Source organism: Phragmites australis, chromosome 7 (genome assembly GCF_958298935.1).
Source record: "Phragmites australis chromosome 7, lpPhrAust1.1, whole genome shotgun sequence".
NCBI lineage: Eukaryota > Viridiplantae > Streptophyta > Magnoliopsida > Poales > Poaceae > Phragmites > Phragmites australis.
The window spans coordinates 32,274,783-32,335,730 of record NC_084927.1 but is presented as its reverse complement, the minus strand read 5'-3'; the positions used below and the strand labels follow the sequence as shown (position 1 = coordinate 32,335,730).

Sequence of the window (60,948 nt, the reverse complement as noted above, 5' to 3'; positions counted from 1 at the left end):
GGGGAGAGGCAGCATGGTCTGCTCATCGGAGGTTCCCCTGACATGCCCGCCATCATCAGAGCGTCCGAGTGGAAACATACGTTGTCACAGTAATTGTCATTGACCTCTGTATGGCGGGCGACGCGGCGGCCTGGGGCGTGTCATCCGCCTTACGGCCTTACGTTGCGCGGGGAGTTGCAGCGCGGGACTGGGTTGCGGGGTGGCGGCCTAGATTGCGCGGAGCAAGTCGTGCAGCGCAGCGCCGGAGGCGCGCAGCGAACCGGGCTGCGCATGGTGGGCGTCGGCGAGCACTTAGCGAAGGCGGATGGACTCGGCCAGCAGCGTGGACAGGTCACGGCAGAGCGCGACGGCCGCCTCTTTGCCTTGCGGCAGCTTCGACTGCCCGGACTCCATCGGTTACGTGCTCCAACGCAACCAACCGACGGAAAATACCCGGCGGCTGCAACGCAGATCAGAAACACGGGCAAGCGGATGGACGCGCAAGTTCTGCATAGAAATAGGAAAGTCTGCCTCCCGTGCTTAGCTTTGTAACTCTGGGCTCATGCATGCTTAAATGGAAAAAAAAACTCGGAGTCTCCTCTGCCCTCTGCACACTTGAAATGTTTTCCGCTCTTTTCACGGCCTCTGCTCCACACTTCAGCTCATTGGTCAGGATGGCGCATCAGTTAGTGGCTAATACAGGAGACCACGAGGAATCGAATGGGCGAGCAATTTAGAGTACCGTACCGCCGTTTCTGTCAAATCTCCAATACAATCAACCAGGACAACAGTGAGCAGACCAGGGGTGCTGAAAATTGGACCAGAAATATGAAGTCAAGATTTCAACCACAGATTCGAATCATTAGCATAATAGCGTTGCTGCTCAGGTGGCATGAAGATGAAGCTTTAAGCATGCTCAATAACCTTATCGATGCCAAAGAAGATACATAATGAGGGGTGAAAAGGTAGTATAAATAGACAGACAGCCTTATAAGTTACAAGTTACAAGCAAGAAATATTTCTCTTGGTGGTGTAACTAGGCAAAAAACTCTGCAAGGCATATTTTGGCCCAATGCAGAGATCATTGGTGCGTCCCTCTAGATCTTGTAACTCGTGCCAAAAGCAGAGCTTCGTAAGAATCACCGAATCAGTCCGAGGGTGCGTTTTCTTTTATTGCTGTCGACAACTTAGTAGCCGCCTCCTCATTTTTCAGTCGGAACAAGTACGTTCGAGCTACAACTGTGTCACCAGCTGATTCGCTTGACTGTGCATCCTGGGGCAAAAATAACAGGAGTTATGGTATTCTTCTTTTTTTTGTGGCGTGTAGGGTGTGGGGGGCGGGGTCTACTATGGTTACTTACTGAAGTGTGAAATATCGAAGCAACTGTGTTCTTCTGAACATTCATTTTTATCCCCTTGTAGATCAGAGCATTCAAGAGGATTTTACCAACCTGCTACCAGTTTAAAAACATTAGTATTTTGTCCACATCAGAAATGATCTTACAGCAGTGCAACTGTTGGCAAAGAACAGAGTGAAAAGAAAATCAGCTATACTTGCCAGCTAAATAGCTAGCAATGTTCAAGCAAATTCGGTAGAAAATTATCAAGTAACAAATAATGAAAAGATAAGTAGCACCCTGTGAGACTTAAGGCAAATGTACTTGACTTGCTTTACAGGGACAGAAAAGTTGGGAAATCACACCATTTGTGGAGTGGAATATTGGTAATATCCAAATCAGATATAACACATGTAATTTCAAGTTTCACATGCAGTAGAAGGATAAATATTTAAACATTAACATCCAAAGAACTGAAGACAAACAAACTTTAATTACTATATATGAACAGATAAAGAAGACATACATCATTTCTAATAACAATGGTCGGAGTGGACTCTTTGGAAGCTTTCTCTGCACCTTCTTTACTTCTGATAGAGAGCTGACCAACACCAATGTCTTTCCAACCCTTGGTAGCGTCATCATGCTGCATGAATGGAAAAATAAATAAATTAAGCAAAATCTGAAATAACTTGCTAAGAAAAATTTGCACGGTATTAGACTAACAGAGCCAAGAAACACATTATAATTCTACGAGAAAAAGCAAAATGCTAAACAGAAAATAATGGATACCTTCACATAAACCTTGCATTTTGCTTCATGAACAACAACTATTCCTTTCTCTTCTGCCTTCTTTACAGAAGGACTGCTTGGCTTCTCAGGTTCGGCATCTGATCACAAATATGATAAACCATGAATTAAGAGGACAGCATATTGGACAGTAAGGGGTGAGGGACTTATAGTCAAACGTAACATCACATGCGCGGAAGGTGGATGTAAAGTATTCGATATTTACCTTCGTCTGGATCAGCTGAAGCTTCAGCAGTATTTTGGTTTCCTGATAAAGCAACAAGAAGGATTTTATATTCCACACAAATAATATGGATATAACACCTAGTTTGTTATATCAAGGTGGTGAGGTACTGCCAGTGGAACAATTGAATGGCTTTTATCATCTGATTTTCAAATGAGGATAAGGGAGCGCAACTTTACATGATATAAGTTGTGTTAGCCAAAACCAATTAGTGGATCACCGATCAAATTACAAATTACTTTTCTAAATTGCAGGAGTGATGCTTGCAACAACTGCTGCACTGCATGAGAACTGTAACTTTGGTATTTAGATCAAATCTATGCACAAACAGTTTGGCTGCTGGGCCAGATGATATTGGTAACTACAAGAGATGGACAGAGTGCTGAATTAAGTAACAGATGTAAGTTTTGGTGCTATACTGCTATTAAAGTGAATGGAGAAGTTTGATCATATTTCTAAAACTACGATCTTTCAGTGAAACAAAACCATTTTTTTAAAAGCATATTGTCTGCGGAGTCCTTTGGGAGGAACATAAATGGTTTACAGTAGTAACGCACTTGTCAAATTCTAAATAGAATGGTGAGCGTGAAACATGTAAATAAGCATAAAACAATAATGTTGGCTGCTTGATGATCTGCACTGCTAAAACGGAACCAATTAGTATGCAATCTCAATGTCTTATGGCATTGTTCAAGTACTCTAAACAGGCAATATTTTTTTACATGCTCCAAGCAGGCAATCTTACTATAAGTACAAATATCAATATCTGATGCATTAGGCCCTCAAAAGTGGAAAATAAACACAAGAGAAAGCACCACTTAAATGAAAATCAGAAAAATACCTGAGAGAACTGATTGTTGGTTCACTGAAAACAGAGCCGGAGTCTGCATGCTAAAATTTTGGGCAACTGAAGCCGAAAAAATAGATGGTGCATTTGGTGTCGAAAAGCTATTGTTTGCGCCAAACTGGAAAGTAGGTTTACAGCTGCCACCAGGTGAGTTCTTCTTGTCACCAAAGATGCCATTATTTGCACCAAACTGGAAAGATGGTTTACTGCTCTCACCAGATGTCTTCTTGTCACCAAATATGCCTGAACATCATTGTGGCATAACCAATATGAATATATAATTAATATGTCTGCAAGATAATCTACAGTAAGTGTAAACATAATATGATATATAAACTAGTGGGTAGTCATACCACTAAAAGCTGGCGGTTTTTGCTGAGAAGAAAACAAGAAATTGTTCTGCGAGCTTGAGCTCTGAGAAAGTGAAGAGGTAGATGTCATAACTGGGACCTTCTGTCCCTTATCTGAACTTGGCTGTATCACAAACTTGCTATCATCTGCTGCCGGCAAAGTAGTCTTCTCATCCTCGAGTGGACTTGGGGATGAAACAGCTGTTGAGCCTGCTTTATTTTGTCGAAGCCAGTTGACGACATCCTTGAATTTCTCCTGATGAGCAAACAATAGAAGAAACATATATGATGAGAAATCTGATTAACAAGCTGTTCACAAAACATATATAATACCAAACAACTGCCTAAGCAATGTTCAAAAAGAAATCACTCTAAAAAATGTTCAGATAAAATCGAAGTAGAGAAACATACAAGATAATTATATATATTGGTCAATTCTACAGTTCAAACACTCAACAAAAAAGGCACATTTTAATAGAAAGTATTCTAGATGATTACATATATCTATGCATGACCAATTGCAAGTAAAACAAAGTTGATGTGATAGATTAAACTCATCAGCAGTGATAAATAAGACACGGTTATGCAGTTTCTAAAAAGAATATCTGTTGCATGATTTATATGAATGAAATAGAGAAAATATCTTGCAAATCCATATACCAGTCAGGCATACCATGATTTCAGAAGCATGGGATATGTAATCTTTGACGCCATCCTCCCAGAGTTCAGCTGGATGATTTTGCAACTGCAATTGAACCCAGCTGCTCAAAATAAAATGTCCACATGAGTATATAGTATGCATTCAACAAGATATAAATATTTGAGCACAACTTCAAGGGATATGCAGCACGAAGCGGCATGAACAGGAAACTTTCCGAAATTGTTTTCAAGGGTCTTTAAAAATACAGTAATAACCAATGATGGTAAACTTCACACTTCATAGCATGACCAAGGGAGACGATAATCAGTGAAGAAAAGAGGATTTCTCTATATTAACGAACTAATCTTCATTCCTTTGGGGACACTAACTAAATGCTTAAAAAACTGTGAGCATATAACAGTGTGAGATGGTAGACCATGTCTCCAGCAGCACCAAGTTCCAGATGGTGACATGATTCATACGAGTATATGGCACAACACACAAGACGAGACGTAAAAACTAGCAGGTGAAGAGACAGACCTCGCGAACTGGGTATTGAGTGCCTTCACATGTTTGCTGGCAGCCTCAGCCCGTCGGGGATCTAAAGTAGCGGGTCCTGCCATCACATGCTGATGGGAAGACTCCGCCCTGTGAACATCAAAAGAGGGTCCGTCCATTACTCTCTTACTTGGTAGCTGCAGCATTACAACAACAAAAATGAATAACCGAGAGGCAGATTCTACAGCAAGATAGAACAATAGGAAAATCTAATCTCTATTCATGTTTGAAAATCACAGGGAAACTATTTATTTTGAGTGGATGCTAGTTAGCAAATTTCCAGAGAGTAGGCTCCCATGAAAAAAATCAGAATGATAGTTTATATAATGTGCTAAGGCTGATGTACAGCAGTGTTTTTCTTTTTCTTCGAGCAAACTAGAACCGTCAAGCTTCAGTTAAAAGTTTTAGACTTGTGATCGTGTTATTTGTCAGAGTAATCAATAGGGTTCATTTACCCAACATTGAAGTGTACTGACAACTATAAGACCTAGTTTTGCGTAAGCTAGGAATGATCCAGTGACGTGGAGCAGATTATCCTGCAACTTTGTCTTCCCAGCTAAAAGTAATCCTTGGCCATAGTTCCGAATCTCCATCAGACCATCACTAAAAAAACCTTACATACTGCACAAAAATCCAACAAAGCACATAACAACAGCCTAAAGCTTCTGCTCACACAGTGCACTTCAAATTCGAATACATGATTTTTGACCAACTCCACCGCAATGGCGTCGCTTCACCCCCAAATCAGCCTCGAAAACACTAAGCAAACCTTACCAACTGTAGGTTAGTTTCAGTAATCGACGAGATCGAATCAGCGCCGCAAGCCGAACACTATCCACGACCAGCCTCCAAACCCAATAGGTCCCCCACCTTTCACCTTGCTACGTCCCCTAAAGACCCAAACAAACAGTACATATCGCGGGGACAAAGTAGAAACGCGATTGAGGCGCGGGAGAAAGAGTAGAGAAGAGATGCGTACATCGGGGGCGGCGGGGTCGGAGGTGGCGGCGCGCTTGGCTCCCCGCGTCGTCATGTCGCCTCGCCTCGAGCTCCGGAAACCCTAGCGGCTCGAACGAAGCGGGGGAAGCAGCTGTAGATTGCGGAGAAGGGCAGGGAGCTAGCTGCTATGAGGAGGCGAATGGGACTGCGCAGGAGAGGGGGCGGAACAGGAGGAGCACTGCTGCGCACAAGGCAATGGGATCGAAGCACCGGGAGTGTGGGGGAGATGGCGGCGCGGCGCAACAGAGCTGGCACTGGTTCCTCTCCTTCCCCGGCTGTGCGGGCCACGCGCGTCGGTCTCGGTCGCACCAAACCGAACACGTTTCTACCTCGGGAGGAGGCCCAATTGGGAATTTTCTGGAGCTTACTTTTGCTAGCCACCCAAAATGTTCGTGAAGGAAGGGCAAGACGGCCAATGTGTTTTCCTGATACAGGACCGTCAAATAAGAGGAGATCTTCCAGGTTTATCGCAGATGAATCCCAAGTTTACACTCCGGATCGAAGTTAATTTTTCAAGCTTCAAGGCCAGAGTAACAGTCGGTTGGGTAGGTTTTGTAGCGCTATATTGTATAAATAAGTTAAAAGTTATATTATTAAAAAAAGATTATTTGGTTGTTTGGATAGGTTGAGTTGAATTTTTATTTAGTTGACTGAATATGATGCTATATAAGCGGATGTAATAATTGAGATGGTAATTGATTACTCGTATGAAGATGATTTTAAACACTTATAAGTAGTTCTGTCTGTACCTACATCCGTTAGGCTAAGCTATGATTCATTTTCGAGTAAAGATTAAATCATATATTTATATTTGATAGACTAAAATAAAACAATATATACAGACAAATAAATATATTTCTTTCAAAACATTATATGTATCTACGAGACTGAGAAGATTCCGACAATCATGAATAGGGGCTGGCACCCAAATCTGGGGTCGATAGCAACATCACTGTCATCGAAAGACTTCCGCAAAGTACTGATCTGGAGTAGCAGAGAGTGTGGATCTGTGACACAAATTGTCCTGGAACCAATATGTGGTGAAGGCACAAAATTGTTCATGCTTCAACTCAACATTCTTGCAAGGGTTGCATCTGAAGCTGTCAAATGTTCTAGTGAAATAGTGATCCACCACCGTTTTAAGGATCAACGGGGCGATCCATCTGAGGTGGCCAGGAGGCTTGGCTCCCAGGGACCAAAGGGCCATATGGATCGACCCATCTGCTGATGCACTGTCTTCTCAAAGGAAAAAAAAACTGCTGCTGCACGGACGTGACACAGCTCCTGCCCGCCATCGTGCTGAACGGCCCGCCGCGCCGCTCCCAGGCTCCACGGCAGCTAGCTGTAGCACGCCGCGCCGCTCCCGGCATCCATGGCAGCTAGATGTAGCGGAGGAGGAGGACTGCTACTGCGTACGTGCGTACGAGGCAATGGGTTCGAACTCTCGAAGCACAGGGTTTGGGAAGGAGACGATGGCGAGAGAAGACGGGGGAAGGAACCCCAAAGCTGGTGATGGGTTGTTACTCTAGGTATGTTTAGTTTCTTTTGTCCATTTTTATTCACGAGTTTTGTTAGGTAAGGTTAATTTTGTTAGAAGAGAAAAGTTAACTTGGCTCTTCTTTAAAAGAAAAATATTCTTATCTAAATTCAAACCAAATAAGAAGTAAACATGGATGCTTGATCTCTAGCTTTACTAATAAGACTTAGTAAGAGTGAGCAAAAGAACCAAACATACCCTCCATTATTCATATGTACTAGCTGGCTCTAGCTGTACGGGCCGCGCAGGCCAGTCACACCGAACCGAATGTTCTTCTACCTCGGCCCTCGGGAGGGCTCTTATTTGGGAAATTTTAAAGCGTCTTTCCATGAGCCAACCGAATTGTTTGTTTGGGGACAGAGAGACAGCCAAAGTGTTTGCGCAATACAGATGAATCATTTATCACGAATTCAAAATGTATATAAAAAAGAGTTTAACCCGAATTCACAGTCTGGATCTAAGTTATAGTAATCCTAATCACATAGTATGACCCGTCCACAGCGACTTGAATTGAGACTGGTCTTTCTGCCTATGTATGGATTTTCTGAAGTCGATACCTAAAATTTTGCCGAATTTCTTCTTCTTTTTGAACGGAGAGACCTCTGCTTCTAATTTGCCGAATTTCTCAACATATTGATTTTTTTAAAAGGAGAGTTATATTTTAAACTCTATCATATTACATCATACTCCCTCCGTTCAGAAATAATAAACGCATTCCTTTTTTTTTAAGTCAAACTTTGTATACTTTGACTAATATTTAATCAAATTATAATAATATCTAGTGTATAAAAATTATATAGCTACATCCACAATTTAAAATTATTTTATACTATATATATTTTGTAGCTATAAATGATATATTTTATAAGAAAATTCAACTTCGAAAACTGAGTCCAAAAATATATATCTATTACTTCTGAACGGATAGAGTATTTTACAAGAAACACCCTGCAAAAACCAAAAATACAATAAATTCCAAGCATGTTTTCTTCACTTTCTTCTTCAATCAACTCGACGCTGATTCTGGAGCCAAAACGTTGGGCATCCTGCAAGAGTCAACGCTTCAGACTGCCTGCGGGACACATTGGTTGCCGCCCAACTAGATTAGATGGAGGATAAAATCTAGAGCCCCCAACTTCAAATCCCACCGCTGGAAGCCTAGAGGGGTCGTCCACCATCGCCAGCAACACCATCGATGATTCGGAGCAATCACCTATCGAAAGGGGTAAAAGGATATCTCACCCTTTCACAGGAAGATAGACTAACCTCCGATTCGTAGCATCGGCGACGTTGGCGATATTGTCGTCATCTCCAAGGCTGCAAAGGAGGGACAAATCCTCATCGGATGCCGAAGTAACGCCGTCGAGGCCACCCAAATCTTCTATGGGCACTGGAACGACGCCATCGAGGATATCCTATCCTACCTAGTTAGACAACCTAACTAGTAGACTATACACTACCACCTGTCGCACGTCAGCTGCCCTCTTCTTCTGATGCTAGGGTGCTCTCGTAGGCGAGGGGGCTGGCCGGAACTATGCACATGCCGTGGGTTTTCACCTCCTCTCTATAGTAGAAGAAGGGAGGGGAGGATCCTGAACATGGTTTTTTTAAAGACTTATCAATAAACTTTGTCAAATTGTCCTGCCACAATAATAGCTATCCACAACATTTGTCCTCGAAGTACAACTGTGGTGTTGCAGCATTGCTCTTTTAGGATTCTTCGGTGGTCATCACAACTCATCAATGAATTCGTCCATCAATGACCAGAATATACTACCCTCCACATCAAAGGCCAATAGCTCTTGCTCGTCCTCTCTGAAGCATTTCCATTTTCCAAGACGCTCAATCTCCTCCACCTTTTCCTTTTTGTCCAATCTTTGCGTGCAGTGTCGCCCATCCAGCCAAGCCTTAGCAGTCGCCAACAACGACTTCTCTACATCTGGGTCATCAGCGTGGCACGGCGATAGCCCGTCGTGAAAGAAATCTTCTAGAAGCTTCCGGAAGCAATGGGCAGCACATGATGAGCTCGCTTCTGGGAGGCTTTGAAGATCTTGCGGGGACCCACCTTCAACATCTTCATCATCTCCGGTCGAGTCCAATTCTCCGACATGGCAGCTTGTTATGTCCTCCGCTATCATGGTGGCATCGTCCACGTCGGATGTGTCCAGTTCGGCCAGCTGCTCAAATGGCTGGATTTGTTGTAGCAGCTGCTGGCTTGCTCCTGTACAACAAAGTTTTCGCCATCAACTAGTTAGAGTGACTGGTGAAATAGCAAATCAATCACATGAGCTGAAAAAAGATTGATGATTAAAAGAAGGGCGTCAGTGCTAAAATCATGTGCTCTTGGAGACCTCGTTGATTGTACGGCCCAAAAATATATACTAGTAAATGGTACATCAACAAATTATCATACAACAAAGCTTGTTGAATATTTCCTCCGATTTTGTTTTAGCCTTCCGGCATGTAGAACAAGGTAGCAACTAATTTTTTCATCTATGGCATGTTTACCTATTTTGATTTCTTTAACCTTCAATCAATACCACATAATCCACAAATCCATCACACTCATTCAATTAAAACTCCACTTTCCAATTGTTTTTAATATAGGCTTTGGAGTAAAACACCACCTTAAAAACAAAAAATGATATATATTTGAGAATAAAATCAAATTTCTAAAATGACATCTATTTAAAAAATAGAGGAAGTAATTATCTTTCTCAAAACAAGTCCAAGTTGATTAGTGACGGATAAAAAGGATAGCTGGGATGAGATACCCGAAAACGTTGAGTAATAGAAGTCCCGGTATTTCTCTAGAAAAGAAAAGGATACCAACATGGCATCATTGCCATGGCAAGTGGAAACAAAACACAAGATATTAGTTGTGGGCCTCGTGGCCCATCACCTCTAGGCCCGGTCGGCTTAATTGTTATGTTCTTCAGCTGTCCGGAGACCCCAACTCTACAACACAGGCATCGGGTATAGTGTGACCAACTTTCATAGTAGAACGAGCTAAGTTGATGCCCTTGTTTGTTCAACGACACACAAATAGCTTGTACATGATCCAACTACTTATCCAAAGAAGCCAATTGTTGGGGTTATCATTCAGGATCCCGACACTCCTAGTCCCATCAGTCCGCGCTTACGGATAAACGGATCCTCAGAGGCCTTGAGGATCACCAGGCTTTGGAACCCTTCGGGGTCTTGGCCTTCTGAAGCCCTAGTCTTCAGAGCCCCTACCATTCGGAGTCTAGACGAGCTTTCCAAATCGCCGAGGGTGAGTCATGAGACCTTGGGGAAAGAACAATTAGAAGGGCCCACTAGCTACCCTCCACCTACAAGGAAGTCACCTAAATTTAATGCAACGTAAGTGGAGGTCATCCTGACATCCCTATTTAAGTGAAGGCCATCCTGATATCTTGGCAGTGCAATTCCACAATAGGCGACCGGCTGCGCACCACTGTGTTGCCATAATAGAACAATATCTTCCGATTAGGAGTAAGCGCATCCCACCTAGACTCATGATGTGTGATTCGACCGGTTCTAAACTCATGCGATATGGCGATTTGTATCGCCATCTCTGCAGAGACATACCTGTACATTTCACACCCTATTGGTACTATAAATATATATCCCTGTCCATCAGGACAAGGACCGATCCTTTTTACCATCAACATATTTGGTGTTTCTCACTCTCCACTTCTTCTTCAAGCTTGAGCCACTCCTGTGAGTGAGCCCTCGCAGCACTTGTTCGTGCAAGATATCTTCTTGCGCCAACATGTGCCATCCGTGGGGACGAACATAGAAGTGCCAGAAATGTAGGATGCCACTCAAAAAGAAGACTGTCGGGGCCACAACGCAGGCAACCGATGCCCCGGCCATGCCTGTGCGAAGGATCACACGCCATACCGGCGACAACCCCCCAAGCGGGGGGACGAGGGTCATGTGGCCACCGGCAGCCTGACCACAACCACGACTATGGTTGGTGCTAGGGGGGCCCGCCTCGAGGGCACTGCAGTAGCAGCATAACGAGGGCCCTGCCACATCCCTAGGGGTTGCATCCCGCATCATCGTTGTGAACATTGCCTTTGTTGAGCAACAATCGCGCATTGTGGCCCTCCAGACTCAGCTGGAGGAGCTGCAGACGGCCCTGCGGGCAGCACAACAACTTACCCGCGGGACCACCGTCGCTCCCTTAACGGCTAGCGTCGTCCCAACCCTGGCTGGCCAGAGACTAGTGAGGGCTTCATCCCCACATCCCATCGCCACCAAGCATCCCCTGCAATCAGTGCGTAGTTTTTGAAGCCTTAGATTCATCATCGTGAGGTCCCAGTACAAGATCACGACTCTCCCCTACAGAGGGACTTGCAGGCCACACCCTTCCAGGAGGGATTTCGAACCCCGAAGCTGCCTAAGTTTAGGGGCGACTTAGACCCGGACGAGTTTGTCCGCTCGTACGCCCTCGCTCTAGAAGTCAACGGAGGTGTAGCAAAAATGACTATATTATGTCATGATTGTGATTTTGGTAGGTCATTGTGACTAACATGTTTATCAAGAATATATGTTAGTAAGTCTCATGGATGCAATATATCAAGAAGTCATCACAGCCGAAATAATTTTTGATTAAATTGGAGAAGTCCTAGGAGAATTGACCTGACTAGAAGGTCCGATGCAAAGGAGTTTGCACTCACTGGAGCATTGTGCACAGAGACTGATAGCCTCACCGGATAGTTTGGTGCTCTATGTGTTGAACTGACTGGAGTATTTCTGATAAAGTGGGAGAAGGATGAGAACCTCACTGGATAGTCCGGTGATTTGCACAGGGTAACACTGAAACATTTCTTGCAGTGAAGAATACGAGTGTAGAAGACTGAAAATTAACCCACCGGAAGGTTTGGTGTTTGGTTTGTGCACACCGGAGTATAGCACCGGAGCATTTCTTGCAGAGGCGACTGCATTTGCTGAAGAATGAAGACTAACTCATCGAATAGTTTGGTGATCATAGAGATAGTTGCACCAGAGTATTTTCAGGGAAAAGAAGAGAATGTTTAACTCACCGGATGGTCCGGTGTGAATAAAATGAACACATGATGAATGCACTGGAGCATTTTACACAGAGACTGTAAAGGCTCAGATGGCTCAAGATAACTCAGCAAAAGATCCGGTGATGGATTTGAAGGCACACCGGATTGTACGTTGTTCATAGAGGCTTTGAGTAGAGTTCCAATGGCTAGTTTCTGAGTTTGTAATCACTGGATGATCCGGTGTTAGTACTACTGTTCTCACTGGATCATCCGGTGTTAACAACTTTTCTAAGCTGTTGAGAAAACGGCTAGTTGGCGGGTTTGAGGCTATAAGTACCCCTTCATTCAGTTATTTGAGTGTGTGGCATGCTGCTGGAGTCTAGAGGAAGCTCATATACACTTGAGAATATATCCGAGCCATCAAAGTACTTAAAGTGATTATCCAAGGAAATTTAGCATAAAATTAGAGAGTGTTTAGTGCTTATAGGTATATAGTGAGTTGTAGCTAGCTGTTGTAGCTTGAAGAAGGGATCAAGGAGTGATCCTAGTTTATACCGAGTGATACGTCAACGCCTCGGCATCACCCTCTGCTGTCATGCGGGCCGCAACGGCCGCCTCGAGGGATGCCTCCAATTCCCGGAGGGCTTCGATAGCCATTCGCTCCTCAACCTCCACACGCTCCCACCGTGCCACCACCTCCTGAGGAAGACCCTCCTCTTGCTCCCGCCGTGCCACTTCTTCCCACTGAAGGCTCTCCTCATGCTTGCGAAGCATCGCCTCCTCCTGTAGACGACTCTAGGTGAACTCTGCCCATTTCTTGGCCTCCTCCAACGCCTGTTGGAGCCCCGCCGCCTCGTCTCGAGCCTCGTCATGGGCCACAACAAGGGCTTGGTGCCACGTGCACCCCATCACCCTTGTCAAAATTAATTGCTGCAACGCACATCATAGGAACGATAAGATGAGCCGCCTAGAAACATATATTGGGTCTCGGAAGCTTCAGTCAACTCCCTACCTGCAGGACTGCCGCTTCCAGGCATGCCTCCAAGCCCTCGAGGGGACCCCGGGCCACCGACTACTTTATCCCTCCGCTCCTGAGGAGCGAGGAAGCCGAGGCAAAGACCCTCAACGCCTCTGGGTGCAGCACAAAGTTATCCGAGGTTAGGGCCTCAAAACCGAGACCCCCCTCAATTGATGCAGAGTTAGCCCCCGCCGGCATCGGCCGTCAAAGCCAAAACATGAACCAGCTTGGCCTCTCATGGTGGCGGAACCACACCCTCTGCAGTGGCTATCAGGGGCACCTCCGGAGAGACCATCGATTCCCGCGGGGGCTCCGAGGCCTCTAGAATGGGGGCCGAGAATGGACCTATCTTGGTAACCACTGAAACACCCGAAGAGCATAAGTTAGGATCCCAATGCATCACTACGATAGGATATAAACCGATGAGGTAATAACATCTCACATGGGCCCTTGGTTCCTCCATCAGAGGGACCCGTAACGTCCTCATCGTTTGAGTTGACGAAACCCCAGTCAAAATCTAGGGAGGCCTTGTGGATATGAAAGGCTCTGGAACCCTTAGGGACCCTGGCCTTTCGGAGCCCCAGTCTCCAGAACCCCTATCCTTCGGAGTCTGGATGGGCTTTCCGAAGCCCTGAGGGTGAGTCATCGGACCTTGGGGAAAAATAACCAGAGGGAGCTCATCAGCCGTCCTTTCACCTGCAAGAAAGTGACCTACATTTAATGCAACATAAGTGGAGACCATCCTAACATCCCCCGCGCAAGTGGAGGCTGTCCTGACATATTGGTAGTGCGGCACCACAATAGGTGACCGACTGCGCAACCACTTGCAGCACTGTGTTGCCGTAATAGAAGAATATCTTCGGATTAGGAGTAAGCGCATCCCACCTAGATCCATGATTTATGATTTGACCGGTTCTAGACCCATGCGATATGATGATATTTGTATCGTCATCTGTGCAGAAGCATACTTATACATTTTACACTCTGCTGGTACTATACATATAGACCCCTAGCCATCAGGCGACATATTTGGTGTTCATTTCCATCCAATTCTTCAAACTTGAGCCACTCTTATGAGTGAGCCCTCATCACACTTGTTTATACAAGATATCTTCTTACATCAACACTAATCATATACAACAAACGACCTGTAAAAAATGTATATATATGTGATGACTCATCCTGACAGCAAGCTGCACCGTGGATTATCTATTTGATTGTCTCCGCAGATTATTATTACAAATACATACGAGTATTATTTTACTTCTTGAAAATAGACACTATCTCTTTTGCTAGCCAAAGAATACGTAATATATCTATTTATGTGGAGCTAAAGTGGGTTGGGCACGGAAAGATGGTATACCTTGCAACCACTGGCCCTAAGTTGCTATATTTAATTGTTAAAGCGATTATTCTGTCCAATCATTTTCCTTTTCTTTTGCTTTTCAAATGTGTTAGAATTGAAGTTCCCACGCAACCATTATTCTCCGATCGAGCACCAATTGTAAGTTCCGCTTGGCTATCAACATCGCGCTTTCCTCCTTCCGTTTGTACACTACCTGCACTGGAGTAGTTTACAAAGGTTCGCGCATGCGCAGTGTCCCCTGGGTTGGCTGGGTAGATAAAGGAAGCTACACTAGATAGCAACGGGCTACCAACATGATCCTCAAGCTTAGTACGCCAACAGTTCGTGTGCACCAGATTGCAAGCGTACGTGCTCGATTTTACTGCCCAGATCATTTGTCCGGAGTGAAGCGGTTGAAGTAGCTTAACATGAGACACCAAGCAGTGGTAGACTGCTACTGCTGCACCTGAAACGTACGGAGTACGGGCTCTGGCAGGAAAAGAAAGGAAAAATTGCCACTGCCACTCTTTTTCTTGGGCCATTTATTTTTTTCATTTTAAAGAAGCATTTCTTTTTCTGAGTCATTGACTTAATCATTTATACATGGGCTAAGGTGGAAATTTTTTGCCACCCACCTTATAAGGATGGCAAATCCTAAATTTTCCTCTCTTTCCTACTTTGTCAAAATACCTGAACTATCTCAATAGTATATGAAGTCAGTGGTACTTTGTCAATATGTAAATCTTGATAATGGCATGAGACCAATTTTCCCAAAAGAAACGATTTGCTTGTTTTATGCTTTCGTCAGAGACAGTTTGTACTGCTAAACGTTTTGTACAAACGGTCGTACGTGATCGATTCAACAAAACGGCAGAAAAAAGAACAAAAAACAAAACGCATGCACACGAAACAGAGCAATGCAGGCTGCTCGCAACTTGCATGGCGCTAACGAAGTACGCTAGGAGTAAGTGGTTCAACGGAGTTCATTTCAGAATGGATCCAAACGAACGAAAAGCAGAAAGACTTACTTCCAACGTTGGCTAGGCTTCGCTCGAACTTCGGCGACGCAATCTCGTCGTCCCCGTCGTCCTCACTGTGGCCATTGCCTCCGCTGCCGTCGTTGCCGTCATCTTCATCCTGGCTGAGGAAATCCATCACCGAAACAGGGCTCAGCCGCTGCTCCCGCTCCCGCTCCTCGTCCAAGTGACACGATGTCTCGCATTCGCATCCAACAACCTTCTTCGCCAATCGCAGAAAACGAATATTTGCGATCAATCACATATTAAAATTGCTATCAGAGATCAAGAGCAGCGATACCTTCTAGAAGGGAGAAAATCAGAATTAATACTTACAAGAACAAGATGAATTAGTTCTTACCTCTGTCTGGTGGTTCCGATGGCTGCCGAGACTTGCACCGGCGCCACCCGCCTGGCGACCCTCCCAACTCATCCGCCGCGGAGACATTGCCGGCGACGATGAGCCATCTCTCCTTCCACTCGCGACAGTCGTAGAGCAGCTGGCCACCCGCATGTCCCTCTCCTCCAGCTGTCCCCTCCGCTTCTTCCAGAACCCCACTCGCAGCCTCCTCGAGAGGTTCCTGGAGAGCGCGGCCTGCTCCTCACGAGTCACGTCCCGGCGGGGGGAACAGCGCGCCCCTCACCGCAGCCGACACCCTGGCAATAACGTCGCCGTTCCTCCGTATGCCGCTAGCACTCCGCAGCTCGGCGGCGAGGTGCCGCGGGTAGCAGCCGAAGCCGTCTCGGGAGAGCTCTGCGCTGGACTCCAGCTCCAGCCACTCCTTCAGCATCAGCGGCTGCGCCGGCCGCCCCTCCAACTCCATGTCCATGGAGAAGCGCTTTCTTGAAGTCTTGCAGAGGCACCCGACTGAACTGCACCGTGATTGCTCCAAAGGAATAGTTTGCTTGTGCGGCGGAGAGACAGAGGAGATCGATGTGACCTGTGTGACCTTGAGAGGCTGGCGAACAGAGCCGAAGACGGAACGCTGGTAGCCTTGTATACTGGGCTGCTGGCTGCTAATGTATGGCCGGATGGGGTTAGGACACGAGGTGGCCGAACTAGTGTGCGTTGAGTGGTAAATTTTGGATTGGAAGAAGGAATTCAGCTGCGTCAGGACTCAGGAGAAGCAGGAGGATGTCTGCGCTTTGCACTTTGTAGGCTGCGGTAGTGCGGTCAAAGAGCGGCATGCACGTTATAAAAATGGTGGGGGTGTTTTGACGGTTGCAGATAAACAGTGCCTGCATCGGACGCTTGTATCGTTTTCAGGCCGTATTAGTCGTGTTTGACTCGTGTATGCAACAAACAAGAATGACCGTCCTGATTGAGCATGCAAATGTCTGACTGTCGGTCATGGATATATGCTCTTGAATCGTGACGAACCGTGAGATTGTGTCTTAAATATTCACTGTTTAATCCAACTTTACTAACATCATCTTAATTTCACTGCTTAGTAAAATTTTATTGTACAGATTTGAACAAGGGAATTGCATAGCCACAATTCAGTATTTTTTTTCACTCGAGAGTACAGCTCCGTTAATCCATCGAATATCATGCTCTACTCATTCGAACTGGATTTGAACTTGCGATGGCAAAAAGCTCACACCCCGTTTCGGACGTAAAGCGCAGAGCGCCAGAGGAGCTGCGTGCCGGAGCAGGTCGGGTTCTTGTGACGGCCGACTAGTTTTAGCGCTCGTTGCGCCATCGGGAGCGGCGCCCGGGGTTCAGAAACGGTGGACTCGTCCTCCCGCTCCCCCTACGTGGCCGGCCGCGCCCTGGCCGAGGTGGTCGCGTGCGGCCGAAGCCGCGCCGCGGGCCCGCATGGAGATCTGCGACTTCGCGAAGGCAGAGGAGGAGCGCGGCAGGAAAAGAAACGTACGAAGCGGTCGGTACGTGGTGGAGACCCGGGTTGGGTGGGCGTGCACTGCGCGCCGCGTGGAACTCGCAAGCCGCGGCCGGCACCCGACGACCTGCCCGTGTTTAGCTTCCGAGGCGCGCGCCATTTTTGGCCCGGTGTGGTGCGTTGCTGATGATTTGGCAAGGAACCGTGGGGCTTTATTGGATTCCAGCGGCAGCAGGTTGCGCCCGTGTTTGCTTGCGTGCCTGGCCTTTTGTACAGGTTGTGTTATTCTACGTTCCGAATACGGAGTGATGACAAAGTTCGTCGTTCAGATTCGGTGGCAGCAGAGCAGGCACTGCGTTTTGTTGCATTATCTTCCGATTGCCCTCAGAGTCTGAGATATTCGTTTCTCCGGGCACTTGGGCCTCCGAGCATTATCACTAGGGTGGACGAAAAACTCAAAGTTCGTCGGCTCGACTCGTTGGATTATGTAATGAGTTAAGCTAACAGTTTAGCTTATTTAATTAAAGAGCTAGCTTATGAACCACTCGCGAGCCATAAAAGGCCTAACAACAGAGTCGGCCCACCTAAGACTTCCATCTGTTCGCAATCTCAGGTCATGCCACACACCCAAGCCTGAACCGCTGTTACACATCCGCTATTAAAACCCGAAGGGTTTTTTCATACGCCTAAAGCCGGGAGATGAAACAGAAAAAATCATCATCATGTACGCGTACTGCAACCGCTATATCACATACGGAGAGCGCATTGAGGAAGCGTCATGGTGGCAAGTCGGTAGCACAAGCGGCTGGACATCGGAGCCAACGGAGGAGCTATGGCCACGAATATGGCCTGAAGAAGAAGCTCCGCAGATCATTCAAGCGGGAGGCCATGTTATCCTCCTCCAAAACGACACGTCGTGGGCTCTATCACCAGATGGTGTCCGGTGGGCGTCACCCCTGAAGGCACCATATACCTTCGAAGACAACAACGGCCAATGGAACCTCCCAGGTTGAGAAAAGTGGATTGTGACCTTGGAGCTTCACAACAAGATTATATTGCAGAGATGGGATGACACATGGTACATCCTACAGAGGAAAGGGACCTCGCAGGCCTTCGCAAAGGCTGCATTCACTTCCTCTGATGGCTCAATGGCCAAGGCAGAGCCCAATTTTACGTGTGGCAGTGAGACGTTGCGGCGAATGTCCCGGTCATCGGCCAGGCCATCCTCGCAGCACATCAGTGGGCACCGGGCACTTGGTTCATTCCAAGTCTGGAATAGGCTGCCTCGCCAAAGGAGGAGAAGCATCAGCCTTTGCGCAAATGCATAGATATATTGTATAGGTCGCGCAGAGACTATATTTTGAAAACTATTAGCAAGTTTCGAAGAGTTGACGCAATTGGGCGAGTAATGTATTTTGTTTCTTTTTTTCACCGCATGATAGCATAGGGCTATGCCCTTATTTAAATAAATAAAGATATATATTTTTATGTCCTTTGTTTCATAATAGGTTAATCTTGCCATTTTTGGGAATTGACATGAGCCGATCGAAGGGGGGAAGACCAAGGCCAGGGTACCACCCCATTGTCTAAAGATTCTCGATTTTAGCGTCCTAAAGTCAGAACCAAAACCGAGAAGGGGCCACTGCTAGGGGAATGGTACCACATGTGCCCTCGTTTGTTGACTTAGGCCACAATATCAAATCCCAAAAACCAAAACAAAGAGACTAACGTTAATGTATGGATAGTTTCCATTATGTTATGCAAGAGTTATGCTCGATAAGACATAGCAACTCAAGGAACAAAGCTCGGAGACAAAGCCCAAAAGATCAAAGGGATGCGACAAAGCATGAAGGACGAAGAGTGTAGTGAAGCACTGAGGACGAAGGGATGCGACGAGGCCTGAAAGATGAAGGATCTAACAAAAGTGCTGAGACTGAAGGGAGACAGCGTGAGGCCCTTTGATAGTAGAGCGAAGACTAACTTAAAGAAAAACCCGCAAGTTGGTTGGAGCCTGACCATAAAGTGGCTCAAGGAAGATTGCTAGTAGTACCGACGAAGGGTCCAATGTGAGACCCTCAAGACACATGTTAAGATTTCGTTACTTATGACAATATATGTAGACAATGACTATTATATCTTTTGCGATACACTGGAATATTCTCTAATGTTAATAGAAATATTTCTATATATAAGAGACAAACGTGTAATGATAAAGGGAGTAGTTAAGGTATGCCTATAAATATCCTACTCACCCAAAATAAAAAAGGATGAATAGTTATTACATCAACAACTATTTCACTGCTCACTGCGATCACGATCACAACAAAAAGTTTCAGCAACATGTTATCTAGTGATATTTGCATACAGTTGATGATATTACCAGCCAACAATCATGTTGCATACATGTGTAAATGATAATTCTTATATGATGCCTCATGCTTGACCATTGATACATTGTTAGTTCCTTATGGCCTTTGAAAAATTGTTTTCAGAGCTATAGGTTTGAAAATGTTCTCTATTATGTTACCATGATACTTGATATTCGTACGCTTGGGGGATGGATTATCTCATAACATTGACTGAAGTTCATGGCAGTCAGATTACTTGTTGCTGGTTGATTGGTTATCTACTGGATTAGCAGAAGTGTAGGATAGAATACATGCAAATTACCCAATAAGAGGGGTGAATAATTGCGAAAACTAAATTCAAAATTTAAACCACTTTAAACAAACATTCGATTTATTCGCGAAATTCAGTTCTGGACAGATAGCTATCATATCACTAAAATCGATGCCCAGAAAAATCTAATCGTTAGATTGCCCTATTTTTTAATGTAGAAACTAGACAATCATACAAAACTATTCCTACAATAATCAAGTCAATCGGATCTCTGGTATTAAATACATAAAATTCACAAACAGACTACGGCACTGTAACAAAAATAGATCAAATGTAAATAATTTAAGAATTACTAAAATTTGACCAACTAAATTTTTCTAAGAGTTAGCTTGATGCTTGATGATGATTTTGGATGATCAAAACAACACAAATTGCAACGATGAAACGATTCATCGAAAATAACCGTAAAACGATGAACACAATAAACACGGAGAGAAACTTACAAAATTTGTACTTCATTGTTATGGATAGGTTACAACATGCATCTCTAAAATATCCTAAAAGTTTTCTCACAAAACCCTATTTTTTTTCTCATCTAATCTCCTATTTCTCTTTGGCTCGGTACTGTTCGGCACCCCCGATGCCTATTTATTTGCCGATCCCAGCACAGGACGTGGCCGACTCCAACTCCAGCCGCATGGTCCAGCTCCTCTGGGCCTCGGCCACACGCGCGTTGCCCACCTGGGCCTTCTGTGCGCACGCACACAGGCCGCATGCCTCAAGCCTCACCTGCGCTCATCTTGCGTTGAGAATATAGAGGTCAAGAGCAGGGTACAGAAGAGCCGTTGCTTGGCCTGGCTGCATCAGCGCTCTGCTCCCCCAGTGGAACGATGAGAAATGGCGGCGGCGGCAGCGGCGGCAGCAACAAAAAGAACAAGGTGCCCTCCACTCTCAACCCCCTGCACTTCTTTGAACCTTTACTGAAGACAAAATCATTCGGTTCCGACTGACCTGGCCTTCTTCTCCCTGTTGCTGCGACCAGTAACAGCCATTAGCTTTATATAATGGTGAAATAGGAAGTGGTTGTACTGTTGAATACATCATTGGCATGAAATGTAGGGCCCATCAGCTGGTTAACGAAGACAGCGCAGCGATCAAAGTTACGCTGATAATTGGTGCTCGGGGGTAAGCTTATCCGAAAGGTCATTATAATCATTCATCACATCATATTCATCTAATTAAATAGAAAACTGATTTATCTTATCCACTTTAATCATATCAACTAAATAAAAAAGTAGACCATTCTACCTAACCTAACCAAATAAAAAAATAGATCATCCTATAAAAAAACAAGAATGATATTATCCTATCTAACCTTGCGCTCGAACCAAATGCACATTTAATTATTTGTTAAGTTCTTTTAGCAGATTTCATTTTATGAAGAACTTGGACGTCTAATTCTTCTATTTAGAAGTTGGAACTTTATGTAATGCGCTAATACCTACTTATTTAGAACTCTTTCATTTTGAGCTATATTGCCTACTATTTTGTTGAGCTTCTAGTTCATGTTTGAGTTATTTTAAATTGAGATATTTCAGCTATTTAGAATATATGTTTGTGCTGTTTTCAGTAGGTCTTGCTCACAAGCTTAATAAGCCGAGCGGAACCAGCCTTTTACTCGGTTCCTAAACGAGCTGGACAGCCGAGCTGCCTCGACATCCATGCCTAATTATCGCTACCCTTCTTTCCGCCTGGAGATTAGAAAAGGGAGGGTTGTTTTATAACTGAAAATACTTTTATTAGTTGATATGACAATTTTCTCTCATAAAAATGCTATCCCTATAAAAAAAAAGAGCTCTTTTACGGTGATCCATACTACCTATTGCTAAGAGGTAGTATAAATTTAATCTGACCGTTCACGTGATTGGATATTTCTGTAATTACTACAATAATGTTAATATTTACCCACTATACCATTAAAGAACACTGCAATCTTTTTTTTATACCTAATCCCTAAATAATCGTTCAAACAAATAATCAGCATTCAAGCCAGTCTAAACATTAAACCTATAAATTTGCACGATATAACTACCATGTCATTTCTTTTTTTTCCAAAAAATACCCTTATACTACATATACTCTTCTCATATACTACTTATTCTACCTCTAAATAATGAGTAGTATTCTAATCAATCTAGACTATCTGATTAAAAAAATAGATAACTCGAGTTTCTCCGAGACTACCGTAAAATTTTCCTTAAAATATGCTCACGAGTAATGAATCACGAATTCACGATGCCCTCTCTTTCGCATGATCCGTGTGCAGGTGGGCAACTTTTTTTTGTTCTCGCTGCTTTCATATGCCTCTGAAATTTGCAAACAAATTCAGAACGTGTACCCCAAATATTTGTTTCTAAAAATTTCAAATAAACATAAAATCAAACATGGTTCATTTGAAGATTAAACTTAAATGTACACCCTCGTGTCTTGGTTCTTCTAATTTTTTTCACACATGCCGCAAATTCAAACATTGACCTTATTCACACACTTATGGTTTGTTTGAATTTTTGAATTTTGGTTACTCTCTCTCATGTGCGTGTCTGTGTTGCTCTATTTAATTTTTGCAATAGTATAATACACCGATTTAGTTCAATCTTTTGTGTTGCTATACGTTGTTACTACTAGAGAAAAGATTTGCATAGACGGTTCGAAAATCCGATGTTTTTTTTAACTGTATGTGAAAAAGAGTCTGTACAAATCAGTTTTATACATACGAGTTTTAAACCGTATGTACAAATAATTAGTACAGACGGTTCTAAACTGGAATTGTCTATAAAAACAGTCTGTACAAATGATTAGTATAGACAATTTCAATTTAGAACCGTTTGTCCTAAGATAAATAATACCAAAAAAATAAAAGTGGTCATAAATTGAGCAAGCTTGTCTCTACTAATCATTTGTTCATGGAGCTTGAGAAACTTGTCATAAATTGAGTATGCATGCCTCTCCACACATTCAAAAAAGTTGTGTGTATATAAGATTAGCAAGTGCAAGTGTTATCATCATAAAAGAAAAACATGGTAACCAGTGAGCAAGCTAACTCCAACTCGAACTCCACAACATGAGCGCATCACCATTCATTTGAGCATAATCAGAGAACTAACAATAACCAAACAACCGGGCTAGCGCTAGGCATCAACAATTTTGTAGATCTAATGCAGCAGCAAGTAACCGCGAGATATATGCATGACGTAGGTAGCCCAAAGATGAACGAATTCAGACATTGGCTTCCACTTGTCGCCACCTGCCTTGCCAATCTGTGATCCACGAAAGCACATGAATCAGAATGCAAGTTTCACAGCGAAATCAACGTAGAATTTCGAATCGAATCGATGCTTACCACAGAGACTTGCTTCACATTGGGGGTGCTTCTCCTTGTAGTCCTTCCTGAACCCCTCCCTGCAAAAATCGAACAAGATCAAATCGATTAGAACGAACTCACAATTGACGCCAAAATATCCGCATAAGAAAACACACGAATCCAACACTCAAATGAAGACAAAGAACGAGCTCGGAGGCCTCTTGGGCTTGTTTGGGTCCTTCTTGGCCTTGGTCTTCCTAACCGAGACTTCACCACCACCACCACCACCACCACCAACAACAACAACGAAACATCATCAAAACCCAATCGAAACTAATCGAAACCACTGCAAAACACAACGAGAATGGAGCAACGAAGCGGCCGGATCGGATGGTACCTGGAGTCATCACTGTTGGACCTCACCCTCGACTTCATCTCGAAACCTACCACACAGATCCAACCGAAACAAAACGAAACAAAACAATTAGCAACAACCCGCGGCCCTGCCCATCGGAATCGGCACCAACGCCGAGGACGAACAAGGAGAGCAATGCGAGGGAGAGGAAAGGACTTACTGGAACCTCACCAAATGGAGCACCAACTGAAGCATCACTACCTAACAGAGAACTAAACGCAACGGCGCTATTGGAGAGGTCCCAGTAGAGGCAAAACACACCACACAACCACATCACTATGGGCTGACGACCTAAGCTACCTAGATCTACAAGCTAGAATACCTAGGAAACTATGAGCCCGCCACTGTCAGCTGGCCACCCTCCACTCCAACACCGGCGTCAGGGGGAAACTGGTCGCCTTCAAGCCGTTGCTCTTTTCTATAGCTTGGGGAAAACATGCGAGGGGATAAGGACAACTCAAGCAAAAATGACTTATGGGCTAGGGTTGGAGTCGGAGAAGGGTTGTCTGAGGATATAGTAGTGAACGCGTGGGGGACGCTCCAATAGGGTGTAATGCGGGACACACCACAATTGAGACCGTTTGTACTGAGTGATGCTCTAGTAGTGTGTAATGCGGGACACTCCACAGTTAAAACCGTCTGAACTACATTATTAGTATAGACAGTCACATTTTAGAGCTGTCTATATTACTAGTACAAACGATTCTTAAATACGAACTATCTGTACTAAAGCGTCCCACTTCGAAGAAACTACTCATCATTTTTTAGACGGTTCTATTTTAGAATCGTTTGTGATACTTTTTGCACAGATAGCTCTAAATAGACGTCTGTACATGGGTGTCATACTAAATCATTTCTGTAGTAACGTGTACTCAAACTTAATACATGAATACAATAAAATACACTAAATAAATTGTCATGAACATGAACATGAACTGGGCCTACCCATTCGACCCTTAAAATTAGAAAATGAACTTGAACAATTTTGAAATTTACATGTATAGAAGAACTCAAACTCATGTCTGATTTGAATTTTGAAACCTAAATGTACATTAAATGAATGAAAATATGGCCCCTAAATGCTCTCTTGTTTAATTTGTAAAGATATCAGAACATCAAATTTCAATGTACATTGATACGTTCCAGATCTTTGTTCTAAATTTTTTGAAGTGCCACAAATTCTAACAGCCAATATATACACACACAATGGCATACAATTTCAATCAGAAATTCTTACTCCTTTCAATAGAACATGAACTTCACTGCATCTTTGCATTCACAAATTATTTTTTGTTTACATGAGCTTCAATTAAAAGAAATTTCAAACATGTACAATATTTCAAACTTCCACACGAACAGGATCTGTGCAGTCACAAATTACTTTTCAATTCCTCTGCTCCTTCTGATCGCTTTACAATTCGTCAAAATAGCAGGGAAACAACACATATTAGCACACCACAAGTCACGCCATACTAAGTTAACATAAGCCGTACATTGCGTCCTTCGCGCCAAAGCCAGCCGAGTCCAAGAACGCACGATCAGTATAGCTCCAAAGACTGACCTCGCAGTCGTACTCGTCCTCCATCCACGCTGACGGCGCCGCAGTCGGCAGTGGCGGATCGATGAGCATCCCCTGCGCCATGTCAAGGTACCCCTGCATTTCGAACTCCAGCCCATCCTCCACCGGGTAGTAAGGGAAGTGGGCACCCAGCTCCGCGCTCCCCTGGGCGCCGGGAGCCGCGATCACCCCCGTCTCGGCAGCTGCATTGTGCTGCCCGGGCTGCGGACGGAACAGCTTGGCGGCCTCCACCGCGGCAAGGCGTATCTCGTCGTGCCAGGCCCCCAGCGGCGGCGCGCGGAGCCTTCGCAGCGAGTCGGCGAAGTTGAGGCACGCCGCGCGGCTGCGCAGCGCTAGCGCGGCGACGTCGTGCGCGCGCGCCGCCATCTCGGCGGTCTCGAAGGTGCCAAGCCAGATCCTCTGCCTGCCGTGGGGTTCCCGGACCTCGCAGACCCACCTCCCGGGGTTCCTGCTGCGCACGCCCTTGTACACCGGGTGCCTCGTCTCCTTGAACTTGGTCCTCCCCGCGCGCCTCTTCGGCGGCACCGACGAGACAGTCATGTACGCGTCCTCGTCCTCGTTGCCGCCCGCCGGAGGAGACTGCGTTCCCGAGGAGTAGTAGCCACTGCCGGAGCAAGCCCAGTCCATCAGTCCAGTCGCCTAGACAAGGGTCTTGAATTGTTCTTACTTGGTTTGAATTGGGGAGGGAAAGAGCAGGCAACGGCTTATATAGTTTTCGATGCTTGGGACGGGGACGTACGGGCGCGGGCGCGGGCGCGGCTGCAACGCGGCGTGTGACACAAGGGCGCCAGCTAGGAGAAGCGCGATGTGTGAGCCGGGTCCGCGCGGGATGGGTGTTGGTTGGGTGGGATGCTAGGTTGGCTGTCGGACCAGCTGGTGGCCGCGCGGAACCGGATGGGGACGCGGTGGTGGGCTGGGCTTTGCTGTTCATTTGTGCTGCTATTTTTGGGTGGTCTTGATGCGGACGGGCGTTGACAGAAGCCCCAAGGAGAAGGATCGTGATTTCTACTCATGAGCCGGGCTTTAAAGCGGGCGGTTTGATGTGGACTCGTATGAGTTAGAGAGCGCGTGATCTCGTGTCGGAGCCGTATGGGCGGATCAGATGGACTTTTTAATTTCTTTTACATTTGCAAGGGTAAATGTCGCAAGATAGTTATTCTTAGCTCTGTTATCATAACGATCGGATACTATTTGTAGTCTCACAGCAGCTGCCAACTCATGAGATGGATCATTCGGAGTTAATGTGACTGTAAGCGGGACCCATTCATCAGGTTAATAGGTCTGCGATAGAATCTATAGTTCTACGATAAAATCGGTGTTAAATTTGTAGTTTTGTAAAATTATTGTTTAAATCTGTAATTTTACGATTTACGACAATTTTATCAAAGTATGTGTAGTTTCATGAGCTCTCGGACGTTCCATTTCATGAGATGGCAACTGTTGTGAGACTCTAAACGGGACTCGATCATCATAGTAACGAGGCTGGTAATAACTCCTCTAGAATATGTAGTTTTACGATAAAATCAGCGTTAAATCTATAGTTTTATGAAAATTTTGCTTTAATATGTAGTTTTGCGATAATTTTGTCAAAGTATTGGTAGTTTTGCGATAAAATCGGCACTAAATCTGTAGTTTTGTGAAACTATTGCTTAAATCTATAGTTTTGTGATAAAATTGATACTAAACTTGTAGTTTTGTGAAACTATTGCTTAAATTTCTAGTTTTGAGATAATTTTATCAGAGTATCTGTAGTTTTGTGAAATTTACTCTATTTGAAAAATTACATAGAATTGCAACAATAGACTGTCGTTGCCCGTTCATCGGGTGAGAACAAGGATCGGATGACACATTGTGGGACCTAGCTGTCAAGGAATGAACAATCGCACACGTGAGACGTGTCACCCGTTTACCGAACGAGATCTTGCTTTGGCCGAATTAATTTAATTTGCGGTAGAATAGGCGTCTGTGCACCGCAATTTTTTTGCTGTCGAATCTTTTAGTGCCATTAGATGTTTGTGCGTAATTTTGGATACTCGGATTTGACGAAAACAGAAAGTTGAGCATGATGATTTTAATGGGAACTGCGACATACACGGGTGTTGGTATATACGGTACACGATCATTATAACATAAACAAGTACAACATCTAAACATAACATGTATTAGGGAATATAAACGACATGATTATAATATCTGGTATACTGAGTGCAATATGGGTACTTTTCCTTCCTCACCACTTCGGGTCCTGCGTCACCTGTTTGCTTCCTCTCCCTCTCCGCCTCACGAGCCATTGTCATCATACGGTTATGCTCCTCCCTCATTTTTTGCTGATCCTTCTGAATACGTTTGAGCATAGCCTCCCTACTCTCGTCTGCTTCCATCTCATGGAAGCGTCTTCAAGTGGCGGGGTGCTCGGTGTGAAGAGGAATGCATCTGCTTCAGACTGCTCAGTAACCAACCACTGTAATAAGTCACATAATGGTGGTGGTGACTGTAATAAAGATCAAAATGTTAAGTGGTAAATTTTAGTTGCTTTGGAGTAGTTTGTCAAGAAGTTATTACTTGGCGACGGGAGCCAACATTGATGCTTCCTTAGGGTGGATCGTACTTGTAGTTGTGGCATATGAAGAACCTCCTTCCGTAGGTATAGGAGAACTCAAAGGACTTCATCGCACTATAAATGTCTCCACACTAGCACATGGACACTTCGATCCCATCAGGCGTAGTACCAGGCATGTATTTCTTGGAGAAAGGACCGGACGCCATTTTCGTCGGAGTTATGGAGGTTGAGGCTAGTGGTTTGGTTTTACATATGAGCATGCGATTATCTATTTATACAGTGGATTCGTGCTGATGCATGGACTAAGTCCACGAAAATCGACCCTGGAAAACATTTGATTTTGCAATAAGATGTGGTCATATCAACTGAAAATGCTATTTCTAAAAAATCTACTTCTGAAAAGGCTACTTCTAAAAAGTCTACATTTGAAAAGACTACTTCTGAAAAGGCTACTTCTGAAAAGCCTATATCTAAAAATGTCTGAAAAGACTATTTCTGAAAAGTCTAGGTCTGAAAAAGATTCCTTTAAAAAGGCTACTGATGAGAATGCTATTTTTTAAAAGGCTAGGTCTAAAAATAAAGTACATGTTTTATTATCACAATTGCATGTGTACGGGTAACACAAATTTGACGGTAATATTATACCATGGTAAAAGAACATATGCTGCTACAACGCATCTATAAAAAACTCATGTATCTAGAAACTAAATCCACAAAGATCAATGAAGGGTAGGGGTGGGAGGGGGCGAGGAAGACGGGGGGGGGGGGGGGGGCAGGGAGGCCAACGGTAAGATGGGAGGGTTCGTTTGGTCTAATTGAGCATGGGGAACCTCTCTACAACTTCCTTTTGCAGGATATGAGTTATTTTTGTCCTACAAGTCACCTAAGTGTTTATGAGCACCCGAATGAGCCATGGCCCAAGTGCTCACATGGCTACTATTGCATCGTTCAGATGTACAATGGGAGCATTCATGTGGGGCGTCGATTTTCTGTTTTCCTCTTGATAGGGTGAGAACTATATCACCATAACCATCCGTATCATTTTTGAAAATATTATACTTTGTGACCTTCATATTTCTACAGGCCTCCGATGATGACCCCGACAACTGCCAATACACAAGATTGGTCGATCCTCTTGTTTTACAGCATATCCAAGATTATGTCCACCACATGCGAGACCAAATCTTCGACTTGCAGAGGGAGGTGGAGAATACGCCAAGTCCTCATGTAATATACATGGAGAACCTTTCTGTATGCATTGATCCATGGTGCACCTACCCATGCCACAATAGGGATGCTCCTCCTCCTCTGTCAGTGTAATACAATGTTGGAGATTATTGCGACTCAGAAGCCTCCTCACAGTTCATTTTAAGTCAGTACAATTAGAATCACTGTTAGGATGACATTGTAATTTGTGTATAGTGCCATCAATCTTTGCCCTTTTACATTCCCTAAGGCATGTTAGGAGAAACTCTAGTACATCGCTTGGGGTATCATATATACCATTATACGTTAGGTCGATGCGTTTATTATGATTGTTATGGAATACTCGTGGTATGACTCTATGGTCCAAATAGAATCACAAAACAAAAACACGGTACATGAAAGATATTATGATACTAATAATAACATGGTAACATGAGAAAGTACCATTACATTAACATTAACATAGTATCATAACACAATGAAACTAGCTATAACATAGTAGCCTATATGTTATGGCTCCTCTTTGGGATGACCCCTGGTTGCATCCGCCCTCAGGACCTGCGTCTCTGCGCTCTCACCTAGTCAGCTGAGTACGTCAGCGGGTCCGGTGGCACAATCGTCCGCGTAGGCCATGCAACAGGCGGTGGAATGGCGTAGTCGTCATGGGAGGACAATGTCTCTGTAAGTGGCACGCCAGGTAGCTACGACGCACCGAGCTCGTCACTTTGTCGAAAGATGTATGAGTATCCACAGACCTGATTACCGTCCCTAGTGAGCAACACCATGTAGCTACCTTGCGCCTCTACGTCCCTGAGATCGTCAATCTCTACACATGGAATAATGAAGAAAACATGTTAACACTGATAAAGCATGATATACGTAACAATTGGTTATTCATGAAGCAAGTGCCGTACCTGAGCCAGGGGCGCGAGAACTCGAAGGACCCAGGTCCATGGAGGAAGGCTATGTGGATCCGCTACCAGCGTAGAAGTGGTCACCGGCACTAGAGAAAGAATGCCTAGCCCAGGAACCGCTGTAGTGGGGGTCACTGACCCCAGAGAAGGACTGCCTAGCCAAGGCGCTACCGTAGTAGGGGTCAAAATTCGGGGTGGAAGATGACCTCGACAACTCTGCGATGAAGGTTAGACGTACTGGTGGGTGCGACAGCTCGATGAATGTGACGAATGGGCGTGCTGGTAGAGGAACCGATGCTTGTGCTCCCGTTGCAACGTCTGAGGATGACTTGTAGCTTTGCGACCTGCAGACCTTGTTCACCTATCAGATAATCTGGCCTAATGTTGCGCTCACCTCGGCCTTGGGGATCTCGAGGCCACTGTCGATTCGGACCTTGGTCACCCATGCCTAAACCTCAACATGGTGCAGAATGTCCCTCTGTAAATAAAAGTTTCATTTGATTACATAATTTTTTGTACCAACAAGTGTAGTAAATGAGGAGTCGCGTAGTACTATATGTACCTCAAAGGAACGCACATAGTCCCTGTGAGTCGGATACGTGTCGTGAATGTTCTGCATGTGCCGCGGAAGCTCGGTCGATGTGTACGTGACCCGATGTGCATTCGAGCCATGAACCAGGACAAGTACTCCACGTACGCCTCCCCAGAGTGCGGCTGATCCTTGTCCACAACGTTCTTGACAGCATGGTCCTATTTGTCAACCCACGTTTGCACACGAGTCGCATTGCGCTTCAACCTGTAAAAACATAAGAAAATGAAAAAAACATACTGCAGTGTCTCCAATTAAAAGGTAATTACAACGTTACACACCTGTGCATGTTTCTAGGCACTGTCCTAGTCATTGGGATCGAAAACGCCTAGAACTTCCTGAACTGTCGTATCACATGATGCGGTGAGTACTCCTCGATGTAGATGTTGCAGACAAGGGTGCACCACATGAGCTAGGACTCCCGGTCATGTAAGCACAACACCGAAAGTTCAAGCGAGCATGTAGATGTACCTCATCCTCCGTGTATGGCTTCCAGCGGACGTCATTTACCGTCAGCTCATCGAACTGGTGAATGAAGTCCGGGTATACGTGGTGTGTCTACACAGTGAACCAAGATGGTTGTACAACCAAACTAAGTTAGACAAACAAAAAAGGAGGTAATGAACAAATACGTACAAAGTTCAGAGCTCTTACCCTCTGTCTGCACCACGATGATCCCAAGGTCAGGCCGTCGATGTCGTCTGTAGTGAACTAGTATGCACTATGGTCCAGAATGGGCCTACCGATGGCGAAGCGCTCATATGACAACATTTGAAGTCAGGGGACACTCGATGAGAATCGCGTTGTCGTCTGTTTTCGTGCAGGTGTCGCACAGGCCATAGTATATCGCAGCAAGCACGACAGAAGCCCAGCTATACTGTTGGACCCCCTGGGTCGGCGTCCGCAACCTCTCTGGCGTATAGGATCATGCTCCTCGAGACCGTGCTGCTATGGGTCTCGGTGAACATGATCCACCCGAACAACCACATGAGGTATGCCTCCAAGTGGTGGGAGATGTCCTCGTCGCTTGCCAGTAGGTGTATGTTCGTCTTCGTGCAACTGTTGTTGCTTGTTAGTTTAGTAACTCTGAGTCATAGTAAATTGATTTTGCTATCATTTGGATCAGTAGTCCTCCCTTCAGTAGTTTAACCTCTTGTTTCAATAGTTAATCCTTTCTTTTTTCTTCAATAGAAATCCTTTTTAGTAGATCATCCTTTTTAGTAGTTCCAAGCTATAGCAAGTTCCAACACTTAGGTTAATTTGTAGCTTCCAAATCATAGTAAAAATTTCAATACTCAATAGTACTTAATGCTCACCGTACCAACTCAGTAAAGGATTAAGCAGTCATTACTGAATGCATAACAAAACACCAGATGTGATCCCTATATCATTATTGAATGCATAGCAAAACACAAGATGTGATCCCTAGATGCTTGACCCTCTTCTCAAATTTACTGATGCTCCCTCTGCTTCTCCATCTCACAGCTCAGTATGTGATCACTTTTTCCCCAAATCGACAAGAAGAGGGTCGCACAATCCGGAGCACGCAACACACCAGATCTTCCAAGCAAAGACTATGGCGCAGCTAACCGAATCCACTTATCTACCTAAATCACCATTTTTTCTTTCTCTTCTCATTTAGCCATCCTCAAATTGGATTAAAACAAACCCGCCTGCTGAAGCCCTCGGCATTGGAGTCGATTCATCCATATCTGTGCAAGATTTTTGCAGGCAGGGAGGTGCGATGTCTCTAGTAGGAGAAGCGACGGGACGTAGGGGAGAAGAGAGGAGCCCGGGCGTTGGAGCAACGCATAGAAGAAGGCGAGCCTGTTACAATTGAGGGGAGGCAAGGTCGGTGGAAGAAGAGAAAAGAAGCAAGGGGTCGGGGGGGGGGGGGGGTGAGCTCGATCTGACAGGAGGAAGCCAGAGTTGGTTAGGCTTGTTGGTGTAGAATAGTATTCTACACCTAGGGTGTAGAATAATGTTATATATATGTATGTATATATATGTGTATGCCAAGTAGGTAGCCGACCAGACAAACTTGGTTCCCTTGTGTCGGATCGAACCACCTAACGATCGAACCTGCCCGTCCCTCCGCATCCCAACAAATTACCTTGTTTTTGTGCCCCACACCAACGCAAACTAGCTGACTTCCTTCCCCTGTCACGGAGCGGCGACCGGAGTGGAAAAACTCACCGGAGGCTACTACTGAGGCTCCCCGCCACTGCAGTAGTGATCAATAAGTGCATTGTTTTGGTGTTGTACTATCTCAATACTTTTGAAAATATCAGCAGTATCTCAGTATTCCATTACTTGTCTTTACTGCTCACATTGCCTACTGAATGCCTACTGAATGTATGCTGCATAGCTACCACCTGTCTACTAAATACCTATTAGTGTCTGATTTTCTACTGAATGTCTATTAGAGCCGGCCTACTGAATGCCTACTAAGTGTACAATTCATTGCTATTGACTGTGTACTGAATTTCTATTGAATGGCCTAAGACATAGCTACTGAATTATCTATTGATGCTTGACTATTGGGTGTATAAAAAAATTCACGGGATGGCAAAGGATCATCTCCCGGTTGGTAGGTCAAGTCCAAATGTTGGGGGAAATTAGATTGTGCATACTGGGATTGCTACGACTTGGATGAACTACTGAAGCATGAAAAGGGTGACTAATGATACAAATTGTTAGGACTCAAAGCTACTGAACCACCGAAGGGATACTACTGACACAATGTCACTTGAGTTGGAAGTATTGGAATTTGCTACATCTTGGAACTACTAAATTTGCTACATCTTGGAACTACTAAAAGGATGAACTAGCAAATTTGCTACATCTTGGAACTACTAAATTTGCTACATCTTGGAACTACTAAAAGGATGAACTAGCAAACCATCCAAGGATGAATTATTGACGCAATTTCAAATGACTTGGATGCACTACCGAATAATAGGAATTTTTTTTCAATAAATGCTTTTGGAACTACTTGAAGAAAAGAAACAATACTGAAGAAAAAGAGAAACTACAAAGGACTACCGAAACTACTGATCCAAGTTATAGGAAGGTACTGTAGAAAATAAAAAATACTAAAGTGAAAGGGAACTTATTGAAGAAAGATATTGAAGAAAAAAGAACTACTAAGGAGCTACTGATCCAAGCTATAGAAAATTCTTACACTTAGTACAGTTTTCAGGCATACAAGTTATAGAAAAATTATTTGGTAATTTTCGAGGACTACTAAAGCAGAGAGAGTACTACCAAAACATTGAATCAGGTTTTTATCATTCAGTAGTTTCAAGTCATAGCAAAATTGCAAAAGTAATTTGTTACCGGCATGATCTTATATCCAACTATTGAGAAGGTGATGACATACTAAAGTAAAGGAAACTACCGAAGTTAGTGGAGTTTGCTACGACTTTGAACTATAAAAAAATAGGTAAAACTACTGAAGAAAAAGGAGGACTACCAAAGGACAATTGAAGATTACTGAAGAACTACCGAATCTAAGTTATAGAAAAATCTTGGATCTACTGAAGAAAAAATGAGGACACTGAAGAACTACTAATCCATATTATAGCAAATTCTTATACAATTTTTAGGTGTCCAAGTCATAGAAACATTATTCAGTAGTTTAATGAATTTCTTTAGTAATTTGGTAGATGGTCCATGTTTCATTACACGAATCTCTCAAAAGAGTAAGCTTCGTATTAAAGAGGAATTGCACATTTTCGTACATTTCATACACTATCATGCGCTTGCTGCGCTATTTCCCATTTTGATTACACCAATGTACATGTGGTGGACTGAAAATATTGACGCAAATGGCAGGAGCATTGTCCTTCATTTATCTTAGAGGAAAAAATAAAAGAGTTTCCATGTTGCTACCCAAGGAGCCAATACAATGGTATAGTTAACTTACAATATGAAGATACAACTATTGAAACAACATCGAGCTAAAACATTCAGCATATCAATGCAGGCTACAAGTGCTTTTCAATTTTTACCGGCCTGTTTCATATCAATGTGTCATAAGAGCTACTTCTTGCATGCTGTTCTCACCATTTCTCTTGGAACCAGGCTGAAACAACACTAAGTCCCCCTGCTGCATGGCCAGGTTGCCCAAGTTCATCCATGCTGTGAGGTGGACTGGAAATATGATTACAAGTAGTATGAACACACAACAATGGCTATGATGACCATAAGTACTGTTGTTTGAATGCAGAAGCAAACTGAAGATGGAACATGGTTATTTTGGGTCTGCAACAAAGATCATATATTTATATTAGCCTATATGATCATAGAAACCATTATGCATCTGAACATTTTGAAAAAGAACAATTTCTCAACAAACAAATCTGAACAAAAATGAGTGTTCCACGTCGATCTACATCTCTGTGCATTGCAGTGAACTTGTGACATCTGAATCATTTGTCAAACATGTGAGCATGTATTCATCTTCACGAATTAAAAAAGTGCAGCACATAATTCTCTAATTCTCCCTTGATCAACAAAACGATTCTATAGACAGAATCAGAAAAAAGTCACAAATCCACAAAAATATCACGAACCCGAATTAGTAATTATAGGGGAGAGTTAGGGATACCGGATACCTTCGATTCCCACCTGGATCAGAGCTTGCAACGATCACTCCAATGATTCCTTACGCACAGAGCTCATGGATACTGCCTCGATCCGATTCCTGTCTGGGTCCTGTTCCCCTACCGACTCTAGATCTTCGCTGGGTGCGTAGCTGCCCCAATTCAATACCAGGGAGGGGGATGGGGTTGCCAGGGAGGGGAACGAGGTCGTTGGAGATAGGATCGAGGTCGCAAGATGAGGCCCCGGCCGGAAAGGGGAGATGATCGCCGGAGTTGGGATTGGGGTTGCCGGAGGAAGGCATCATTAGGAAAGGTAACGAGGTTTCTAGGGAAGGTATCGGTGTTGGATAGGAGCAATGTCGAGTAGGGTGTTGGGTTGGGTGGTGCCGGATGGTAACCAATAGGGGAGGTTGTGTTGGGTCGGCTTGGTGTAGAATATTATTTGAGTTTTAGGTGTAGAATATTATTTTACATTATAAGTGTAATATAACATTTATACACACATTGTATATCTATTATGTGTCTAGATGTAACATAGTTTATCTCTGCGCATACCTCCAGTTATGATCCTAAAAGCAGTATAGATACGATCCACAAGATATGTCAGTTACTATAAATATATATGGTTGTAACTTGGATACCTTCTCTTGTCGTAATTATGTACTTTTTATCATGTGATCGTAACTTGTTCACCTCTGTGCACACCCTCCAGTTACGATCCTAAAAGCAGTATAGTTGCGATTCACAAGATATGTCAGTTACTATAAATATATATGGTCGTAACTCGGATACCTTCTCTAGTCGTAATTATATACATTTTGTCATGTGATCGTAACTTAACTATCTATCTGTCGTAACTAACAGTTTTTGAGTTGTAACTGGGGTTGTGTAACAATGAACTACAGTGCGTCTAGGCGTAGAACAATTCGTCGTATATATATAATTCAGACAAGCGACGGGTAGATGCTCTGTCTTTGGGGTTTGGTTTTGCGGTTTTTAGTTGATGATAACATCGCCGTTGAATCATTCCACGAGCTGTATGCATTTGCATCGAATTACTCGGGATGGGTCGGGATTGGGACCTGCAGAGAGTGCAAGAAATTACCGCCACCATAGTGGTATTGTATCACTGCTTATCCTTGGTAGATTTACTAGTGGTTGTGCTCGATTTGGTCAGCGCTTAATTTTGTTGCTTAATTCTTGACATTGACCACAAGCACGGACCGCGCCACGCTGAAGATCTCGATGGCCATGGTGAGCCAGCCCTCGGCCCTGTTATGCTTCGCGCCCTTGAGACGCACGTAGCGGGTGCCACTCTTGGTCACCCGCATCCGCACATCGCTGCGGGTCGCCAGCTCCGTCGCTCTTAGTCACCTGCATCCACCCATCACTCCTGTCGTGCCTTGGTTAGCCACCCCATCCTTGGACCCATGAGGACGGTGACGCCAATGAAAGTAAGGGTCTGGTGGCGCCCTTGGGATAGCCGCACGGAGCATCGACCTCTAGATCCCCTTGTTGTCCTTATCGTCGCCCGCTATCTCTGCCCCTAGCGAGATCCATGGCCGGATCCCCACTGGATGCCACAGTGGATCTCGCGAGGAGAGGAGGAGGAGGTCGGTGAGAGAGGAGGCAGGGGAGGATGCCGGTGGGGGAGGAGATCTGGAGGAGGAGGAATGGCTCGGGTGGTGGGGTGGGAGAGGGGGGCGAGAGAGACAGAGAAAGAGAGTGAGTGAGGCAGAGATAGTGGCCACACGGAGAGAGAGAGAGAGAGAGAGAGAGAGAGAGAGAGAGAGAGAGAGAGAGAGAGAGAGAGAGAGAGAGAGATAAATGTGAGTATTGCGAGCCAAAATCGAATTGAAGTTAGATTTCGGGTCTGGATGACTTTTCATTGCCGGTTCAAATTAACAACGGAGGGAGGTGTGGAGGCCGGTGGTTGAATTGACTACTGCGAGAGGGAGTGTGGCTGGTGGATCCAACGGCCGACGGGGAGGGGGCCGGAGGTAGGCCAACAATTGGAGGTGGCAGAGTGTAACAAACGAGGGGGCGATGATTGTGGCATTGGTAGTAGAAGCCACGGTCAATGCTCATCAAAGGAGTTACGGTTCGAGGTTGGAGTTAGATAAAACCTTTAATAACATTTTTGAGTAAGTCGGGTCTACAATAGAGTTTTACTGAATAGATAAAGTCATACTGAAACTTTAGCTTATCCATAGCTTATCTTGGCTGCTACCGAACGACGACCTTCACTGCTACATGAAATGTATGACTTTTCTTGGGTTTGCTAAAAGCAAACACTTGTCTGGTTATACATGTGCAAATAATACATCTCCAGAAGTAGTAGAGTGACGACAAACGCCGTGCCACTGCCACAGCTGAATTATGCATAGATGTAGAGTTATCGAGCTGCCTATCCATCGATCTTTTCATTTTTATTTCAGTGAATAGTACAAAACTACAAGTATTATATCATTTATAACACAAAAATATAAGTATTACGTAAAGTAATATAGAACTATAAATATTGTGCACCAATTTCATATAAAATCCTATTTTAATTAGATTCACCTAAAACATAATCTTATATTTATTAAAAAAAATCTTAATTTTTTTACATGTTCCATAATCCATGTGCAACCCTTTTTAATTGGATTCACCTAAAAAAACTGTGCAGAATTGAAACTAAAATTCTCAAAAAATGCTATTTTTATAACTCCTAACAATTGTTAGGGCCTTAAATAAAATCTTAAAAATCTAGAAAAAATCATTAATATTCTTATTGTATGATGGAATAATTTTTAAAATTATTCTAGCCCTAGGTTATATGGTGAAAAAGTGAGTTCACCACTTTTTAAGTATATAAATGGAGCATTATAAAGTAACTCACTTTTTCATCATATAATCTAGGACCAAAAATAATTTTATAAATTAGTCCATAATATAATAAGAATATTAGTTAATTTTTTCAGATTTTTAAGATTTTATTTGAGGCCCTAATAATTGTTAGTAGTTATAAAAATAACCTTTTTAAGAATTTTAGTTTAAATTCTACATAGGCTTTTTGGATGAATCCAAAAAATAGATTGCATATGGATTATGGCATACGTAAAAAGAATTCTAAGATTTTTAGAGAAACAAAAGATCATTTTTTGGTAAATCCAATTAAAATTAAATTTTATATTATAAATAACATAATACTTATAGTTTTGTATAAGCCACTCAAAAGCAAAAGTTCACACGTACACACAAGTAAGCTGCGAATAGTCAAAGCAGATAGTTTTCATAAAAGGGCAAGGTGGAGTGGTGAGCTGCGCGCACATCTTATAGCTGATCGACCGCCAAAATACCGATTAATTTGCACAATACGATCTTACACAACTACATTCACTTATACAACACCGGCACGGCACAGAGGTCTCATGACCCACCTGGCATTTCATGTGTATACATACATACATACATACATACATACATACATACATACATACATACATACCCTTGCAGTTTCATATCATGCACTGCAATGATCTAATAATAATGGATAAAATATAAGGAGATCAAGCGACAATTAATATAAAAGGAGTCGTCCTTCCCTCCACGGCGGGCACCTGTATGTGTGTACCTCCTTATCTCTCCCATATCATTCCGGCCAGCTTCCAAGTTCAGCACGAATACTGCAGCTATAGTAGTGGTAGAGCTTATTAGTTTCACCACCATTCATCATTATTACTGTCATCTCCATTACCGGAATCTCTACGGATCACGGTAGCTCCAGAGGCTCTCCCCGGCCTCTGACGGGTCCGGCGAGTGGTCGGACGAGTTGGGGCTGAGCCTGGGGGGGCTCATCATCATCCCGGCAGCCATGCTGCGCAGGAATTGTGGCGTCTCAAAGAGCGCCTCCTCGTCCAGGAAGTACGGGCTCGCTGCGGAGCTGCCTTCCTGCTGCGCCGCCGCGCTGCTCCCGCTGAGCTGCTGCCGCGCTGTTCCAGCGGCCGCGGGAGCAATGCCGCGTCCGGCAGCGCCACGGGGCAGCTGCTGCAGTGCCGCCGCGGCCACCGCGGCGGCGGCGCGGATGTCGTCCGCGGAGGTGGACGCCGGCGCGGGGCGCGAGGTGGCCAGGTCGGGGAAGTTGAGCGCCGCGTGGGGCCCGCGCAGCGCGCGGGCGGCCACGTCGTACGCCACGGCGGCCATCTCGGCCGTCGGGAACGTGCCGAGCCAGATGCGGCTCGCCTTCCTCGGCTCCCGGATTTCGGAAACCCAGTTGCCGCTCCGGCTCCGGATGCCACGGTAGAAGGGGTGCTTCCCCGACGACCGCGGCGAGGGTGGCCCGCCGTGCTCAGACATTCAGTGTTAGGGCAGCAGCTCCGATCTACTACACCCAATGACTATGGACGTAGCAATCTCTATCTTCACGTGTGCAAGGTAGCAGTAACTGTGGCTTTGCTCGTACATGCAGGTTCCCTGGAAACTCACGAGGAGGAACGCGGCTATTTAAGGAGGCGGGAAGCGTGAGGGGCTCGCTTGAGATGAGCTGGTGCCCCGGAAGGGTACAACAAGCTCAGGTAAAATAACAACGTGGCCACAGCCCCTCCGCGCGGCGGCCTGTTACTTTCAGCCGTGTGGGAAGAATCAAGTCGTCGCTCTTGAGTAGGTGTAAAAACGGATCAGATTTTTCTGGCCTGTCCCACCATCCGATTTTAGGAGCTAATGGGATCTTAGATACAGATATCCGAAAGATATTCTAGATATCGAATCGGATCTTAAATAGTTGTATCAGATATTTGATTCGTACGTAGAGAATCAAGTATCTGTCAGATATATTAAGAATAAAATTAGATATATCTGAAAATTCGAGTTTATCTTTTAAAACTTATAACTTTTTCTGTGAAAATAGCTAATTTGAGTCTGTGAGAAGAATCACGTCCGTCTCTAGTTTTCTAAAATGGGCTAGATAGTGTGCGGTTTTAGTAACTTTTTTTTCTGGTTTTATTCACAGTTGAGTGGATCCGTGTCCGCTTTCATTTTTTTCCTTTTTTTTGTGTGGATTGCACAATTTACTTCTACACAATTTTCTGTTTTGTGTCCGTGAAACCAGTGCTATAAGATGCAACTTATGTTACGTTAAATAGTAGAATACGGCTACTAAAATACGTGAACAATTTTGCAACCCAACTTGCCAACTTGGAGGCAACGTGGGCAAACCAATGATTGAGGTTTACACACACGAGAACCTTTACAGTACACCATGATACTAGATGGTGGAGAGTATCATTGTTGTGATTCAACCGTCCATTTTAGTAGGTATTATTATAATTATCTTGATACCCTTAGGGGTAATTACGTCATTGACTGACCAGACTTCGGACCTTCGTCACCCATCATCGACCGACCGATGTAGGGTGGAAACCCTAATAAATGAAATAAACAGAATAAGTGAAAGCTTATCCGAAGAATAAACTAACATTTTGATCTTCCCTAATTAAACATATAATTTACAAGTTTATCATGGTTTTTTTTCCAATCCTACCCTTATGATACCCATGATACTCTTTAATGATACCTATGATACTGATGGGTGATAGAGTATCATTGGACCAATCTAAACCACCGGATGAAGAAAATGGACGGTATGCACTCATTTAGGTGTACTGTAAAAGTCCTCTAACATTAACATTGCTAGCCAAAATACGGACTCAGCTAAAATGCCAAGCTGCAGAGTAGCCGAGGGGATCCCACCGGGACGGAATAGCAGGTTGGCAGAAGTTTCACATAGTGTTTATCTAAAATGTCTCTAGTTTCAAAGATGTTTCATATAAGTTTCAGAGAGGTTTAATCCCTATTTTTAGTGGTTTCATCTAAATTTAAGTGACCTTATTCTGAAGTTTAAGAGATCATTTGGACATGGAGCTCGATGGCAACGTTCACGAATAGAGCCGAGCTGATGTAGTTCGAGCCACCGTCCTGTACCTTAGTTCTCCAACGAAGATCGTGTCGTGGGGAAGTGCCGTTAAAAAAAAGTTTAAGAGATCATATAACATAAAATTTATTTACTATCTCTTGACCGTGGCTCAGAGGTCTTGATATGAACCTGTACTGATAATGAATTTTACTGTGATTCTTTCTGAATGAACTATCACTGCTGGTTTTAATACGAGCTAATAACTATATATTATCACTATCAATTTTTAAGGAACCAACAGTTATAAAGAGTACCAGATTGGTTCCAAGATGTCAAGTTCCAAGATGTTTTAGGCAAGCTTCAGAGAGGTTTAATCGTGGGTTTTTAGAGGTTTCACTGAAGTTTACGAGATCTCATTATGTAGCTTTTCTCAATTGAAAGTGAAGTAACGTAAATCAGGGTGCCTTTCCAAACAACCTTGATCCATGGGTGAAGATGCATGCATCGTGCTTTTTCTCTGAAACCCAGACGCTATTTCTTGTATGATTTTGGCTTGCTGTTTCATTTTATTTTCTCCCACTCTTGTTGCAATTCGGAAGTGTGGTTCTCGTCACACGTACCCTTTATAACTATCTTTTACGATTTTGTTCGGACAAGCTGCATCCAATTTGTCATGCCACGTACACAACATATGAACATCCTATTAAAGTATCCCAAAAAATAGTTCCAGGACACACTGCAAAAATGTGCTATTTGCTGGAGCACATTTTAAAATTGCTAATTTACCGATGGACACAAAATGTATAGTTATTTATCAGAACAATGCTGCGCCCTTTATAATATATTATTATTTTGAAATTTAGAAGAGCTATGTAAAGTCTTATTTGCCCTTGACTAACCAATCCGAAATTTTGCATGCCTTTGGGCTCAGAACCTTGCTGGATGACAACCATGGGTTAAGTTTGGATGTCTGGAGTCTGAATCAGTTTCAAGCCTAAAAAGTGGCTCTGTCTCAACCTAATTTTCAGGATAATCTAAGAAACAACCCCGTTTATAATGTATCGACCTGTCTACGTACGTTCAGAATTATGCTGGACTCTTTCGCAAAAAAAAAAAGCAAGCAAAGAATTATGATGGAATGTATGCCACAAATAGAGAAGGTTAATTTGTGAAAGCTCTTGTTTGCTTGATTTTTGGCTATTGCTCAAGAGAATAATCAGCAAACAATAAAGTTGTATGTTGTTCAGCAGCTCTCAATGTACAATATGTGTTTCATATGCACGTGAACATACGAGAGGGAAAGGGTGGTGTTGGGGCAATTACGCTTGTTCGGATTTATAGAGGATATACTAGGCCCAATTATTGGATTAAATGAAAAAATGAGCTCATTTCCCTGCTAATATTAAGGAATCACAAATGATCAAGGACACTTGCCTTCGACTTGCTGCTGCTCAGTGTATTCTAGCTCCTGATCTTGACGTTACTCAAATTGATCCGGGATGTTGTTGACTAATCGCACAATTATCGGTAATACACACAAACAAAATACATTAAGAACGGAGCACAAAACAAAATAACAACAAGACAAAAACTATCTAGAAAGATAGAGCTCGAAGAAACGAATCTAACACCGTAAGAATCGCTTAAAACATAGTTACGATGGAAAAGATATGCTAAAAATAGTTTTAGGGTATAGTTTGAAAAATAAAATAACTAATTTGCAATTAACAAAAACTAGGGACCTTTTTGTAAAAATAGATGGACCTATATGAAATTTTGGAAAAGTTTAGGGACCTAATTGTAAAAAGATAGGACTCTTTTTGTGATTACTGAAAAGTTCAAGGGTCAAATTGTAAAATTACCAAATTCTAGGAAGTATTGAAATTATTTTATGTTTTATTGCATGACATGCTGACTAGGCTCTGATGGCTTGCGTGGCGCACACGTGGCTTGCTGACTAGAACTTCGATGCCGAGTCGGATTAAGGTGGACACGTGTTGGCATGGTGTTGGGTACTGAAGAGGTAAGTTTTAATCTAATCTAGGCCATAAAACAAGATTGGACGGTGGCAAGAGGTGGCGGCCGGAGGGGAACGGTGGCACGACGTAGGGAGCTTGGGACGCATCAGCGACCTTGCTGGAGTTGGCTGGAACCTCATCGCCAGCCTCGGAGATCGACAGCGAGCGGCGATTCACGACGAGTAGCGAATGGGGAGTTCGTTTGAGGCCTTATTGGAGAGGGAGCGACACCGGAAGGAGCTCAGTGACAGCGGAGGCGGTGGAGGAGTTTTGTTGCTCGTCGGTGAGGTGCTCTGGTGGCTGGAAGATCAAATCTTCCATCGCAAGGGCTCCGGGAAGAGGAGGCGAAGCTTCTAGGCGACTTGGACGGGGTGAGGCGGCGCTAGGAAGCTCGGTGGCGAGATTAGACCTAGGCGTGGTGGAAAAGGCGGTGAGGAGCTCGAACTCGAGTTGGTGAGTTAGGGAAAAGGGGTGACGTGATCTGGGGAGGGCGTAGGGCCATCTATTTATAGGCGGGGCTAGAGAGGGTCGGGTTCGAGGTTAGTTAGGATATGGCAATGGCGACGGTTTCCACCTGACTTTGATTTCTTCGTTTGAACACAGTTCGGTTGAGGATAAGGCAGCAACAGGTCACGGGAACCATGCGGCTTCGATTTGGCAAGTTTTTGGAAGACCTCCCATCCAGCTTTGGCACGGAATCGATGGGATTCGACGGTCAGTGCAGCGATCTTCGGGTTAAAGACGGGTCTGACGGGTGGGACCCACATGTCGGTGGCTTAGGCGAAGGCGAGTTAGGTGCGGGGCGCTTCCACGGGCGCGGAGCTGCAGCTGGGCTGGAGCAGGAGAGGAGGAGGCAGGTCGGCTGGCAAGCTTTTGCGAGGAGGCGAGCTATGCTGGAACCAAGGTGCGACCCACACGGAAGAGAAGGGAAGGAGGAGAGAGAAGGCTGGGCTGCTGGTGAGTTGGGCCGAGGGAGAGGGAAGAGAGGGAGAAGGCGGCCCGGGTGGGGTTTTGGAGTTTATCTTTTTCTTTCTTAATTCATTTGAAATTTGAATTCAAAGCAAAATCAATTCAAACAAAGCTAAATAAACTCCAAATAAAACCCTGCATGCCTATACTCAGTATGAATGCATATAAATCAAATATAGCCTATGTTCATTCGGAATTTAATTTTATAAATTAGATTTTAAACCTAAGCTATTTAATTCAAACTCAAATTAAAACCTAGTCAATTTTAGAAACTTGCAATTTTGAAAATTAGGATATTATGCTGACATCCTCAAGGGATCTGTGACGATATAGACACAAGTACGTGATGAAGTATTTTGTCATAGAGACCATATATTACATTATGACTAATTTTTTTTGTCACAATCAATCAATGCATGATGTAGCTTAGTGATGATACACATAACTTCATGACGAAATGTTTTTTCACAACGATCACGCTTTGCACGACGGTTTCACTTTTCATCACAGATAGGTATTGGTTGCGCAAATTTTATAAATTAGATTTTAAACCTAGGCTATTTAATTCAAACTCAATTTAAAATCTAGCCAATTTTAGAAACTTGCAAATTTAAAAATTAGGATATTACGCTGACGTTCTCAAAGGATATGTGACGATATAGACACAAGTACGTGATGAAATATGACAAATATTTTGTCATAGAGACCATATGTTGCATTATGACTATTTTTTTTGTCACAATCAATCAATGCATGTTGTAGCTTAGTGACAATATACATAACTTCATGACGAAATGTTTTGTCACAACGATCACGCTTTGCATGACGGTTTCACTTTTCATCACAGACAGGGAGTGGCTGCGTAAATTTTAGTGACAAAACATGCACCAATAATGAGGTTTAATAGGACATTACATGATAAATAAAAATGTCATAGAATACCCTCTCTTCCATGATAATAGTGAAATTGTCATAAAATGTCGCACGTTTCATGCCGATTGTGTGGGCTTCGTCACTAATTGCATTCTACGAAGCAGATTCTGTGATGAAGCGTGTGGCACAAAAAATACATCACTATTATTATTCTGTGATAAAAATCGTTATACCGTGACGATACTCTGTCATCATCGATAGTGTGATTTCTTGTAGTGATTACAACATGGCCTGTAGATTTAATTAAATAGAGTCTTACAACACAGAGGAAATAACGCAAAAGTAGCCCAAGCCCTACATGCAACTTGAGTTTGGACGAAACCTAACTCTTCTTCTTCATCTTCGACGAAGTCAGCTTCTGGGTCTTCATCTGAATCCACTCACACATCAAGGAATTCTCACACCATAAAGCTAATCATTAAGAGACCACACCATAGTGTTGTCTATGATCGTGGACATGGCTATTCGAATAGATTTTCACTTTGCAGAGGTGTACAACTTTACCCACATGATATGCCCGACCTCCAACTGGGATCAGCAGTGGAGAGACATAATGAGGCTACTCACCAATCGAACCTTCTGAATTTCCGCCTATGGGAAATCTGCGACCTAGGGCTTTTGGCTTTCAAGTCAACCGCTCAGGGCATATCTGGAATGTAACAGCCTCTAGCCGGACCTCGAGCTTCCCAATGGACGACTCAAGTCTTCTCTTGGTTCCCACTGCAATGTATGCCTTCTGGCGGTCCTTCGGAAAGGTCGAAAGGTGAGTTGCCAAACCCTTTACCCATTCTGACGGACATGTGGTTGTACGGATGGTCGCTAGGTGAGATATCAAAACGAACCGATCTTTATGTGACTGAGGTGAGTGTCTCCTAGCATCATGCTCATCATACTCACCCTGTCAAAACATCATTGGGTTTTCTTTATTAACACACTCACTCACACCACCAAACACACGTATTTCACACATTTTGAAAAAGCATGATTCAGGTTATTATGGTGATTCATTTGTTTAAGCAGAGTAGTCCTAAGCATGCTGGTAGGCAAGCAATCATCCAAACAATCAATATAGTTGATGTTGGGACCTTATAGGGTTTTAACGGAATAAACGTAATCAATAACAAGGCAGAGCTTTAACAAACCAGGTCATAACTATCTCAGCATTTTAAATTAGAGTTAACAACTTAAGCATGCATATTACTATATTTTAAAACAAGACTCTACTGGTTGTGTTTGAAATTATAGGTGCAACAAGGTCAACGGTGTAGGACTTGCCTTCATTGAACTTCTCACCCGCTCCTTCCTCAAAATCTAGGTCCTCGTGACCCTCCTCGGACGTTCCTTCCTCTAACGTACGCAACCAACGATAAAAGCACATACAATCAATCAAACAATTAATTTACTAAAAACAAATTAAATTACAAAAACTATGAAATTGACATGGTTGGCTAGATCTCAAATTTAGATGAATATTGGTGGAAGAATTGTTGAAAACGAAGTTAGGACGGAGGAGAAATGAGTTTTGGAAGTACTGCTGGGAGGTTAATTTGAGAAAAAGGAAAAGTAGGGAATATACCTAGAATATTCTATGGCTCGGCTCGGACTCAACTTGGTGGCTCGGCTGGGTTGGGTTGGCTGGGCTGGGTCATCTTAGCTTGGTTGAGCGGCTCGGCAGGCTCGACTTAGTTTTGGTGAGGCCCACATGTCAGTAGAAGGATAAGGGAGAGAGAGGTTAGGCGGTTTGGCTCGATCGGCTCAGATCGAGAGAGAGCAAAGGTAGATGGGAAGATGGAGGCGGCGGCAGGTTCGGCGGTGCTGGACTCTAGTGACCGGCAAAAGAAGGCAGCAGGGGTCGAATCAGGCTAGGGTGGTGGTGGATCTGGGCTGGCAACAGCAATGGCGAGGGCGATCGGTGACGGCGACAAAGGAGGTGACTGGTGACGGCGAGGCTAAGGTATGTGGGCTTGGGTTTTGGGGCTTCTTAGGTGTCTTCGGGTGAGAGAAGAAGAGAGGGAGGAAGAGGCTCAGCGACAGCGGGGAATCAGCGACAGCGAGCTCGAGGATGGATGATGCTCGGTGGTGGTGTTGGTCGGGTGGAGATGGCGAATGAGAGGAGCTCGACCCCATCTATGGGCGGCCGGGGAGCGTAGCATGGACGAAGTGGCTGGCACCGGGTATGGCGCCGCCGGGATTCACGCGACATGTGCGCCTCGTCTGACGAGACAAGATGGCTTGACGGCGGCTAGGAGGGTCTACAACGTATGACAAGGATGAGGTGACGGTGAGCACAACGCACGACAAGGGCGAGTGATGGTGGTGATGCGAGCGGCACTAAACGATGGGACGGGATGGAGGAGAGAGACGAATAAAAAAAAATTGGGTCAGGAAAAACAGGATATGACATGCATAAAGATGATTTTGTGATATTAATAAGTGAGTCCGCTTACATAAACGTATATAGGAGCCTTTATCCACTGGGCTAGACTATGGAATAAAGCTTGAATCAAGTTTCACTCTATACTAGACTAAAGACATATATTTGCATTCGTTAAACCAAACTAAAATAATAGATGCAAACAACTAAACACGTTTCTAAGGTTATACATGTCCGTTAAGTTAGGATCACCCCATGCGAGCAACCGATTAGCCCATTGAAGCTCATCACTTTTTAGTTGCTGTAGCTACCATGGCTTGGAAAACTTTGTTATGTTTGGTTCTTGTCATTCCCTAAGACAGGTCTAAGATCATCCCTAACTATATTCCCTTCATTTCGTTCTCTTATCGATTCTCTTTCCCGTTCTCATTCCTTTTATTTTCGCTTATCTCCAACAGCTTTCCTTTGAGGGGAATCGCAAAGGGAAATGAGAGAGAATCCCGTCTTGAAGGGAATGACCTTGGAAATCCCGTCGTGAAGGGAACCGCGAAGTGAAACTGTTGGGGCGCTGAAGGGAATAAAAATTCCTTCACGATATGAATTTGGTCCGCGAGGAGAATCTGTTGGACGTGACCTAAAACAACAGACTTCTACTCATGGTCAAAAGTATGTCTGTCTATATCCACAACCCTCTTTGAGTAGTAGCAAAAAGAGACAAAAAAGAAACTAAAGGAAAACGAATAAACTCGTAGCAACCATTGGATTAATATTCCTATAGGCTAGTAAGGTGCTCGAATGCTGGCTTTGAAGTGGTCATCCCCACGTTGGCTGGCGGCACCAGTGATTCGCGCGCGCCGTGGGTCAAGTCCGATGGATGCGTCGAGCGCGACGTCCGCTGCGGAATCTTAGATAGGTGTGTAATCCAATCTGATACTCACGGATATTATTGATTTTATATCTCATTTTATATTTTTTTATTAGAATCAAAACTAGATACGAATATTATCCGGTATAGATATAGCTGCGGATAATATTGGTTACGGATACAGATCAAATATGTTATGAGTCAGATGTAAATAATATCAGTCATATATATTCATTTAAATATAAAATAAAAATAATAACTATATATATCGTATATGTTATAATTGTTCGATCATTTTACATATCTAAAACTCAAATATATTAAAGATCTAACAAAAAAAATTAATAATATATTTGTATAAAAAAGTTATGTTAAAGTAAAATTGGAGAAGTTATGAGTGTTCAATATACTAGTAGAAACTTTTATTAATTATTTAAATATATTAATAACAAAAATAAAAAAGTATCAATTAAAAACTTTTGACGTAAACCGTTGCAGACCTGTTGATTGCTCACATCACTGTTTATTAGTACCAAGGTTAGGGCCCTAATTTTTTGGCCCCTGAGCAGCGAGCCTTCTGAACATACCCATATACGGCCTTGGCTGGAAGCAAGAACTCAGCTGCGTCAGGAGAAGCAGGAGGATGTGCGCTTTGCACTTTGTATGCTGCGGTAGTGCGGTCAAAGAGTGGCATGCACGTTATAAAAACGGCGCTGCTAGCGCTCGGATGTTCTATTTAGGCGCTAGCCTAAGACGTTCCTTTGCTATTCGATTTTCTCGTCTGCTAACTTATGCACCGGACGATTTTGAAGATAAAATCTCCCACTATAACAACCGATTCTTGTTTCTGGTAACATTCCACTGCACGTACGTCAATAAGGATCGGCTCGGCCTCCCAAACTTCAAGCTTTGTGTCTATATCAATGAGGACCAGCTCTGCTGCTCAATGCCAAGCTGCAGTGTGTCTGTGCGTGCTCCGGGATGCTAAGTACCTCATCTCCTTTGGTCCCGCAATGACCAAGTCCGCCAAGCTACTTCGCGAGCTTCGTGGCATCAAGAAAGCATCGACCACAGGGAGGGAACTAGCATGATGTGGAGGGCCGATGACAGGAGAGTTGCAAGGATGCCGCGGCCCTCGTCTACGATGAGAAAGAAGACAACAATATCCAACGATAGAATGATCGGTCCATACCATACTCATAATTTGTCGATTTTGCAACAAAGCCGAAACTGAATCTCAAGAAAAGAAAAAAAACAAGCCTCCCTATTGACAAAATTACTTCAAATTAGCAAAATTCTAAAAGTATATGTTGCAACTAAAAAATGCTAATAAATCTCTTGCTGCAACAAACCACTCAAGGAACAATTGCAACAAACCGAATCCACTTCTGTAACATAAAAAGAAAAAAAGCTATTGCAACATGAAGAGAACATATTCATCTCCATCTCGATGAAACATATGAAATTGACTTCTACAACATGCATGAAAAGCTTCTGCAACATAAAAAAAAAGCCGTTGTAACTATTCAACTCATAGTTAGAATATTCTTAGAAAGCTATTGCAACATCAAAAAAGAAGCATGCAACAAATTGGTTTACTTATTGCAACAATCGTAATCAATGTATGAAGTAATCGAAATTCAACATACTAGAGTGAATCAAATCAGCTATTGCAACGTCATAAATCATATACTGCAACATAAAAACACCTATTGTAACAAACCCTAGTCCATAGATATCTTCTGCTAGTCTTGACTCTCCAGTGAGGTACACTGAAGGTCATTGGTTCTCATGCAACCTCAACGACACACCCCTACAATGCTTGTCATGCTCCTCGGACATATCTAGCCAAATCTTATGAAGGAGAGAGAGGATAGGATGGACTTATTGCAGAAGTTGATACTCAATGGAGTGCTAGCTCCCAGGATGCGACTGGGAGATGCCACTGGGAGAGAGGGAGAGGGCGGAGAAAATAAGAGCAAGCTCTAGTTACTGTCGATGAGCCATGCCGGGAAGCGCTCCACTCGTCGTGATTGTTCGTCGAACGGATTCGAGATGAACCCTCCGACAAGCTCCCCAACGATAATGTAGTGCTCTTTGTAGTCGAGACCCATCGCCGCTTGCCCTCGCCGCGCAGACCGCACAGCAGGGCGCTAGCCTGCCTCGTCATGCCACCGTGGGCTGGCTTCCCACACCGTGCGTCGACGCCAAGGCTTGCGCGGTGAAGGATTTGCCCCTCTGCAGGGATCGACAAGGAGGGGATTGGCAATTGTTGTTTCTCTCTCTGTATTTTTTTTTTTTGAGAGAGGAGGTTCAGAAAGATAGAGAGGTAGCAGAGATAGAAGTGGACAACAATGCAACTTAGATGTGAATGAAAATGGTACATATAGCATCCCATCGAAAGCATTCGTTTGGACATATATATATATATAGTAGCGTTATTGTTATAAAAAATAGTGCGGCTGTACGGACGGTTGCAGATAAACAGTGCCTGCATCGGACGCTTGTATCGTTTTCAGGTCGTATTAGTCGTGTTTGACTGGATTTAAGAGTTCGTATATGCAACAAACAAGAATGACCGTCCTGATTGAGCATGCATATGTCTGACTGTTGGTCATGGATATATGCTCTTCAATCGTGAGTAACCGTGAGATTGTGTCTTAAATTTGATGTTTGATCCAACTTTACTAACATCGTCTTAATTTCACTGATTGGTAAAATTTTATTCCACAGATTTGAACAAGGGAATTTCATAACCACAATTCAGTATTTTTTTTTCACTCGAGAGTACAGCTCCGTTAATCCATCGAAAATCATGCTCTACTCATTCGAACTGGGTTTGAACTGGCGATGGCAAAAAGCTCACACCCCCGTTTCGAACGTAAAGCGCAGCGCGCCAGTGGGGCTGCCTGTCGGGGCAGGTCGGGTTCTTGTGACGGCCGACTAGTTTTAGCACTCGTTGCGCCATCGGGAGCGGCGCCCGTGGTTCAGAAACGGTGGACTCGTCCTCCCGCTCCCCCTACGTGGCCGGCCGCGCCCTGGCCAAGGTGGTCGCGTGCGGGCGAAGCCGCGCCGCGGGCACGCATGGAGATCTGCGACTTCGCGAAGGCAGAGGAGGAGCGCGGCAGGAAAAGAAACGTACGAAGCGGTCGGTAGGTGGTGGAGACCCGGGTTGGGTGGGCGTGCATTGCGCGCCCCGTGGAGCTCGCGAGCCGCGGCGGCACCCGACGACCTGCCCGTGTTTAGCTTCCGAGGCGCGCGCCATTTTTGGCCCGGTGTGGTGCGTTGCTGATGATTTGGCAAGGAACCGTGGGGCTTTATTGGATTCCAGCGGCAGCAGGTTGCGCTCGTGTTTGTTTGCGTGCCTGGCCTTTTGTACAGGTTGTGTTATTCTACGTTCCGAATACGGAGTGATGACAAAGTTCGTCGTTCAGATTCGGTGGCAGCAGAGCAGGCACTGCGTTTTGTTGGGCCAAAATACAAAATTAGACAATATACGCGACCGTATTTACCGAAATAGACAACATGTTAGCGTATTTACAATTTTAGCATCCGTATTCGGCACACCGTGTGTCGAATATGGCACTGTAGCTCATATTCGGCACACGGTGTGCCGAAAATGACACTGTAGCACAATTTTCGGCACACCGTGTGCCAAAAATGGACTATAGCACAGTATTTCGACACACCGTGTGTCGAAAATGGACTATAACACAGTATTTCAGCACATGGTGTGCCGAAATACGGTGCTACAGTCCATTTTCGGCACACCACACTCCGAAAATGAACAGTACCGCGCGTGAACAGTAACAGCAGTGCGTTTGAATTTCGTTTTTCCTCTTTTCCAAAACGGTGGTCTTCTGTTACTCCAAAAATGTTAAAACTTTTTTTACATATTCCATAATCCATGTGCAACCCATTTTAGTTGGATTCACTGAAAAATCCTTTGTATATTTAAAACTAAAATTCTTCAAAAAAGACTACTTTTATAACTTGTAATAATTTTTAGTGTCTCAAATAAATTCCCAAAAATTTAGAAAAATTCACTAATATTCTTATTATGTGATGGACTAATTTCCAAAATTATTTTTAGTCCTATTTTATATGATGAAAAAGTGATTTCTTTTGTAATGCTTCATTTATATGTATTTCTATCATTTCATGTAAATGAAGCATTACAAAGTAACTCATTTTTTCATCATATAAACTAGAGCTGAAAATAATTTTAGAAATTAGTTCATCATATAATAAGAATATTAGTGAATTTTTCTAGATTTTTGGGAGTTTATTTGAGACACTAAAAATTATTACAAGTTATAAAAGTAGTCTTTTTTGAATAATTTTAGTTTTAAATATACAAAGGATTTTTTGGTGAATCCAATTAAAATGGGTTGCACATGGATTATGGAATATGTAAAAAAAGTTTTAACATTTTTGGAGTAACAGAAGACCACCGTTTTGAAAAAGAGTAAAAACGAAATTCAAACGCACTGCTGTACTGTTCACGCGCGGTACTGTTCATTTTCGGAGTGTGGTGTGCCGAAAATGGCCTGTAGCACCTTATTTCGGCACACCGTGTGCCGAAATACTATGCTACAGTCCATATTCGGCACACCGTGTGCCGAAATACTGTGCTACAGTCCATTTTCGGCACACGGTGTGCTGAAAATTATGCTACAGTGTCATTTTCGGCACACCGTGTGCCGAATATGAGCTACAGTGCCATATTCGACACACGGTGTGTCGAATACGGATGCTAAAATTGTAAATACGCTAACATGTTGTCTATTTCGGTAAATACGGTCACATATATTGTCTAATTTTGGATTTTTGCCCGTTTTGTTGCATTATCTTCCGATTGCCCTCAGAGTCTGAGATATTCGTTTCTCCGGGCACTAGGACCTCCGAGCATTATCATTAGGGTGGACGAAAAACTCGAAGTTCGTCGGCTGACTCGTTGGATTATGTAATGAGTCAAGACAACATTTTAGTTTATTTAATTAAACTAAAATGGAGTGATGCCAATTATCATAGTCTGAGATATTCGTTCCTCTGGACACTAGGACCTCCGAGCATTGTTCTGAGGGGTGGATCAAAAGCTAAAAGTCCGCGAGCTGACTTAACTCGTTGTATTTTGTAACAAGTAAGAGTCAACGTTTTAGTTTATTTAGTTAAAGAGCTGACTTATGAGCCACTCGTGAGCCGTACAAGGCCTAACAACAGAGTGGGCTCACCCAAGACTTCCATTCGTTCCCAATCCTAGGTCACGCCGCACATCTGAGCCCGAACAACCGTTACACACCTCCTGACTTGCTCGACACTGTGACGTGTTTCAGAGCCAACATTGCACCTTCTGACTTCCTCGACGTGGCATCATCTCCCGTTCCCAATCCACCTCTCTGTTGTTAGTTGCCCAGGGAAGAGGCCACTAGTGGCTCTCGCTGCTCAAGGGAGGGATCCAGTTCTAGGGAAGAGGCCCCATTAGTAAGCCTTTTGGTGGAGTTGTGTCAGAGTATTAGGTGAGGAGGCATCTTGACTGATAGGGCCCACGAGGCATATGACAGCTGGCAAGAGATATTTTTGGACCCGTGGCCTATTACGCGACCAAGTGGAGACTCGCACGACCAGGGCAAGACTTACGCGATCAGCCTCCTTATGATATTATGCGATCCCGCGACCAATCTCCTTGAGATATTGTGCGATCCTATGACCAGTTATTGCTAATCGCAGGGCCAGTCCTTACCTAACACGTCTAATCGTATTTATTATTATCTACTCAATGAACAAATTCATGGTCGGCGCAGTTGGTTATTGCCCCATCCAATGAGGCTTTGCGGGCCGATGTGGCGCCACACTGCGAATAGGACAAGGTCTGCAGGACGACTAGACAAGTGTACTATTTTGCATGTAGACCTGTAGAGCGCAGGGACATGACGGTTTGGTAGATGATCTTGTGGCGCACGACGATGGGACAGGTCGGGCGTCCGGGGTCCACAAAGGGAGGCGTTCCATAGATGGGACGGGCACGCGAAGCTCTCAGAGCAAGTTGAGATCATCCAATTCTCCATAATGATGATCCATAAGAAGCAACTCTAAAGAGGGCTCATCTCATTACCAAAAGTTTGCATTACAAAAGGCTGACAAAAGATCCCAATCTTACAAAATCAGAGCACACGCCCTGTCCTACAACCTATCCTATGACCTAATAAAACATATTGGTGGAGCCAGGGTTAGAAAGTCACACCTGGGCTCGCTATTGACGGGGACGTACGAACGCGGGCGTGGGCGCGAGCATGCTGCAACGCGGCGTGTGACACAAGGGCGTTAGCTAGGAGAAGCGCGATGTGTGAGCCAGGTCCGCGCGGGATGGTTGTTGGTTGGGTGGGATGCTAGGTTAGCTGTCGGACCAGCTGGTGGCCGCGCGGAAGCACGCAAACATTAACTTTTACTATTGAATGCGGATCCGTCTTGATTTTTAGGAAGATTTGATTCTATTTTTAGAAACATTTAGTACTATATATAGGACATACTCTTCATTATAGCACAGATAAATAAAGAATAGATAGTCCTTCTCATACTCTTACGTCTCTTTTTGGAATTGTTCTCTTGAGTGATCATTTGACTACATCCGGTAGCAGTGGTTTCTCAATACCTTATCAACACGAAGCTCTGCCAAAGGCAAGCTAGGAAATCGGATCATCTCGCTCGTAAGGATTGAAAAGTTCGATCGATTTAGTACGTATACTCGCTGCTACTATTTATTTTGCGTTAAAATAAATCTGAATCGTGTGAACAGTAGCGTTTACGTATGAACAATAGCGAGTATGGTATGAGCTCCATCATAGTTGCATCGTATATGCATGAATAGTACCAAATATGTATGAGCAGTAGCATCACCTCGTACATGTGAACAGTATCCAACTCATGAACGCGGTGAGGCGAGAGCGATCTGCACGACATAGAATTGGTGGGCTCCGCAGCCACCACCGTGTGCTGCCGGTCAGCAAACCGATGGCCACCTCTCTGCACAGATCAAAAAACAGGAGGAGGAGTACAACACCGGCATGAAGCCGATGGCCTTGTAGCTCCATCGAACCGCCTGCCGTATGCGCCGCCGTCTCGAAGCGACACCGCCACGTGCCGCCACCATGCCGTATCGGCTGCCTGTAATGCGCCACATCTCCTAGTCGATGGAGCCACTCCGCAGGCCGCCTCCTCCCTCACCTTGCCACGTCGGCTGCCTTCGCTTGAAGTCGGCCACCCGCAACCATCTACGGCATGCCGACACCCTCACTTTGCTGCATTGAATCGCCAGGCCGCCAGCCGTTTGCCCCGCCTACGCAGCCCGAAGCGACGCCGCCACGGGCCAGCGGCTTCGCTCTGCGCCTGTAGCCGTCCAACTGGAAGCTCACCTCCCGAGCCCTGCCACCCTACGACACCCGTATGTGACAGGACTGTGCACCGCGCCTCGTGCTGGGATGCCCAGCGTCGGCCATCGATGGTTCGAGTTTGGGAACCCTAGTTGCCCCGCATTTAGGTGAGGTGGGTGTGCCGAATGGACCGGGTCGACCCAAAAGGGTATGCAGACCGGCCTGATATAAGGAAAATTCGGTGAAAGAAAAAAGGAAAAGAAAATCCAATTTTGCATTTAGTTCCCCAGATTTTCTATTATTTTAGCGCAATCCATAAGTTTTTACATTTAGGCCCCTGATTGTTCTGAAAATTATCCAGACGCTAGGTTTTTGCATAGAAGTACCCTGTAATTCGAATTTTATATCTGTTTTTGTAATTATACAATACTTAATTATGTTATTATTGTTTCTATGCTGTTAATTAATGTTTTTACTATTTAAATTGTCTATTATGCGTTAATTCAGTAAAATTCGAATAATAGCATGGAAAATATCGAAAAATTTGCAGTAATGCAATTTAGCAATATGATGCAACTTTACAAGTAGTAATACTTGCATTATTAAATATGTAGATTGATGGCATCACGAACAAAGAGTTCGCTGAGCTGAGTGTTGATGGCCACAATTATCTCACTTGGGCGTTAGATGTTCGGATTGTACTTGAAACAAAAAAGCTTCACGTTGCAATAGTCTTGGGAACAAGTAGTGCAATGGTTCCCACAGAGGATGAGAATGGTCGGGCACTTCATTTTCTCTGCCACCATCTCTCTCCCACTTCGAAGGATGAGTACATAGCAATGACCAACGCTAAGGCACTATGAAACGCACTGTAAGAGTGTTTTGAGCGCTTTAAGTACACCATCAAACCTCTCGCAGAGCAAGAATGTGTTCGACTCTATTTCCGTGATTTTAAGCATGTCAGAGAGTACAACTCTGCGTTGCACCATATTTGCACACTCATGTGTCTCTGCGGAAAAGATATCATAGAAGAGGAGAAAATTGAGAAGAATCTCTCCACTTTCCACCCGAATATGGCAGAATCTGCATGCAATCACTATCAATCGAAATGCAAGAAGTATTCTGAATTGATTGATGTGTTGTAGCTTCATGAAGTTCATGATGAAGTCATAAGCAAACTTCTTATCCCAACCGCAAGGGAAGAGCAGTGGCCTTGAAGTCAGTCATAGCTGTTTCAAAGCATGCAAGAACCACATTAAGAAACGGGGGAAGGGAGGAAGAGAAGTGGTGGCAGACAAAGTCAAGCCTGGTGATGATAATGGTAAGACAAAGAAAGAAGTCAAGCCAAGTAGAGCCAGACATGCTATAAGTGCGGTGTTTGGGGTCATTGATCCCGAATCTATAAAGCACTAAAGCATGTTGTGGAATACCAGAAGAAGAAGGAGCTACTAGAAGTACACATCACCATTGTAGTGGGGATGGAAGAGGACAAAGCAGCCATAGTTGAAAGGGATGCATCTCAAATAGAAGTTGATGACGCTCCCGCACTAGCAGTAAAAGACCTCCCAATGAAGAATGCGGGGGCCTCTACTTTACCCTCCTCCACTACCACAAAAGATGTGATGAGGGATGAAGCGGAAAAGAAAGCTATTGAAGATGAAGTGGTCGGATATTTTGCAAACTCTATTTAGAATCAAAGTAATTAGCCATTTACTTAGTTTCTGGATTTAGGAAGATTGAATGAATAAATGTAAGTTCTAGAAGAGCAATCTTAGCTGAAAACAATATCTTTAGATAGTTAATAAAACATTTAGTCTTGTTGCTACTTCCTCGCATGTGAATGTTTGAATGCCTTATTTATAGAATATGTGTGGCACACGCATAGAGGAAGTCTGTATTATGGATAATGGAACCACAAACACCATCTTAAGAGAAAAGCTGTATTTTCAGTCTATTAGAAATAGCTCTAAAAATGTGATGACTGTCACTGGTAGTGAGAAATGCATAGTAGGTTCTGAAAGAGCCACAATCATACTACATGTGGGAACTACATTGCACATGAAGTATTGTTGCACCATGACTCTATAAGAAATCTCTTAAGTTTTAAAGATATTCACGCTAACAGTTTCCATGCAAAAACGGGTGAAGAAGATAATAGGGAGTAACTGAGTAGTGGCTTATACTATACTCGCATTAAAGCACCTGAAATGTTCACTACCTTGAAGACTGTGTTTTGTAGTTCAAAATTATTCTCCCTATAACATGATAGATTATGTCATCCTAGTCTTAGAATGATGAGAAACATAATTACTAATTCATAAGGTCATGGCATAAATGTGAAGAATTTTCCGAATCATGAAGATTTTATATGCCTTGCATGCGCTACCAGAAAATTAATAATAAGATCGTCTACCTTGAAGGTACAAGATAAAATTTATGCATTCCTGGACCGAATCTGGGGGGATATTTGTGGTCCAATTTAGTCTCTCTCTAATTTGTTTTGGTACTTCGTGGTATTAATAGACTCATCCTCGAAATGGTCGCATGTATGTCTATTATCTACCTACAAATCATGTCTTTGCAAAGTTGATCTTGCAGATCATACAAATTAGGAATAATTTTTTAGATCATCTCATGAAATCCATTAGAATGGATAATACTGGAGAATTTACTTCTAAAACATTCGATGATTATTGCACTGGTATAAGAATTAAAGTTGAAAATTCTGTACTGCACGTCCATACTTAGAATGGACTAGCCGAAGCGCTGATAAAAAGAATAAAGTTTATTGCTAGATCTTTATTGCAACACTGGAATTTATCTGCTACATGTTAGGGATATGCAGTCTTATATGCGGCAGCTCTCATTAATTATATATCATCCTCCTATAACATCCATTCACCTCTGCCACTTGTGCAAGGGGTAATTCCGAAGATTTTCTATTTACGTAAATTTGGATGTATTGTTTATGTGCCAATACCACTGCCACAGTGAACCACTATTGGACATTTGCAGCAAGTTGGAATATATACCGGTTATGAGACTGCATCCATAATCTGATATTTAGAACCAACAACTGGAAATCTGCATATATCCCGCTTCGTTGACTGTATTTTTGATGAAAATAATTTTTCATTAAGGAAAGGAAATATATATTTGGATGAAAAATGTCAGAAAATTATATAGCAGATTGAAGAAATTGCAGTACATGATCCTCACACTAGTGAAGCAAAATGATGAAGTATGGAAAATTATTGATTTGCATAAATTAGCAAACGATCTGCTTGATTATTTTTGTGATTTGAAGAGCGTGACTAAGACGTATGTGCCTACACGCAATGCACCGGAGAGGGTAGAAGTACCAAACGAAGGTATCCCTCATCTTATCCTAAGAGCTCCAAAAAATAATAAAAAGACAATAAATTTGGTTCATCAAATACCAAACAGTCGGAGACGTCTAGCGAAAGTAGGAAATGAGAGCTTACCATAAACGATCATGAAAATGCCCTAAAGGAAAAGGAAGGCGAACCAGTTGAGACCTGGTGATGGTATGGAACCTTAGTAAGTAGGCGCACTGGATTTGAATCTTCCCATGCCAGAAGAAATCAGTGAAAATACGCGCGCTAAAATTGACGCTGGTAAACTAAAGTACCTTGCTCCAACAGTAAAAAATTATAAAGAGCAAGATGTAGAAGTACCTAAAAGTGTAGCTCATGATGAAATAGCAATAAACTATATGAATTCAGAAGAATCCTGCAATAGAGCAACAATAATAGTTGACACATACTTCACAAATAAAATTGCCACAGTTTAGATCATGACTCTAAACTTACATCGCTCACTGAATGTAGCATGAGATCAGATTGAGAAGACTGGCAGAAGGCAATAACAGATAAACTGTTATCCTTGAATAAAAGAGAGGTTTTTGGTTAAGTTTGTTGCACACCTCACCATATCAAATCAATAGAATACAAGTGGGTTTTTGTTCATAAGAGAAATGAAACGAATGAAATTATGAGGTACAAAGCACGACTAATTGCACAAGGTTTCACTTAACGACCAGACGTTGACTATGAAGAAACATATTCCCTGGTAATGGGTGATATTACTTTTAGATATTTAATCTCGATAGCAGTCAACTTAGAGTTGAAAATGAAATTGATGGATATTGTGGCCGCATATCTTTATATTAGTCTAGATTCAGATATTTACATGAAGGTACCTGAAGGAACACCATTACCGAATCAGGGTAGAGTAAATAGATACCTTTCTTGTAGAGAAAATGGTTTTATTAGATTATGATTATGATTTTGGTGATTAATGACAACATAGTCATTAGAACTAATATATTTTTGGCACTATATATACAGGATAGAACCCCGCATTGTAACACACAGATTAATAAAAAATAGGCAGTCTTTCTCCTACTCTTATATCTTATCTTATTTTATAATTATTCTCTCGAGATATCACTAGACTATACTCGATAACAGCGGTTTCTCAACTACGCGAAACAGGCAAGCAAGGGGCTCTATGGCAGAATTGGCACAGTGGTGGGCCGGGTTTTTCTGTTCATTCTGCTGCTATTTTGGGTGGTCTTGATGCGGTGGGGCGTTGACAGAAGGCCCAAGGAGAAGGATCGTGATTTCTACTCATGGGCCGGGCTTTAAAGCGGGCGGTTTGATGTGGACTCGTGTGAATTAGAGAGCGCGTGATCTTGTGTTGGAGCCGTATGGGCGGATCGGATGGGCATGCGGCGAGTTGATGCTCTGTCTGCGGGGTTTGGTTTTGCGGTTTTCAGTTGATGATGACACCGCCGTTCGAATTGTTCCACGAACTGCACGGATGGATCGGGACTGGGACCCGTAGAGAGTGCAAGAAATTACCGCCATCACAGTGGTACTATATCACTGCTTATCCTTGGTGGATTTACTGGTGATTTTGCTCGATTTGGTCAGCGCTTAATTCTGCTGCCCGTGGTTCAGAGGATTTTTGTCAAATAGACTGCCGAGTAGCCAGATTGGGCATTGAGATTGATAGCGTCAAATTTACGGACTTCTTTTCTCAGGAACAAATCTAGCTATGCAAAAACAATAGTTAATTAATCAGGCACATCGTTGATCTGTCTTTGTCGGGTCTATTATGATTTATG

The 60,948-nt window shown here is 43.7% G+C and overlaps 3 protein-coding genes, 1 long non-coding RNA gene and 1 pseudogene across 5 annotated transcripts; all 5 read right to left on the bottom strand.

Annotated features, from left to right (window-relative positions):
• Positions 1-878: 878 nt before the first annotated feature.
• Positions 879-6,053, bottom strand: LOC133924801 (uncharacterized). Of its 2 annotated transcripts, none has more exons than XM_062370513.1 (10): positions 5,724-6,053; positions 4,727-4,834; positions 4,220-4,307; positions 3,550-3,802; positions 3,191-3,439; positions 2,332-2,373; positions 2,109-2,206; positions 1,843-1,962; positions 1,341-1,430; positions 879-1,252 (listed from the first exon to the last, which is right to left on the bottom strand). In XM_062370513.1, coding segments are annotated over exons 1-10 (1,176 nt in total). In that variant the 5' UTR covers positions 5,726-6,053; the 3' UTR covers positions 879-1,126. The 2 variants fall into 2 exon arrangements, with proteins under 2 accessions (XP_062226497.1, XP_062226496.1); XM_062370512.1 differs by having other exon boundaries at positions 4,727-4,881; positions 5,724-6,052.
• A 2,744-nt stretch (positions 6,054-8,797) lies between these two features.
• LOC133924800 (uncharacterized) lies at positions 8,798-16,749 on the bottom strand (annotated as a pseudogene).
• Positions 16,750-25,156: 8,407 nt separating this feature from the next.
• On the bottom strand, positions 25,157-26,162 carry LOC133924799 (dehydration-responsive element-binding protein 1E-like). Its single transcript, XM_062370511.1, has one exon. It carries the CDS (start codon positions 26,120-26,122, stop codon positions 25,394-25,396), a length of 729 nt encoding a protein of 242 aa, XP_062226495.1. The 5' UTR covers positions 26,123-26,162; the 3' UTR covers positions 25,157-25,393.
• Positions 26,163-34,585: 8,423 nt separating this feature from the next.
• Positions 34,586-35,755, bottom strand: LOC133923626 (uncharacterized). Its single transcript, XR_009910651.1, has 2 exons — positions 35,384-35,755; positions 34,586-35,030 (listed from the first exon to the last, which is right to left on the bottom strand). It is a non-coding gene; the product is annotated as an uncharacterized LOC133923626 (long non-coding RNA).
• Positions 35,756-38,672: 2,917 nt separating this feature from the next.
• On the bottom strand, positions 38,673-39,883 carry LOC133924798 (ethylene-responsive transcription factor ERF025-like). Its single transcript, XM_062370509.1, has 2 exons — positions 39,114-39,883; positions 38,673-39,042 (listed from the first exon to the last, which is right to left on the bottom strand). Exon 1 carries the CDS (start codon positions 39,710-39,712, stop codon positions 39,122-39,124), a length of 591 nt encoding a protein of 196 aa, XP_062226493.1. The 5' UTR covers positions 39,713-39,883; the 3' UTR covers positions 38,673-39,042; positions 39,114-39,121.
• Between the last annotated feature and the right edge of the window lie 21,065 nt (positions 39,884-60,948).

Coding starts and splice junctions, on each gene's coding strand:
- LOC133924801 (XM_062370512.1), bottom strand. CDS start 5,777: ATGACGACGCGGGGAGCCAAGCGCGCCGCCACCTCCGACCCCGCCGCC. Junction 3,803..4,219: donor CCCATGCTTCTGAAATCATG/GTATGCCTGACT, acceptor TTTGCTCATCAG/GAGAAATTCAAGGATGTCGT. Junction 1,253..1,340: donor CTTCGATATTTCACACTTCA/GTAAGTAACCAT, acceptor TTTTTGCCCCAG/GATGCACAGTCAAGCGAATC.
- LOC133924799 (XM_062370511.1), bottom strand. CDS start 26,122: ATGGACTGGGCTTGCTCCGGCAGTGGCTACTACTCCTCGGGAACGCAG.
- LOC133924798 (XM_062370509.1), bottom strand. CDS start 39,712: ATGTCTGAGCACGGCGGGCCACCCTCGCCGCGGTCGTCGGGGAAGCAC.